The sequence below is a fragment of the Panulirus ornatus genome, chromosome 3 (assembly GCF_036320965.1).
Source record: "Panulirus ornatus isolate Po-2019 chromosome 3, ASM3632096v1, whole genome shotgun sequence".
Classification (NCBI taxonomy): Eukaryota; Metazoa; Arthropoda; class Malacostraca; order Decapoda; family Palinuridae; genus Panulirus; species Panulirus ornatus.
In genome coordinates, this window is record NC_092226.1 from 6,345,450 (window position 1) to 6,417,538 (window position 72,089).

Below are 72,089 nucleotides of genomic sequence, written 5' to 3' on the forward strand. Positions count from 1 at the left end.
TGTTGTGGTAGCCGGCCAGGTCACCTTCCTGGGTCAGTCTCTAGACGTGGGCTGTGTTCCGGAGCACGTCGTCTGCGGTTGACCTCACCGACCTCCTGGCTCAAGAAGCGATGGCTGGCTTCCGTGATAGGATGATGCTATATTTTCTTCCATTCGATTTCAAACATCACCCACGCTTAGCACATTCGTTGAGGAATTCCACTGTCCGAAGTGACTTATAGCAAAGTCGGTAACGTGCGTGTCGGACGAGGTCAACAAGGTGATGATGGTTGGCGAGCCCCGGGAGAACCAGCAAACGTTTCTAAATGTGCGAGGGAAGAGAGAGGGTCATGAAAAGATGCACGCTCGTGAGCAAACGTTTAGCTTAACATAAGACAGAGTAAGTTTCCCTCAACAGGATGAGTAATACATGGAATGATATTCTAACCAGAGCCTAAATTATGATGCGAGTTGTTCGTCCATATTTCCACAATACTTTCGTAAAGATCAGAATTGTTTAGGTGATTTGTAGTTAAAGAAAGCAGCGTTTTTTTTTTTCTTTACCCATGGCGAACTCTCGACTGGATGAGATGTATGAGTCGATACTCAAGCCAGCTGTTGTTCATCTTCCCCCAGTGGTTGGTGGATAATTTTGGTACATGACTTAGGTTAGTATATATATATATATATATATATATATATATATATATATATATATATATATATATATATATATATATATATATATACACACACACACACACACACACACACACACACATACACCTATGCGATAGACCCCGGGCCGACCTTGTTTTGACAACGCTAAATATCCTCACCTTCATATCCTCTGATATTTTCCCTACTTTTCTTCTCTTTAATGGCCTCTACAATACATCCAACTAGATGTTGTGATTACTCGCCAGACATTTATATATTCAGTCACTTGCTTTAAAACCTTGACTTAGTTACCAAGTTAAAAACTCCTCACCTGTGCCATGATTTACCCAGCGTTTGGATAACCTAAAAATCCTGTTAGAGGCCGTTAACCTGAATCAAATGTTTCAAGGGATGTTTATTTGAATCTTGCCTGCTGCGTGATGGTTTAACCGAATACTTAATGCAACAGATAAAAGTCAACCTGAATTCCATTTTACTAGGGTTTATCTGACCCCCATCTAACCTAACCTGTATTTCATTTATCCGCGGAAACTGCTTTGCTTGATGCTCGTTTGCCAGCAGATTACGTAACTTTATCTGGGGTTTCATCATTCCGAGTCCCTTGCATTTAAGATTCATTTCTCTGAATCTTAGTTACTCGTAATCGGGGCCTGAACATTCAGGAGGATGAAAAGCTTGCCCTGGATTGAGTAAATTTGGGACGATGTTCTATAATGGGGTCGACAGCTATCAATGGTCTCAACCAGGGCAGGTGAAGCGTCCGAGGTAAACCATGGAAAGGTCTGTGGGGTCTGGGTGCTGATAGGGGAGCTGTGGTTTCGGTCCATTACACGTGACAGCTGGAGAATGGGTGAGAGCGGATGCGGCCTTTCTTCGTCTATTCCTGGCGCTACCTCGATAACGTGGAAAGCGGCAAAATAATATATATATATATATATATATATATATATATATATATATATATATATATATACATATATATATATAAACTCTAAACCATCTGTTGATGAAGCAACGCACTTGTGACTAGGAGATAAGTTATCTATTATCAGTGGAAGGCTTTGCCAGGCACAACCCGATAACAACAGAAATGTCCCTCCGTTACCGGTGCTGGATAACATGGACTATCTATAAGCGTCAATGATACAAGTCAGCCTACGTGAGTCGTGACACCTTTCACAGGCGAGCACGACTCTTACTTCGATTCCCCCCTGGCAACACCATCCTCATATCCTAAGGGTAATTAGAACTATGTACTTCCACTAAAAGGATCGAAAACTCCGTGTAGCTCGAGCCGGGCAGAATAAGTGGTAGTCAAATAACCGAAACGAAAACCTCCTAATTGAAACCTAAGGTATGAGATAGTTTCGAATGTTAGTAGCTTCGAAACAAGCATAATTATATATCGACTTAGGTTTTCGAAGCCTCGAAACCACGTTCCCCAAGAGCAGCCACAATCAATGAAGCACTTACACCAACGTATTTCTTGATCAAATCGCAGGCAAACGATCAGAAACGGTCAAAATGGAGGAAAGTATTATTCGACTGCTTACAAAAATGTTATTTTGATAGAAATAAATCGTAAATTTATGTATTTTTTTTTTCTTTTAGGGTGAGAAATTCATAAACTGCTTCTAACACTGTCTTTCCTGTAGATGACTGCTGGGATCCGGCCCGAGCTCAGAGAATTCCATGTAATGGCTGGGGGCGGGGGAGCCGTGGAAGGGAGAGATTTGGGGTTGTGTTCGGACTCTCGTACCGGGAGCGAATTCCACCCAGTGCGCTTGGTAACCTTCCAAGTACAAGAGGCAACTTATCCTGGTACAGGAGGTAACCCACCCCAGTACACGAGGCAACCCACCCCAGTACACGAAGCGACCCATCCCAATACACGAGGCAGCCCATCCCAGTACGTAAGGCAACTCACCCCAGTAAACGAGGTAGCCTACGCCAATACACGAGATAAAACCCATCTACTGGTGTCTCTGAATATTTTCCTGCATCTGTGATTTGTCACTGGAGATGTGTTGAAATACACGAAAGCGCTTGAGCACATTTTCCTGCTTCGATTCCTTCGTGGTCAACAAGTTCTTTTGTGGTCGTCACGTGTCTGTTCTGTGAATATATATATATATATATATATATATATATATATATATATATATATATATATATATATATATATATATATATATATGGAGGATGGATGTGCTGGAAATGAGATGTTTGAGGACAATGTGTGGTGTGAGGTGGTTTGATCGAGTGAGTAACGTAAGGGTAAGAGAGATGTGTGGAAATAAAAAGAGCGTGGTTGAGAGAGCAGAAGAGGGTGTTTTGAAGTGGTTTGGGCACATGGAGAGGATGAGTGAGGAAAGATTGACCAAGAGGATATATGTGTCGGAGGTGGAGGGAGCAAGAAGAGGGAGACCAAATTGGAGGTGGAAAGATGGAGTGAAAAAGATTTTGTGTGATCGGGGCCTGAACATGCAGGAGGGTGAAAGGAGGGCAAGGAATAGAGTAAATTGGAGCGATGTGGTATACCGGGGTTGACGTGCTGTCAGTGGATTGAATCAAGGCATGTGAAGCGTCTGGGGTAAACCATGGAAAGCTGTGTAGGTATGTATATTTGCGTGTGTGGACGTATGTATATACATGTGTATGGGGGGGGGTTGGGCCATTTCTTTCGTCTGTTTCCTTGCGCTACCTCGCAAACGCGGGAGACAGCGACAAAGTATAAAAAAAAAAATATATATATAAATAGTGGTTCCAACAATGTTGTATGGTTGCGAGGCGTGGGCTATGGATAGAGTTGTGCGCAGGAGGATGGATGTGCTGGAAATGAGATGTTTGAGGACAATGTATGGTGTGAGGTGGTTTGATCGAGTAAGTAACGTAAGGGTAAGAGAGATGTGTGGAAATAAAAAGAACGTGGTTGAGAGAGCAGAAGAGGGTGTTTTGAAATGGTTTGGGCACATGGAGAGAATGAGTGAGGAAAGATTGACCAAGAGGATATATGTGTCGGAGGTGGAGGGAACGAGAAGTGGGAGACCAAATTGGAGGTGGAAAGATGGAGTGAAAAAGATTTTGTGTGATCGGGGCCTGAACATGCAGGAGGGTGAAAGGAGGGCAAGGAATAGAGTGAATTGGATCGATGTGGGATACCGGGGTTGACGTGCTGTCAGTGGATTGAATCAGGGCATGTGAAGCGTCTGGGGTAAACCATGGAAAGCTGTGTAGGTATGTATATTTGCGTGTGTGGACGTATGTATATACATGTGTATGGGGGTGGGTTGGGCCATTTCTTTCGTCTGTTTCCTTGCGCTACCTCGCAAACGCGGGAGACAGCGACAAAGCAAAAAAAAAAAAAAAAAAAAAAAAAAAATATATATATATATATATATATATATATATATACATATATATATATATATATATATATATATATATATATATATATATATATATATATATATATATATATATATATACATTAGCCTAATCCAAGTAACCTTTTTTTCAACTAGCTCTTAGGATAGGATGAACAGCTGGGTTGACTGTGGGCCGACTGCCACAACCAGGCAGAACCCTGTCTTCAGCAACATTCATTTCGTTGCCAAAGTAATCTTCGCGTACCCGTGCGCTACGCTCAGTAGAAAAATCTACGGTGGGTTTAATACTATGTTCTTAGGGGTTACTAGAATTATGCCTAGGGTACTAGGCTCCTCCGTTCAATGACCTGGCTGGTGTCCTAGTTATGTATAATTGGTTAAATTCATTACTCTAATTTAAGGTCAGTGTGTTATGGGAGGGAGTTAAGGGGGCATCTTGACCACCCTGGTTTAATTAAATCTAATTTGACTTTCTATAACTCCTAAAGAGCAATGGAAATCATTACATAATTAAGTTGATAATAATAGGTGAATGGTTATATAGAATTACATCATTTCATTTGAGGTAATTGTTACATAATTTCCCTCGAGGTAATTGATATATGACCCGTAATATTTATCAGCGCTGATAATACCATCTCTGGTCGGTACCGGTAGTGATGATTGGCACATGTGCATCGTGTGATCGGTGACGTCACCTTAATCAGATACACACACACACACACACACACACACACACACACACACACACACACTGTGGTGACCGTTGTGACCTACGAATCTCATGGGTCCGCGTTCGAGTCTCGAGCAGGGCAGTCGACTCACAGCACACCGACCTTCTCACATCCCATATATATATATATATATATATGTGTGCTGGAAATGAGATGTTTGAGGACAATGTGTGGTGTGAGGTGGTTTGATCGAGTAAGTAATGTAAGGGTAAGAGAGATGTGTGGAAATAAAAAGTGTGGTTCAGAGAGCAGAAGAGGGTGTTTTGAAATGGTTTGGGCACATGGAGAGAATGAGTGAGGAAAGATTGACCAAGAGGATATATGTGTCGGAGGTGGAGGGAACGAGGAGAAGTGGGAGACCAAATTGGAGGTGGAAAGATGGAGTGAAAAAGATTTTGAGTGATCGGGGCCTGAACATGCAGGAGGGTGAAAGGCGGGCAACTCTATCCATAGCCCACGCCTCGCAACCATACAACATTGTTGGAACCACTATTCCTTCAAACATACCCATTTTTGCTTTTCGAGATAATGTTCTCGACTTCCACACATTCTTCAAGGCTCCCAGAATTTTCGCCCCCTCCCCCACCCTATGATTCACTTCCGCTTCCATGGTTCCATCCGCTGCCAGATCCACTCCCAGATATCTAAAACACTTCACTTCCTCCAGCTTTTCTCCATTCAAACTTACCTCCCAATTGACTTGACCCTCGACCCTGCTGTACCTAATAACCTTGCTCTTATTCACATTTACTCTTAACTTTCTTCTTTCACACACTTTACCAAACTCAGTCACCACTTCTGCAGTTTCTTACATGAATCAGCCAACAGCGCCGTATCATCAGCGAACAACAACTGACTCACTTCCTAAGCTCTCTCATCCACAACAGACTGCATACTTGCCCCTCTTTCCAAAACTCTTGCATTCACCTCCCTAACAACCCCATCCATAAACAAATTAAACAACCATGGAGACATCACACACCCCTGCCGCAAACCTACATTCACTGAGAACCAATCACTTTCCTCACTTCCTACACGTACACATGCCTTACGTCCTCGATAAAAACTTTTCACTGCTTCTAACAACTTGCCTTCCACACCATATATTCTTAATACCTTCCACAGAGCATCTCTATCAACTCTATCATATGCCTTCTCCAGATCCATAAATGCTACATACAAATCCATTTGTTTTTCTAAGTATTTCTCGCATACATTCTTCAAAGCAAACACCTGATCCACACATCCTCTACCACTTCTGAAACCACACTGCTCTTCCCCAATCTGATGCTCTGTACATGCCTTCACCCTCTCAACCAATACCCTCCCATATAATTTACCAGGAATACTCAACAAACTTATACCTCTGTAATTTGAGCATATATATATATATATATATATATATATATATATATATATATATATATATATATATATATATATATATATATATATACATATACATATATATATATATATATATATATATATATATATATATATATATATATATATATTTTTTTTTTTTTTTTTTTTTCATACTATTCGCCATTTCCCGCATTAGCGAGGTAGCGTTAAGAACAGAGGACTGGGCCTTTGAGGGAATATCCTCATACGGCCCCCTTCTCTGTTCCTTCTTTTGGAAAATTAAAAAAAAAAATGAGAGGGGAGGATTTCCAGCCCCCCGCTCCCTTCCCTTTTAGTCGCCTTCTACGACATGCAGGGAATACGTGGGAAGTATTCTTTCTCCCCTATATATATTTATCTATTTATTCACTTTGCCCTGTCGCCGTCCCCCGCGCCAGCGAGGCAGCGCAAGGAAATAGACGAAAGAACGGCCCAACCCACCCACACACACATGTATACACATACACGTCCACACACACCACATATACATACCTATACATCTCAACGCACACATACATATACACACACAGACACATACATATACACCCATGTACACAATTCACACAATATATATCAGATTCCCTAGGTATCAACATATCAAGAACCAGCAAACTCGCTTCCGGTGCTAAAGTCACAAATTTAGATCTTAACCCACCCACCCCCACCCCCGGGACCCACCTTGTCTCCACGGAGTATTTGTTGCTTAGCTCAGGAAGAGGAGGTTATCAGGAAGCACCCGGGTTATCGAGGCCAACACTGACACGGGGGACGGATCATCTGTTTCTCCTACCCCCAGTAACAGGCAGCGCCTCCTGCCTACCCCAGCCTCCTTACCCTTCCCTCTGACAGAACTGTTCCCATGGTGACACCCACACACACACTTGCTCGTGCGACTGACGTAATATGCTTCACATAACTCGCTTATCATCTAATTCATTTCTGATTTAAGAAGTCTCTCACTTGACGACAGCTTATGATGACCTTTGGTGGCTAATATTAGCCTCGAGGCACAAATGAATACTTGTGATGATCTGCAGCCTGTGATGACTTCGAGATGAACGTCATCTGTGGTGACGTGTGTGATGGTTTCAAATAATTTCCAGTGAACTTTGGTGACTCGTGGTATCGTTTTCGACTGTGATCTTAAGTGACCTGAGCTAGGTAATGACTTCCAGAGACCTGTGTACCGTGTAGTCGACTACCCAAGGCTCCAATAACCTGCAGTAAGATGTGGTACCTGAAGTGACCAGATGTGACCCCCAGTGACCTGTGACACCTACAGTGACCCATTGTGATTTCTGGTGACTTGACATGATATGGGACGAGCTATGACACAGTCCCTGATCTGTTGACATCTCCAGTGACCTGTCATGAACAGTAAAACCACTACCGTTGACCTGTGGTGCCTTATGAGGATTTGTCATTCATACAGGTACAGATGAAGAAAGACAACACACACTCATCCATTCTTTGGTTATTATGTGTAATACAATGAAATCACTGCTCCCTATCCACAACCAGACTCCACAAACCTTTCTACGGATTACCCTGGCCACTCTACATGCCCTAGTTGTCCACTGACAGAACATTAACTCCTGTATAACAAATCATTACAATTCACTCAGTCTCATGCATCTTTTTCATTCCCCTGCATGTTCAGGCCTCGATTGTTCAAAATCCTTTTCACTCCATCCTGTCATTTCAGTTTGGTGTTCCCATTCTCCTTCCACTTTCCACTTCTGACACAAATATCCTCTTGTCAACATTTCCTCACTCATTCTCTCCATATGTCCAAACTATTTCAGCACACCCTCTTTAGCTCTCTCTGCCACACTCTTTTCACTACCACATCTCTCTCTTCCCCTTTTGGTACTTGATCACACCACATATTGCCTTCAAACATTTCATTTCTAACACATCCACCCTCCTCCGCACAGCCGACGATCGTCTATAGCCCATGCCTCACAACCATATAATATTGTAGTGACTAATATACTTCCAAACATACCCATTTTGCCCTTCCAGATAACTAACTCTTTCCATACACTCTTCAGCACTACCAGAACCTTTGTCACCTCACTCCACCTATGATACATCTCCGTTTCCATGGTTTAATTTGCTGTCTCGTCCACTTCCAAGTATCTAAAGCACTTCACTTCCTGCAATTTTTCTCCATTCAAACTCACACCTCAACTAACATGTTCCTCTACCCTGTCAAACCAAATAACGCAACTCATTTTTACATTTACTCCAAAGTTCCTCCTTTCTTGCATTCTTCCTACCTTAGTCACCATCTTCTGCAGGTTCTTACTTGAATCTGCAACCATTACAGTATCATCAGTAAACAACTGACACTTCCCAGGTCCTCACTTCCACTACAGACTGCATACTTACTGCTCTCTCCAAGGATCTTGCATTTACATCCCTCACTACCCCATCTATAAACAAATTAAACAGCCATGGTGATATGACATACCCCTTGGACGATTTCAATTTTTGATAAACATTTGTCTTGAAGCTAGAATTCCTAACTTATCAAATACAAACGATTAAGTATTGGACTTATAACATTGTTGCCAAAAACATTATTACGAAGATTCAGGAAACCTCGACAATAGACTGACCAACTTTTCATGAACTTTCATGATTCAAAACTAGTGCTTCAGCAACAAAGTCTGGGAGAATTAAGAAACATTCAAGACTTGTGATGCAGAGATGCAAGAGTACACTGTATACGAAATTTGATCATGCTAATCTATCTATATTTGACACTCATTCCCTCTAGGAACTCACATCAAAAGGATGGCCATAACAAAAGTCTCCAGTTATCCCTTTCCCTACATGCCTCCCTTGCATACACCATTCTATGCATTCTTTGACCATTTTTCTCCATCAAGTACTCTTCCATCCTATTTCCCAAGTCACAGGTGGTCTTCCTATCACACCAACCCCTTTGGAAGTGCTTTGTTACTCCTCTTGCTTTGTAGACCAGAATAGTTAGTTCAAGTGTTCCTGGAGATTAATTCAGATTTTGTATTCTAATGAAGCAAATTCTAATATTCAAATAAAAATAACACCCTAGGATCAAAGGATATTTACCGAATAGACAACTAATGACCTTCAATAATTGTGGGTGTGTTTCTTTTTACAGTAGTTGTATCACAGATTAACTTTAATTTGTATGGTCAGATGTTAAAAGTAAATGAAGGTTTGGGCTTGATTCTTGCTTATGAAAGAAGCATTTATGACATATTAGCATGAATGTTGAAGATTAGTTTTATACTGAACTTAGGTATTTAGGGTCACTGATCAATAAAAATGGCAGTAGTTTGGAAAACTGAAGCTATAAGCCTGGATATGTAAGGGTGAAGAACTGAAAGTGCATCGATCCCTGGTACTGTACAGTATGATAACATGAGGACAATAAAACCAAGACATAAATAATTTTCTCTTTTATATGTAAAAATACATTACCTAACTGAAAATCTGTCACTGGATGTTTGTACTTAAAGTATATCACAGACATTTTTGTTTAAACTACAGAAAACTAACAAGCAGTAATACATATGCTACATATCCCCCTTTCATCTTTACATGGAACTCTGAACATGAACAGATTAGTCGTAATGATTTCTAAAATACTATCTACCCTCATCCAACTATCATATCAAACTTTGTTCCTATTTACATTGGGCAGATCAAGGTTATAAATGCAGCTTTTGTGGGAGTTAATCTTGCAAAATGAAGGTTCCCAACCACAATTCCACAAGTTGCCATAACGGTTGGTATGTATGAGACTTTCTCTCTTCAACTGTTGAACATACATTCCATAATTATTAGTCTCAGTCTAACATGAGTATCCCACTAAAACAAAAAACATAAATATCATTTAAAATCTATAAATCATGTGTTGAAATGGTTTGGACATATGGAGAGAATGAGTGAGGAAAGATTGACAAAGAGGATATATGTGTCAGAGGTGAAGGGAACAAGGAGAAATGGGAAATCACATTGGAGGCGGACAGATGGAGTGGAAAAGATTTTGAGTGATCAGAGCCTGAATAAGCAATAATAATAATATACTTATGTAAGTAGGAGAGATGGCCAGAGAGCGTTATTGGATTACGTGTTAATTGACAGGCGTGCGAAAGAGAGACTTTTGGATGTTAATGTGCTGAGAGGTGCAACTGGAGGGATGTCTGATCATTATCTTGTGGAGGCTAAGGTGAAGATCTGTATGGGTTTTCAGAAAAGAAGAGTGAATGTTGGGGTGAAGAGGGTGGTGAGAGTAAGTGAGCTTGAGAAGGAGACCTGTGTGAGGAAGTACCAGGAGAGACTGAGTACAGAATGGAAAAAGGTGAGAACAATGGAAGCGGGGGGAGTGGGGGAGGAGTGGGATGTATTTAGGGAATCAGTGATGGATTGCGCAAAAGATGCTTGTGGCATGAGAAGAGTGGGAGGTGGGTTGATTAGAAAGGGTAGTGAGTGGTGGGATGAAGAAGTAAGAGTATTAGTGAAAGAGAAGAGAGAGGCATTTGGACGATTTTTGCAGGGAAAAAATGCAATTGAGTGGGAGATGTATAAAAGAAAGAGACAGGAGGTCAAGAGAAAGGTGCAAGAGGTGAAAAAAAGGGCAAATGAGAGTTGGGGTGAGAGACTATCAGTAAATTTTAGGGAGAATAAAAAGATGTTCTGGAAGGAGGTAAATAAAGTGCGTAAGACAAGGGAGCAAATGGGAACTTCAGTGAAGGGCGCAAATGGGGAGGTGATAACAAGTAGTGGTGATGTGAGAAGGAGATGGAGTGAGTATTTTGAAGGTTTGTTGAATGTGTTTGATGATAGAGTGGCAGATATAGGGTGTTTTGGTCGAGGTGGTGTGCAAAGTGAGAGGGTTGGGGAAAATGATTTGGTAAACAGAGAAGAGGTAGTGAAAGCTTTGCGGAAGATGAAAGCCGGCAAGGCAGCAGGTTTGGATGGTATTGCAGTGGAATTTATTAAAAAAGGGGGTGACTGTATTGTTGACTGGTTGGTAAGGTTATTTAATGTATGTATGACGCATGGTGAGGTGCCTGAGGATTGGCGGAATGCGTGCATAGTGCCAGCCATTGTACAAAGGCAAAGGGGATAAGAGTGAATGCTCAAATTACAGAGGTATAAGTTTGTTGAGTATTCCTGGTAAATTATATGGGAGGGTATTGATTGAGAGGGTGAAGGCATGTACAGAGCATCAGATTGGGGAAGAGCAGTGTGGTTTCAGAAGTGGTAGAGGATGTGTGGATCAGGTGTTTGCTTTGAAGAATGTATGTGAGAAATACTTAGAAAAGCAAATGGATTTGTATGTAGCATTTATGGATCTGGAGAAGGCATATGATAGAGTTGATAGAGATGCTCTGTGGAAGGTATTAAGAATATATGGTGTGGGAGGAAAGTTGTTAGAAGCAGTGAAAAGTTTTTATCGAGGATGTAAGGCATGTGTACATGTAGGAAGAGAGGAAAGTGATTGGTTCTCAGTGAATGTAGGTTTGCGGCAGGGGTGTGTGATGTCTCCATGGTTGTTTAATTTGTTTATGGATGGGGTTGTTAGGGAGGTGAATGCAAGAGTTTTGGAAAGAGGGGCAAGTATGAAGTCTGTTGGGGATGAGAGAGCTTGGGAAGTGAGTCAGTTGTTGTTCGCTGATGATACAGCGCTGGTGGCTGATTCATGTGAGAAACTACAGAAGCTGGTGACTGAGTTTGGTAAAGTGTGTGGAAGAAGAAAGTTAAGAGTAAATGTGAATAAGAGCAAGGTTATTAGGTACAGTAGGGTTGAGGGTCAAGTCAATTGGGAGGTGAGTTTGAATGGAGAAAAACTGGAGGAAGTGAAGTGTTTTAGATATCTGGGAGTGGATCTGGCAGCGGATGGAACCATGGAAGCGGAAGTGGATCATAGGGTGGGGGAGGGGGCGAAAATTCTGGGGGCCTTGAAGAATGTGTGGAAGTCGAGAACATTATCTCGGAAAGCAAAAATGGGTATGTTTGAAGGAATAGTGGTTCCAACAATGTTGTATGGTTGCGAGGCGTGGGCTATGGATAGAGTTGTGCGCAGGAGGATGGATGTGCTGGAAATGAGATGTTTGAGGACAATGTGTGGTGTGAGGTGGTTTGATCGAGTGAGTAACGTAAGGGTAAGAGAGATGTGTGGAAATAAAAAGAGCGTGGTTGAGAGAGCAGAAGAGGGTGTTTTGAAGTGGTTTGGGCACATGGAGAGAATGAGTGAGGAAAGATTGACCAAGAGGATATATGTGTCGGAGGTGGAGGGAACGAGGAGAAGAGGGAGACCAAATTGGAGGTGGAAAGATGGAGTGAAAAAGATTTTGTGTGATCGGGGCCTGAACATGCAGGAGGGTGAAAGGAGGGCAAGGAATAGAGTGAATTGGAGCGATGTGGTATACCGGGGTTGACGTGCTGTCAGTGGATTGAATCAAGGCATGTGAAGCGTCTGGGGTAAACCATGGAAAGCTGTGTAGGTATGTATATTTGCGTGTGTGGACGTATGTATATACATGTGTATGGGGGGGGTTGGGCCATTTCTTTCGTCTGTTTCCTTGCGCTACCTCGCAAACGTGGGAGACAGCGACAAAGTATAAAAAAAAAAAAAAAAATAATAATAATAATAATAATAATAATAATAATTATAATAATAATAATAATAAAATTGGAGGTGGAAAGATGGAGTGAAAAAGATTTTGAGTGACTGGGGCCTGAACATGCAGGAGGGTGAAAGGCGGGCAAGGAATAGAGTGAATTGGATCGATGTGGTATACCGGGGTTGACGTGCTGTCAGTGGATTGAATCAGGGCATGTGAAGTGTCTGGGGTAAACCATGGAAAGTTGTGTGGGGCCTGGATGTGGAAAGGGAGCTGTGGTTTCAGGCATTATTGCATGACAGCTAGAGACTGAGTGTGAACGAATGGGGCCTTTGTTGTCTTTTCCTAGCGCTACCTCACACACATGAGGGGAGAGGGGGATGGTATTCCATGTGTGGCGAGGTGGCGATGGGAATAAATAAAGGCAGACAGTGTGAATTGTGTGCATGGGTATATATGTATGTGTCTGTGTGTGTATATGTATGTGTACATTGAGATGTATAGGTATGTATATTTGCGTGTGTGGACGTGTATGTATATACATGTGTATGGGGGTGGGTTGGGCCATTTCGTTCATCTGTTTCCTTGCGCTACCTCGCAAACGCGGGAGACAGCGACAAAGCAAAATAAATATAAATAAATAAATGATAATGATAATAATAATAATAATAATAATGTGGAAATAATGTGGAAAGAGAGCTGTGGTTTCGGGCATTAATGCATGACAGCTAGAGACTGAGTGTGAACGAATGGGGCCTTTGTTGTCTTTTCCTAGCGCTACCTCGCACACATGAGGGGGGGAGGGGGATGTTATTCCATGTGTGGGGAGGTGGCGATGGGAATGAATAAAGGCAGACAGTGTGAATTGTGTGCATGTGTATATATGTATGTGTCTGTGTGTGTAAATATATGTGTACATTGAGATGTATGGGTATGTATATTTGCGTGTGGACGTGTATGTATATACATGTGTATGGGGGTGGGTTGGGCCATTTCTTTCGTCTGTTTCCTTGCGCTACCTCGCAAACGCGGGAGACAGCGACAAAGCAAAATAATAATAATAATAATAATAATAATAATAATAATAATAATAATAATAATAATAATGAGTGAGGAAAGATTGACCAAGAGGATATATGTGTCGGAGGTGGAGGGAACGAGGAGAAGTGGGAGACCAAATTGGAGGTGGAAAGATGGAGTGAAAAAGATTTTGAGTGATCGGGGCCTGAACATGCAGGAGGGTGAAAGGCGGGCAAGGAATAGAGTGAATTGGATCGATGTGGTATACCGGGGTTGATGTGCTGTCAATGGATTGAATCAGGGCATGTGAAGCGTCTGGGGTAAACCATGGAAAGTTGTGTGGGGCCTGGATGTGGAAAGGGAGCTGTGGTTTCAGGCATTATTGCGTGACAGCTGGAGACTGAGTGTGAACGAATGGGGCCTTTGTTGTCTTTTCCTAGTGCTACCTCGCACACATGAGGGGGGAGGGGGATGGTATTCCATGTGTGGCGAGGTGGCGATGGGAATGAATAGGGGCAGGCAGTGTAAATTGTGTGCATGGGTATATATGTATGTGTCTGTGTGTGTATATATATGTGTACATTGAGATGTATAGGTTTGTATATTTGCGTGTGTGGGCGTGTGTGTGTGTACATTGTGTATGGGGGTGGGTTGTGCCATTTCTTTCGTCTGTTTCCTTGCGCTACCTCGCAAACGCGGGAGACAGCGACAAAGCAAAATAAATAAATAAAATAATAATAATAATAATAATAATGTCAGAGGTGGAGGGAACGAAGAGATGTGGGAGATCAAATTGGAGGTGAAAGGATGGAATGAAAGAGATTTTGAGCAATCAGGGCCTGCACATACAGGAGGGTGAAAGGCATGCAAGGAATAGAGTGAATTGGAATGATTTGGTATACCAGGGTTGACATACTGTCACTGGATTGAACCAGGGCATGTGAAGCATCTGAGATAAACCATGGAAAGTTTTTTTGGGCCTGGATGTGGAAAGGGAGCTGTGGTTTCGGTGCATTCCACATGAGAGCAAGAGACAGTGTGAATGAATGTGGCCTTTGTTGTCTTTTCCTGTGTTGTCTTTTCATGTGTGGCAGGGTGGCAACGGGAACGGATGAAGGAGGCAAGTATGGATAAGTACAAGTGTATATATATGTATATGTCTGTGTATGTATGTGAGAAATACTTAGAAAAGCTAATGGATTTGTATGTAGCATTTATGGATCTGGAGAAGGCATATGATAGAGTTGATAGAGATGCTCTGTGGAAGGTATTAAGAATATATGGTGTGGGAGGCAAGTTGTTAGAAGCAGTGAAAAGTTTTTATCGAGGATGTAAGGCATGTGTACGTGTAGGAAGAGAGGAGAGTGATTGGTTCTCAGTGAATGTAGGTTTGCGGTAGGGGTGTGTGATGTCTCCATGGTTGTTTAATTTGTTTATGGATGGGGTTGTTAGGGAGGTGAATGCAAGAGTTTTGGAAAGAGGGGCAAGTATGAAGTCTGTTGGGGATGAGAGAGCTTGGGAAGTGAGTCAGTTGTTGTTCGCTGATGATACAGCGCTGGTGGCTGATTCATGTGAGAAACTGCAGAAGCTGGTGACTGAGTTTGGTAAAGTGTGTGAAAGAAGAAAGTTAAGAGTAAATGTGAATAAGAGCAAGGTTATTAGGTACAGTAGGGTTGAGGGTCAATTCAATTGGGAGGTGAGTTTGAATGGAGAAAAACTGGAGGAAGTGAAGTGTTTTAGATATCTGGGAGTGGATCTGGCAGCGGATGGAACCATGGAAGCGGAAGTGGATCATAGGGTGGGGGAGGGGCGAAAATTCTGGGAGCCTTGAAGAATGTGTGGAAGTCAAGAACATTATCTCGGAAAGCAAAAATGGGTATGTTTGAAGGAATACTGGTTCCAACAATGTTGTATGGTTGCGAGGCGTGGACTATGGATAGAGTTGTGCGCAGGAGGATGGATGTGCTGGAAATGAGATGTTTGAGGACAATGTGTGGTGTGAGGTGGTTTGATCGAGTAAGTAACGTAAGGGTAAGAGAGATGTGTGGAAATAAAAAGAGCGTGGTTGAGAGAGCAGAAGAGGGTGTTTTGAAATGGTTTGGTCAAATGGAGAAAATGAGTGAGGAAAGATTGACCAAGAGGATATATGTGTCGGAGGTGGAGGGAACGAGGAGAAGTGGGAGACCAAATTGGAGGTGGAAAGATGGAGTGAAAAAGATTTTGTGTGATCGGGGCCTGAACATGCAGGAGGGTGAAAGGAGGGCAAAGAATAGAGTGAATTGGAGCGATGTGGTATACCGGGGTTGACGTGCTGTCAGTGGATTGAATCAAGGCATGTGTATGGGGGTGGGTTGGGCCATTTCTTTCGTCTGTTTCCTTGCGCTACCTCACAAACGCGGGAGACAGCGACAAAGCAAAAAAAAAAAAAAAAAAAATGTCTGTGTATGTATATGTATGTATACACTGAAATGTATGGGTATGTATATGTGCTTGTGTGAGCATTTATGTATATACATGCGTATGTGCGCGGATTGGGCCATTCTTTCGTGTTTCCTTGTGCTACCTCACTAATGTGGGAGACAGCGACAAGTACAATAAAAAATGAATAAAAAATATTAATGATAATAACAATAATTATGACAAAAGTATCATATAATCAACATAAAATATCAATGAAAATTGGTTTATCTGACCAGTACCAAACTTTATCATTGTTAATGTACATATATAGACACATCAAATACAATGAAAATGCATCCTAAAGGGCAAGTCAGGGACTAATTCTACCTTGGCATTCAAACTGAAAATACAATAAAAAGTGTCAAATCCTTGAGAATAATTACTGTGGTTCTCATTGTCAAAAACTTATGCGTGATGAGGATGAATTACAAAAATAAATCAAAGTGTAATGATGCTTATTTTGAAGCACAGAAAAAATAGCTTAAATCATCCTTAATTCAGTTCTGATATGTAAGGCTCATCAGGTAAAATGTACTGAATCATTTCTATTCAAAAACAGTTTAACACCTTCCACTTTGATTCCAGTTGCTATGGAAATTTTGTCAATCTCATTCCTTGAAGACAAAAATTTTTCATGTTATTTCTAAACCCTGCCAACCAGGAAACAGAGGCAAATTTTGAGCCTGATAAAGACAAACAAAAGGTGCTTACTAATACAGATGAACAGAGACCTAAGGGCTTTGAAACAGAGGTACAGTGCATGGCAGATTATCTGATGGATCTTGGATCTAAAGAGACAACACTGTACATGAAAAACTGTTGGACATGGAATAAAGAGGCAGGCATTTGGTTTGTTTGCCATAAGGCTTTAAGAAGTGTAGAGTACTCAAGATCAGTGCATGTTTGTGAGATGGGAAATCTTAGGTAAAAGCAGAGGAATGGAAACCAATGAATTAACACTAAAGGACTTAGTTGAAAGGCAAATTGTACCAAAATAAGAAAATCAGCAGAGCAGGACCTTACAATACCTTCTTGACCCAAGAGTCCTTTCTACCCTTACGAAGCTCCTGTAGCAATAGTAGCAATAAGGAAGTCGGCCATATCCAGTAGGTTGAATTTAAAGTTACTGGTAGCATAACTCAGGCAAATTCCAAACAAAAATAATGGGTCACATGCCATTCAGTGCTTAAAACGCTGGGAAATAACTGCATCAAGATTCATGAGTATCTGATCCAAAAATTTTAAGTCGTGATCAAGGGTAACTTGAAAGTAATGTGTGACTCCCAATGACAGACAAATGAATAGATGTATGGACAGGCAAAAGAGACAACGACAAAGCAATCACTAAGTGTCTGCTGTGCTATGCAAGCAACACAACGAGAAGGGTGTTCCATGGAACACTTGTGTCATGTTGTGCAATATGATTATCATGGGTGAATTGAGAAAAGAAAAAATTTCTGATTGGAAAATATTAGAATATCTATTCATTAATGTCTGCCATTTCCTGCATTACCAAGGTAGTGCCAGGAATGGTTGAAGAAATGAACTCATTCACTTACATCTACTCTCAAGCTGCTGTAAGCAATGAACCAATACTACTGCCACCAAACCACAAGCAGGCCCTTGAGACCTTTGCACCGTTTCCCCTGACCACTTCATAAATTTTCCATTAAGTTTCATGACTAATGTTTAAATTTCTGTCAATTTACGAGCCAGGCTTGCTCCTGAAAGGCAAAGCTGGGATGATATCATCAATAAATTCAATGTGAACACAGCCTGGAAAAACTTCAGTAAAACATTTAAAATAGTGTGAAGACTATAGGTGCCAATGAAAAGGTGGCCAGTTTTGAGATCTGAGTAAAAATGGTGGAACAATAAAATAAAGAACTGCCAGCTGTCTAAGAAAGTCACACATCAGAAACTAATGGAGAACAATAACCAATATGATAAAGTAATTGAATATGTGCAGATACTGAGAGACCTAAACATCAAGGTAAACAGTAATATGATGCATATACTACAGAAAATACCAAAAGAAACCCTGAAGCATGACATAATCATGTTAGAAGCATTCTCTCAAAAGCACATACAACAAAAGAGAGCATTCAGAATAATCAATTACTGCCTAGCAAAACAAATATCATCACTTACGCAATGAAGCAAACATAAGTGTATGGTGCTCATTAAAACATGTATTTAATGACACACAGAAAAAAGTCCAAAGGTGTGAAAAAATGCACCAGCAATTGCATGCAAGTATCAGTGCCACCAAGACATACACAGTTATAAGTCCACGGCTCATGAAGGGAGAAATGAAATAATGCTCATAAAACACCAAAAACAAAATGTAAAAAGTTTCAAAAACAGCACAGTTCACAGCAATAGCTAGCAATCACTCTTATGAGTGACTGTTTGATGGCAGCTAGTTGCATCCCTGCAGCAACCACTCTTGATTCATGTGTGTTACGGTGGGCATACAACCTGGAATGTTTGTCATATTGTCTTACAACACTTTGCAGAAAAGCACCCAATGAGTATTGTACTTCTGGGAAGAAGAGAAGTAGTAAGAACAACAAATGATGACATAAAGTTAGATACACTGTGGTTGACTGGCTGTAGACAGAGTTGTGATTAATGGTCAAGCCTCCGAATGGTTGGACGCAACAAGTAGTGTGCCTCATGGATTGGTCTTAGTTCTGGTTCTCTTTCTCATACATATTAAAGATACTGAAAATGGGCTGCATTATCAGGGATAAAATTCACAAATGATACTAAGCTGGGAAATGCACCTATAAATGAACATGAACATCTGCAGCTTCAAACTGACAGACAAATTGATGGACTGGGGTCATAGGTGGTATCAGTAAGAGCAAAGTTTCATAAATCAGTAATAAAAACAAGAATGAAAGCTACCATATGAGTTCTGTATAACTGCAAAAGGTAAATGAAGAAAAAGACTTGGGCATAATAATCTCTGAAGATCTACAACCAAGTAGATGGTGCAAAGGAAGCAGTGAAAAGTGAACAAAATTCTTGGATTCATTGACAAGGCCTTCATATCTAAGACTAAGGCAATCATCCTGTTCTTTAAAATCCATTGGTTCATCCCCATCTTGAATATTGTGTTCAGTTTTGGTCACCTTACCTACAAACAGAAATAGACAAAATAGAAAGAGTGCAGTGTTGAGCTACCAAGTTGATTCCCAGGCTGAAAAACAAATCCTAAGACAGCCGACAAAACAACTTAAGTCTAATTAGCTTAGAAAAGACAATGTTAGGAAGTGATCTAATACAACTAATCAAAATTATGAAAAGCTTTGATAATCTATACTCAACAAAGTACGTATGACCTGATGCATCTAATATCACTAGCAGTAATGGATACCAAATTAAAGGCCAAAAATTTTACCTCAAGTATTTTTCTTCAACAGGACTATTAACTTATAGAATGATTTGCCAATTAGAGTGGCTGAGAGCAGTACTATATGCCTAAGACTAGACTCAATAAATATTTTGCTTCAAGTCCACGAGTTACATTATTTGTGTCTCCTTGGTCATCACAAAGACAGTTTGCAGGTTATCCTCTTTGAATCATATGTATGCCTTTTAACTTTTACACACTGATTTCTGAGTTTCTGATGCCTCCTGCTATTGCAAACAGCATTGAAAAGACCCAATGGTCTGTTGCTGTTTCAATTCCTTTGCATTGCTTTGTACTTGGGTTTTATTTATAAGAACTCTGACTGACACCCATGTCCCTGCAAAAACTTGCTTCAACCAAGAGTCAACAATACAAACAAAAATATCCTTTAACTTGTGTTACCATACACTTCTGACAATACAATCTTCTCAATAAAAACATCACTGTAAATGAGCAATGTTTGTCATAAGAGTTAAGAGACATTACTAAGTTTTTCTTATTCAGTAATTTTCATCAATAAGTAACAATGTTTCATTCACAGTTCAAATTCTGCCAGCATACATAGTGTTTCAAAAAAGCAGCATTCTTTACTAAGTCAGCTCTATTCATGAATTATTGAAATTCAAAAACATCATGAATCACTCAAGAGTCATCATCTGAGTCTTCGGCCAAAATCCTGTCATGTCCAGGTATCGTCTCAGGGTCAAATGTAGACTCAAAGCAGCGCCGGAAGAGAAATCTGGCTTTCTTGAAGGGTGGTGTCCCTGGCACAATGTCCTCTTCCTCCACTTCAACTGTACCATTGACATTTAAGTTTTGTTGGATAGTGTTAACTTTGGTTGCATTCCCATTATTGACTGTGTTTGTGAGTTGCACTGAGGGTGAATGTGGTGCAGACCTATCATTTAGTTTATGGGTCTGATTTTCAACTGCTGCAGAATTTTCAGCTGGAGATAAACTCACTGTGGGAATAAATATATAAAACTGTAGTAATACAACCATAAAAGGTAAATCCTGGAAGTTATTTATGTTGATACTTATGATATCTTCCTAGTTTTTACCAACTTAGGTAATGACTTATACACTATCATTTCCTGTAACAGTCAGAATTTACCTTAAAATCTATCCATTATGTGACTGACAAATATTTCACAAATAATGAAAATGAAATTACATTTCGAATGATAGCTAGTTTGCAATAGTTGACCAAGAAAGAACCAAGTGAGAAATCACAAATCATACACAAATTATAATTTTCACCCACAAGATGCAAGAGTGACATATCTTGAGCATTAACAATGAGATCATCTCACCTCTTTTTTCATAAATCTTACTGGGAGTGTTATCAACTTGCATTGATCTTTGCAGCTCTGATAGGTCAGTTCGAATACCTTTCTCTGCCGACTGTCTTATCCTGTTCATAACAGAAGCAGTCTGTGAGCTGGATGGGGACTCAGGACCTTGCTGGTTGGGTAATGTTTGTGTTGTGTACTTGCCAGTGGATTGGCTCCTGGAGATCTGAGAGTCAGCCTTTTGAGACAGTGTTGCAAAGACAAAGGTACCTTCAAACATGGGGCTGTTGTCAACTGTGAATATGATTGGGCTGAAAAATGAAACAGTTCACAACAATAATAAAAAGAATTAGAAAGCAAATTCTGTAAGACTTTATGCTTGGCAAACAAACTACACCAAAATTGAAAGCATATACTATTTCTACTTAAGAAAGTCAGGAGGTATGGGGACTATCCGCTGACCTTTCTACACTTTTCATTTACATTTATCAAAACCTAAAGTTTGTTAAACATTCAAATTGCATTTATTTACATGAGTTATAGATAAAGCTCTAAAACATTCATTCTGAATCTGGAAAAATCAATAATATAACAAATGCTAACTAAATTTTCAAAAATCCAAATAAAATTATGGGTTAGATGAGTTAATATTGGCTTAATAAAGCAACAATGAATATATTTAGCCATAGAGTAATATTCAAATGTGTCCCAGTTCACTTTCAGAAACTGATCTCTCAGACCCATGTGTTTGTTTCCAAAGCCCCTTCACTTCATCTTAAAAATATGGTACCACATTACAACTCTACCACCCCAGGATTCCACTGCACCAAAACAAATTTCTATTGTTAATTCAACTTATCAAGACCTTTCAGCCACTTGCATTCAACTGGTTTGCCAGTTTGACCAAAATCTTTTTTTTATTCATGTTCACTAATTCTAGCATTAACGAGGTAGCACCGAAAATAGATGAACAAAAGGCCTCATTTGCTCTGTATCATTTGTCAGAAGTCAAACCATGGCATATATCTTCTCAGGCTCTTACTACCAAGACTGATGGTTCCTAAACTTTTTTGAGTCATTAAACTTTTTTCATATGGCTAACTTCAAGTTCACACAGTTTGCTGTTGAATGTTTACTTACCTGCCAGGATCAGAAAAATGTGTTGTAATAGGGAGGTTAACAAGTTCAGCAAATGTAAGCATTGCTCTTAGTTCCTTTAAGCAAAATGTAACCTCACACTCACTGGATATGTTATAACCATCAAATTCTCCTGCCTCCAGGGTAAGCACTGTGTGAATAGCCTTACCAGGATCTGAAAAAAGCAAAAGAATATTATTTATTTTTTTTTTATTATACTTTGTCGCTGTCTCCCGCTTTGCGAGGTAGCGCAAGGAAACAGACGAAAGAAATGGCCCCCCCCCTACACATGTATATACATACGTCCACACATGCAAATATACATACCTACACAGCTTTCCATGGTTTACCCCAGACGCTTCACATGCCTTGATTCAATCCACTGACAGCACGTCAACCCCGGTATACCACATCGCTCCAATTCACTCTATTCCTTGCCCTCCTTTCACCCTCCTGCATGTTCAGGCCCCGATCACACAAAATCTTTTTCACTCCATCTTTCCACCTCCAATTTGGTCTCCCTCTTCTCCTCGTTCCCTCCACCTCCGACACATATATCCTCTTGGTCAATCTTTCCTCACTCATTCTCTCCATGTGCCCAAACCACTTCAAAACACCCTCTTCTGCTCTCTCAACCACGCTCTTTTTATTTCCACACATCTCTCTTACCCTTACGTTACTCAGTCGATCAAACCACCTCACACCACACATTGTCCTCAAACATCTCACCTCCAGCACATCCATCCTCCTGCGCACAACTCTATCCATAGCCCACGCCTCGCAACCATACGACATTGCTGGAACCACTATTCCTTCAAGCATACCCATTTTTGCTTTCCGAGATAATGTTCTCGACTTCCACACATTCTTCAAGGCCCCCAGAATTTTCGCCCCCTCCCCCACCCTATGATCCACTTCCGCTTCCATGGTTCCATCCGCTGCCAGATCCACTCCCAGATATCTAAAACACTTCACTTCCTCCAGTTTTTCTCCATTCAAACTCACCTCCCAATTGACTTGACCCTCAACCCTACTGTACCTAATAACCTTGCTCTTATTCACATTTACTCTTAACTTTCTTCTTTCACACACTTTACCAAACTCAGTCACCAGCTTCTTCAGTTTCTCACATGAATCAGCCACCAGTGCTGTATCATCAGCAAACAACAACTGACTCACTTCCCAAGCTCTCTCATCCCCAACAGACTTCATACTTGCCCCTCTTTCCAAAACTCTTGCATTTACCTCCCTAACAACCCCATCCATAAACAAATTAAACAGCCATGGAGACATCACACACCCCTGCCGCAAACCTACATTCACTGAGAACCAATCACTTTCCTCTCTTCCTACACGTACACATGCCTTACATCCTCGATAAAAACTTTTCACTGCTTCTAACAACTTTCCTCCCACACCATATATTCTTAATACCTTCCACAGAGCATCTCTATCAACTCTATCATATGCCTTCTCCAGATCCATAAATGCTACATACAAATCCATTTGCTTTTCTAAGTATTTCTCACATACATTCTTCAAAGCAAACACCTGATCCACACATCCTCTACCACTTCTGAAACCACACTGCTCTTCCCCAATCTGATGCTCTGTACATGCCTTCACCCTCTCAATCAATACCCTCCCATATAATTTACCAGGAATACTCAACAAACTTATACCTCTGTAATTTGAGCACTCACTCTTATCCCCTTTGCCTTTATACAATGGCACTATGCACGCATTCCGCCAATCCTCAGGCACCTCACCATGAGTCATACATACATTAAATAACCTTACCAACCGGTCAACAATACAGTCACCCCCTTTTTTAATAAATTCCACTGCAATACCATCCAAACCTGCTGCCTTGCCGGCTTTCATCTTCCGCAAAGCTTTCACTACCTCTTCTCTGTTTACCAAATCATTTTCCCTAACCCTCTCACTTTGCACACCACCTTGACCAAAACACCCTATATCTGCCACTCTATCATCAAACACATTCAACAAACCTTCAAAATACTCACTCCATCTCCTTCTCACATCACCACTACTTGTTATCACCTCCCCATTTGCGCCCTTCACTGAAGTTCCCATTTGCTCCCTTGTCTTACGCACTTTATTTACCTCCTTCCAGAACATCTTTTTATTTATTCTCCCTAATGGCCAGAGAGTGTTATTGGATTACGTGTTAATTGACAGGCGTGCGAAAGAGAGACTTTTGGATGTTAATGTGCTGAGAGGTACAACTGGAGGGATGTCTGACCATTATCTTGTGGAGGCTAAGGTGAAGATTTGTATGGGTTTTCAGAAAAGAAGAGTGAATGTTGGGGTGAAGAGGGTGGTGAGAGTAAGTGAGCTTGGGAAGGAGACCTGTGTGAGGAAGTACCAGGAGAGACTGAGTACAGAATGGAAAAAGGTGAGAACAATGGAAGTAAGGGGAGTGGGGGAGGAATGGGATGTATTTAGGGAATCAGTGATGGACTGCGCAAAAGATGCTTGTGGCATGAGAAGAGTGGGAGGTGGGTTGATTAGAAAGGGTAGTGAGTGGTGGGATGAAGAAGTAAGAGTATTAGTGAAAGAGAAGAGAGAGGCATTTGGACGATTTTTGCAGGGAAAAAATGCAATTGAGTGGGAGATGTATAAAAGAAAGAGACAGGAGGTCAAGAGAAAGGTGCAAGAGGTGAAAAAAAGGGCAAATGAGAGTTGGGGTGAGAGAGTATCATTAAAAGAATATATATATACAAATAAACAAAAAAATCTACTCATATCATGCACAAGATTATATTTCCAATGTTAAAGGTTATCAGTTGTCAACGTTCAGCCTGTCTGTGCAAATGCTCATCTGGACACATATCAAATCAAAAGCTGATTGTTAACCATCATATTTCAACCCTCTGCAAATGTATAAGGTAACTCAAGGTATAAACATAGGGGCCCTACTGTTAATGGAATGGGGAAAAGTTATCCAAGTTGCATGCTGAAAGAGAAATGGTGACTGGGAATAATTGCTTTTAAATGGGTCAATACTTGGGTATTTGTGGGTGAGCGTGGTTGGGCAGAGAAGGTTCCTGGATTATCTACTAACTGATTGGTATGAAGAAGAAAGGCTACCGAGTTTGAATGTGTTGAGGGGCAGAAAGTGGAATGTACGATCACTTGGAAGAGGCAAGTATAAGTGTCTACAGTGGTTTTAGGATAACAGAAAATGGATTGTGAAAGAAGTAATGAAGGCAAACGAGTTTGGAAAAGTGGCCTTTGTGCAGAGATACCAGGAAAGACTGAAAAAAAAATGGTATAGGGTAGGATTACATGAAACTAAGGATGGTAAAAGATATGACAGTTACTTAGGGAGAAAATTCTTACTTGTGTAAATAAAGTGTGTGGCATGCAGAAAGTGAGATACGTATGCATGAAAAAGAGTAGTGAGTGGTGGAATGAAGAAGTGTATTGCAAGAGGAAGAGAAGGGAGGTGGATGGACAGTATCTGCAGAGATCGAATAAATGTGATTACAAGGTGAACATGATTAACAAACGACAGAAAATACCTTAAAGAGAGATTCTCTCTGTGACTCCTTTTAGGAATTTGTTAATGTCTTTGTTATCTCTAAGCTAATTGAGACAATTTTATCATTGATATATGTTAAGCTGAATAATCAGGCATGGTATATGTACCAATATTACTGTCATAGGCACCTAAAAAATAGCATAAATCATTCAAAATGCAAAAAACTGTTATTCAACTTAGCATCCATCATCTCTACAACCAATTGCCAGCTTCTGTGTAGAAGTGAATGTGGTATATTTGACATTTCTTATGTGAATAGAGTGCAGTGAGAGTTAAGTCACATGGTATTACTGGAGATGTATTTTGGTGGTCAGGATACTGACTAGCTGGCAGGCCATAAACAGACAGTAGTGATGTATGGTCAAGCCTTGGAATGGTTAGATGTCACAAGTGATGTGCCACAAGGATCAGTCTTGGGAACTGATCTCTTTCTTGAATATATCAGTGATACTGATTATGGGCTGCATTGTTAGATATCAAGGTTTGTATGATACTAAGCTAGATATTAAGTCTACAACTGAGCGTCTACATCTTCAAACTGACACAGACAAACTGGGCTCATAGGTGGCAAATGAATTTTAACATCAATAAGGACACAGTTTTTCATGTCAGTAAAGAAACAAAAAGGTGGGCTACAGCATGAATTGTTCAACTACAAATGATAAAAGAGTACAACTAGATTTGGGCATAATAATCTCTGGTGACCTAAAGCCACGTAAGCAGTCACAGAAGCTGTAAAGAGAGGAACAAAGATCTTTACAATTCACTGGTGAGTCCCCATCTTGAACATTGTGCTGTTTTTTTATGTTGAAGGCACCAGTCATGGACAAAAGTCCCCATCAAGGCTGGGCCTTAATTGAAATATAGAGAAAATTATGAAATGGAAAAAGAAAAGAAAAGACAAGGAAAGTATTTAAGAATTTTTGAGGTGACAAACCTGTCTTTTGAAATGTGCCAGGTCTGAGTTATTGGGAAAGACAGAAGATAGTGTGTTTCAAAGCTTTGACATGTAGGGAAAGAAGCAGGTATTAAAACAGCCCACCCTTGAATTGCTGATGGCCTCATAATAATCATTTGCTGCAGCACCTTACCGAGTACTGCATGGTCTAGCTAGTGGTGGGGGCATACAAGCAGCCAGGTCTCGGGAGCAAGATCCAAAGTAATACCTACTGAAGGGGGAAAGTGAACCAACATTGTGGTGTAGGGCAAAGCGGTCAAGTTTGGAAGTTAGCCTGGGACAGTTTATAAGCTGGACCGCTTTTGACTCAACTCTGTCAAGTATGGATACAGGGCTAGAACCATGTCAAATGTAAGAACAGTACTCCATACAAGGATGAATCAATCCTTTGTATAAACACAGCAACGACTCAGAAGAGAAGAAGTTTTGACATCTAAAGAGGACACCCGGTTTCTTAGAGGCAAACTTAGCTATTCCCATAAAGTGGAGGTTCCATGAAAGAGTGGACGTTACAGTAATACCAAGTATGTTAATTGAATCAAGAGGAGGAATCAAAGAACTGTCAAAGGAGAGATGAGCGTTGTAAGGAGTTTTTGATAGAGAGATGGGTAGAATTTGGGTCTTGGAGGCATTAAACTTAACAAGATTTTGAGTACCCCACTGAGATATCCTGTCCAAGTCTGAGTTCAATGAGGAAGTTGTGTCGAGATGCATATCAAGTGAGAGATGAGAAGGCAGAATTGAAGGATGTGGATGAATGCATTGTTGAGCTGTCAGTGTATGAGTGCATTATATCATCTGTGGAGGAAATCATTGAAAAAAAGAAGAAAAAGCATAGTGGGCAGGAGAGAACAATCAGGGACACTGCAGTTGATGGAGAAAAGGGGGGAGGCTGATCCATCAACAACCACAGAGATAGATTGGCCGGTGAAGTTAGATATAAAGAGCAAAGTGAGGGATGGAAGGCAAAAGGGGGGAGCTTAGAGATGAAACCCTGATGCCACATCCTGTCAAAAGCCTTAGATATGCCAAGGGCAACTACATATGCCTCCCCAAAACCTCTCAAGGATGATGACCAGACATTAGTAAGATAGGAAAGAACATCACCAGTGGATCTCGCCTTATAGAAGCCATACGGTGATCAGAGAGAACCCTGTAATTTTTGAGGTGTAGGATTCAAGGAATTCGGGAATGGTAGATGTCAAAGCAATAGGACGATAGCTAGAGGGATCAGAACATTCACCCTTCTTAGGGATTTGGTGTATCAAAGCATGTTTCCAAGGAGAAGGAAAAGTTTTGGTGCTCATACAGAAATGGAAAAGATGAGCAAGCACAGGTGCAAGTTCAGAGGCACACTCTTTCAGTACACAGGGATGGATGCCATCAGGACCATAAGCCTTGCTTGTGTCTAGAGAAAGAAGCTCTTTTCAGACAGTCAGAAAAGAGATTACAGGAAGAGGCATAGGATTAGCAAGAGAAGCATCAAGGGCTGAAGAAATGTTAGAGTCATCCAAGGTGGAGTTAGTGGAGAAACAAGAACCAAAGTGAGTTGCTTTGTCAGTGGGAGAGACAGCTATAGTACCATCAGAATGGAAAAGTTAAGGAAAGGTAGAGTGACATAAGTTGTCAGCTAGAGAAGGGAAAGACCTATCAATGGATGATGACGAGAGGTTATCACACTTCCATTTGAAAAAAAGGAATGCTTTACCTCATGGATAATGTGCTTGCAGAGATTACAGGTGGAGATAAAAACTGAATGGGAGCCAGAGGAAGGAGAGTTTTTCCAAGCCTGATATGCCTGATCCCTTGTCTGAAAGACCTCAGAACAGGAATGGTTGAACCACTGATTGGATGAAGTAGTAGTCTTGAAGGAAGACGGGATAAATGCTTCCATTCCTGCAAAAATAACCTCTGCTATGCATTTGGCAGAGATAGAAGCATCACCATATAAAAGACAGTAATTTACCCAAAAAAAGTCAGCAAAGAAGTTACATAAGTCATTCTAGTCTGATTTGTTCAGGTGCCAGTATTTACACTTAGAAGGGCCAGCTGGAAGGGGAGGAGCCATTAGAATAAATACATTTATGAGAGTATGATTGGATGAACCAATTGGGTAAGAGATTAACTATTTAAAGTGAGATGGACTAGAGGTGAAAAACAAATCCAGAATATTAAGAGAGTGGTCACAGCAGCTAGGTATATGGGTAGGATGGGAGATAATTTGCCAAAATTGAAATATGACAGATAGAGAGAGTACAGCATCAAGCTACCAAGACGATTCCTGGACTGAGAAATATATCATCTGAGATGCAAATAAATCACTAGAATCAATGTATTCTAGAAAAGAGAAGGCTAAGAGGAGATCTAATTCAGGTGTTCAAAATTATCAAAGGCTCTGACAATCTTAATTCAACAAGCCACTGATGACTTAATTCATCAAACTCATGGGCCAGCATTTTACCTAGAATGAGGCAAAATACTTTTTCTCCAACAAGATTGTTAACATACAGTATTATTTATCAATCAGAATAGTTGAAAGCAGTATTATACATATGCTTCAGAGCAGATGATAAATATGTTGCCTTAAGTCCACAACTAAATCAATTTGGACCTTCTAAGTCATATGAACAGTTTGCAGGATTTTCTCCTTGAATTATGCCTTCTTACTTTTACACAGTCCTGTGAGCTTCTGATGTCTTCCACTCACACAAACAGCTGAGAAAGGACCTGACTGGATATTGCTGTTTCAATTCCTTTCTATTCCTCTGTATTTCTGATGTCTTGCACCATGAAATGGTTAAGAAATTCTTTAGCCATCTTACTTTGCAGTTATTCCCATTCCATGAATCTTGTTAACTGAGACACAATATTTGATTGCCGTCTCCCATGTCAGCGAGGTAGTGCCAGGAAACAGACAAAGAAAGATGCATCCACTCATACAGACATATATACATACATGCAAATACATATACATATCAACATTTACATATATATACATATAAAAATGTACATATTCATACTCACTTCCCTTCATACATTCCTGGTGCCACCCCACTCCACAGGAAACAGCATTGCCACCCTCTGTGTCAGTGAGGCAGCTCCAGGAAATAGACGAAGAAAGGCCACATCCGCTCAAACTCAGTCTCTAGCTCGAAAATCATACAATTAAGTAAAAGAACAGAGAGAGGGAACATACTTGAACACAATAAATCAGAATTTCAATACAAAAATCATAGTTTACCTAAGCATATTCACATAAATAAAACAATCTCATGAGGGAAGCACAGCACAAAGCATCCGTACCAGGTTCATCATCAACATAGTTCCTTATGACAGTTTTCTCAGGTGATGCATAAAGGGTAACCTCCTCCTGGTTAAGCTGAAAGTTGAGGACAGCATCACTCATAACTCGAGACTGACTCTGGATGTAGTTGGGGCATGAAGACTTGTCGTACACAGCCTACGAGTGAAGGGGAAATTAATGTAAAATTCAGAACAAGTGCTAGAACAGAATATTGAAATATTTTTAGAAATCAAATTATGGAGCACTGTCCTAGCACCTGTCAGAAACTGCTACTTTCAGTGAATATAAACAGATAATCCCCTTACATAAACACTGATTTTTCATTAGCTTATCCAAATATTTAACCATGGCATTTTGATTTTACACACACATACAGCATTCACTAACATATGATTCCAATTTATCTTTAAACCTCATCTTTGGACTCTTCTTATAACTGCTCCTATTGAACCTGATGAAAGTACTTGGATATCTTTCTTTCTTCTTCATGACCTGGTTATGACATGCCTCCTGCCTCTTACTAGAAATGACAGTCTGCTTGGCTGAACCACAAAGAGCCTATAGCTTCATCACACTTCCCCAATGCATGGATAAAATTCTGATAAAATGCCATGGAAAACCGTGGATACTCAGAACATGATGAAGTGATTGGTCAAATGGTATACATCAGTCTAAATGGGCATATTCAAAGCTGTGGTTGGCAAAACTTTGGTGGGCAAGAGACTTTTATCCCATATATCTAAAACTTTCTTTATCCTCAAAAGTTTGTTATTCTACTGGGCTTCCAAGTCCTATCTTGTTTGCTATTTAGAGCAAAGTGAAGTGATGGGGTATATGGGAAAGCATCGTGCTGTCAATGGGCAATACCAGGGCATATGAAGTGGTTAGGGAAAACCAGGGAACTGGTCTGTGGTACTTGGCTATGGATGGCAGGCTCTGCTTTCAGGGTATTATACAAAACAGTTACAGAGTGAACGTTAGCATCTGAGGCCATCATTTCATGTTTTTGGTCTCAAGTCACTAAAAGATGAAACAGAATAAAACTATGAATAAAAAACTTTGGTTATGAAAATTGAAAAACATTTTCTCTTTGAGGCAGTGTACTGTTAGCATGATACATATATTCCCTAAGATAATAGAGGTCAGGACCCATCCTGTGTTCATGATTCACAGATGAGGCACCAGCCTTTGTTCATCCATTGCAAATGACCCATGAGTGATTGTAACAGCTAGCTCATTATATGGGCCTGCCCTTGACTATCAGTAACTGGTATTGTGCAGATAATGTCAACCCACTCCCTACCAGATATTTAGATCTCAAAACTTGCAGATCACAGGGGCAAACCCAAGACAATTACAGATAGTATGTCAGACATACACCCATTTGGAACGGCTCTCCCCAGACATGTACATGTTACCTTCTCTTGTCTATTTTCTGGACACTATTTCTCAAATACTGCAAATTCTGATTAATATCACAAGACCCTCATGCCCTACATACAACTTCGACACTAATGATGTGAGTGCTTCCTCCTCAACTGTCCTATGCTCACTCCACAAAGACAAACATACACAGAATCAATACATTTTCTGACCTGCAGTCTTGACCAAGGGACACGGCTGGCTTTCCAAGCACTGCAGGAGCCCCACAGAAGGGATTGCTGGGACAGCAGTGTAAGGTAAGGTGTACATGTTAAGCATACCTGGTAAGGTGTCTGGGACAGTGGTGGGTGGGAGGGTGGTGGCATGTGCTAACCACCTTACTGAGGAGCAGCAGTATGAGTTCAGGAGAGGTAATGGATGAGTGGACCAAATGTTTGCTTTGAAGAATATGTCTGAGAAATACTTGAAGAAAGAGATTAGACTATATGTGGCATTACTGGATCTGGCGAAAGGATATGATATGGCTGACAGAGAGACTTGTGAAAGGTGCTATGAATATATAGGGTAAATAGAAAGTTAGTAACTGTATAGGAGATTTTGCAAGAACAGGGCTTGTGAGCATATCTTAAACATTAGATATGCTGTATTAAGAATGTGCAATGAAGCAGGTGGAGAAGATCATGCAAGCTGCAACTCATCTTGTACACCAATACTATGTATTTCTATAGGTCAGGGAGCAGACTGCCTCTGCCTATACAATGCAGCCATAAATTCAGATCATTTGTACCAAAAACCATTCTATTGCTTAACCATCAGAAGATGTTACACCTCTGTGATATAGCTTCTGAGTGCAATAGATGATTCTTTATGTGATATTTTATGTAGTGCTTTTATGTGGTACTTGATAAATGTATTTTATAATTCTTATACTTTTAAATCCTGAACTAAACTTCTAGCCATAAAAAATTTCATTTTGTATCATGTATGCAATTTGACAATAAAGATATATTATCTTATCCTAAAGGACGGTATGCATCAAGCATGTATGATTTGATCTAAAGTACACTATGGAGATGACATAGTTATGGTGGTAGATTAGAGAAAGAAATTCCGAGAGATAGTGAAAAAGCTTGGAACAATAAGCAAAAGAAACAAGTTGAGAGTAAATGAGAACAAAAGTTATGAGATGGAGCAGGGGGATGTGACAGGAAGGTATGCATATCATAATTTTGAAAGAGGAGGACCAAGAGGATGTGCAGTGCTGTAGGTAGATGGGGGTGGATGTGGCAACTGACAGAACCATGGTGTCTAAAGCGAGTTACAAGGTAAAAGAGGAGACTACAATCCTAGGTGCATGGAAATTGTGTGAAAGGTCATTGTCTATAGGGTAAAAGATGGATGTGTCTGAGAATACAGTAGCCCTTGCAGTGCTTTATGGATGTCAGTTTCAAGCACTGAATGCAAAAGAATGGAAAAGGGTGGATATGTTGGATGTAAAATGCCTGTAGTGAGAGATGGAACAATTATGAAAAGTATGACAGTTTAAGAAAGGTGTTTGGCAAAAAGTACAGTCTGACTGAAAAAGCAAAACAAGGTACACTGAAAGAGAAGATAGGCAAAAAAGAAAGAATATGAAGATCTACCAATCAGAAATTGAAGAAAAGACCAAAATGATAGAAGTTTGGAGTGAGAGAGACTTTGGGGTGTCAGGGCATGAACATTCTAAGAGTGTGAGAGAAATGCATGGGACAGAATGAGCTGGTTCAATGTGATATACAAGGGGCCAGCTAACAATGAGCTAAACCAACCAGGGTATATGAAGCTGTCAAGAGAAAGCATGGAATAATCCCTGGGGTTTGGCTTTAGAATTAAATGGTGTTCTCTGATTTCAATGCAGTAAGCATAGCAACTAGAGAGGAAGAGTGCAGATGAAACTGCTGTTCATGTTTACTCATATCAAGAATAAAAATCACCTCGAGTACCTCTACTTACCTTTAAAGTTTCACATTCCATGAATGATAAATTATAAGTTTTGACAATGCCATGACGACAGGTGAACTGAATCCCTAACTTAGCTTCTTCCCCATCCAATGTTAATTTGCATCGTTCTACAGTTCGCTCTAAAGTGGCAAGTGACTTGAACACACTTAAGCAAGCCTGAAATGGAAAAAATAATATCTATCTATCATTATCTATCTAAATTTTCTATGCCTTGACTAAGTACACTAATATATAACTAATGTGAACCAAACTTTAAACAAAGAAGAAAAACTTTTTGTGGCCTCAACATTTTCAGCCACAGCAATAACTGAGGATATCCGATTACTATCACAAATAAAGACAGCCTGAAAATTGATAGTAAGGCACTGTAAAAATACATGGTCAGGCACCAATATACATCCTAAAAGTTTACAATAATGTTTATCTATTTTCTTAATTTTCCTCTCCAGTTTCCCCTTTTATGGGGCTCCTTACTACACTGTACATTTATATCTCTCAAAGCCAGTCAACAAAATAGCAATATCATAGATAGGGACTTACCTTCATTGCAACTTTGCATTTAACTGACTCCTCCCCTCCATTCGGCTGTTGGCCACCAAAACCATCATCATAATGAGTGAAGAAACCATTGCCAAAATAAAAGGAAACAAATGCTGAACGGGATGAGTTGACGGTACGAAAGAACACTCCTGTGGATTTCACAAGACACAGAAACAAATATGACTTATGCAATGCAAAACTTATCACACTTACAATGTTCATTATCATTAACCTCAAGCTTGATTTTAAATACAATACAGAAACTCCCAATTGGTGCACTTACAATGTTCATTAACCTCATACCTAATACCAAGGCCATTTTATAAGTTGGATTTTACATATAATACAGAAACTCCCAAATGGTGCACTTACAATGTTCAATAGCTTCACATCTAAGACCAGGGCCATTTCATATACTGGATTTTATATGTAACACAGAAACTCCCAGATAACGTACTGAAATCCACTACTAATACTTCACCTACAAGCATCAGTCTAATTTCTACAAGTAAAATGAACTGAATGAAAATACATCAAATCCCAGAAAACTCACAAAATAACCAAACCAACTAAAGAGATAAAACTCCTTCTTAGGTCTAGAGGAGGTACAGGTCATGAATCTAATCATACTCCAATGTCTCAAGTCTGACAACCTTGGGGCTGAGTATTTGATGGATCAAGGAATTTGCCTAATTACAATTATATAAGTTTTAAAGAATATTATAACTGTAGATATCTATGGTTGAGAGAGCAGAAGAGGGTGTTTTGAAGTGGTTTGGGCACATGGAGAGAATGAGTGAGGAAAGATTGACCAAGAGGATATATGTGTCGGAGGTGGAGGGAACGAGGAGAAGTGGGAGACCAAATTGGAGGTGGAAAGATGGAGTGAAAAAGATTTTGTGTGATCGGGGCCTGAACATGCAGGAGGGTGAAAGGAGGGCAAGGAATAGAGTGAATTGGATCGATGTGGTATACTGGGGTTGACGTGCTGTCAGTGGATTGAATCAGGGCATGCGAAGCGTCTGGGGTAAACCATGGAAAGCTTTGTTGGTATGTATATTTGCGTGTGTGGACGTGTATGTATATACATGTGTATGGGGATGGGTTGGGCCATTTCTTTCGTCTGTTTCCTTGTGCTACCTCGCAAACGCGGGAGACAGCGACAAAGCAAAAAAAAAAAGAAAAAAAAAAAATCTACGGTACTTACCCAAAATTATTGTTTCCATCTTAAAATGCAAAGTACAGACTATTGTAGTGATAACTGACTACTTTAACAAATGAGCTGAAGTACTGGGTGTGGAATGTTGAATATGTGAAATGGAACTTCAGTAAACCCTCAATTTAACTGACCCAAATACAAAGGACAAATAATAATACAGTGTGTTAATTAATAACAATCCCAAAAATTTCAAAAATAAAAAAATCTCAAAGGCCACACTACGCGCATTTCATATCGCATGTTTCTGGTAGTGTGGGCCCAGTAGACTCACCTTGATTTGGTCTCAGCCTGCCTTAAGTTATCATGTGGTCAGGCTGTATACAGAGTGTTTCTGTTATTTCAGAATTGTGGCTTTATTCATTAAATAATTTTGCAATCCTTACAATTCAAAATGGCATCAAGTGATTGTAAGAGGTGCAATGAAAGCAAGTAGTTCATCCTCGCTTTATCATAAAGAAGTATCCTTTCACAGGAGAGGGATGCCATCACCTCAATCTCAGTCTGAACCCTGCCTCCAACTGCCCAGTGAGCATTCCCATGCTGCAGGGTGCCCAGTGCCTATACCGCCCAACTATCATACCACACACAAAACTGTACATCCTCTCACTAGATTTTGGTAACTAAATGTAACTAAAAACAAAAAATGAAATTAAAATTTGAAAAGCATAAGGCAAACATACATACAAATCATTGCTCAGCAACAATATACTTCCTTTACACTTGAGCAGGACAAAAATGACTACAAATTAGTGTGTTCACTCTTCACAGGAGCCACTACAAACATAATCATGCAAGTGTGTCGGGTAATGTCTCACACGGTGAGGGCGCTGCCGCCTAAGGCTGGGTGTTGCTACAACTGGGGGCAAAGCGTTGCTGGTGGGTACTCCACTTGACCCATGGGTGTTGTGTGGATTGGCTAAACCAGGGAGCGTAGGCGACACAGCAGCAGTGTTACTTGCTGGGTCACCCTGCACGTCATCCTGGCTCTCTTCTATGGCCCGCTCCCTGTTTCGCAGAGCAGTTCTCCATCACTGGTTTATCAGATAATGTTGCCAGGGTGCCAACATTATCTCACAACTGTCTTCCTGCTATCAGCTGTGCAGGTGACTTATCCTGCTCTCTTAGGATGGTGCTGAGATATTGGAGCATAGCCTGAGTCACTTTGCTGTTGCGAAGGTTACCTCCAACACCAGTGTTGCCCCTCAACACCCATTTGGCTGCCTTTATCACTGCTTTGGCACATCCATTGGACTGGGGGAAATAGGCTGAGGAGATGCAGGCCATGATTCATTTTTTGTAAAAAGCTTCCATCTCCTCACTGTCTACATTAGTTCTCCTATTCGAGGTGACTTCCTTGGGTGCACCCTATCTGAAGAAGGTGAGCAGCCTTATGATAACTTGGGATTTTCCCACAAAGGTTCGAATCTTACTCACTGCGCCATGAAAGAGGTGCAATGAAACTGAAGCAGGAAAATTGAGCAAGCAATGTCATAAGTACACTGTACATTAGCAAACTCCTTCAAACATGAGGATGGATATCATCTGGTCCATGTGCATTGCTACAGATGAGAATTAGAAACAAAATACCAAACATATTGTTAACAGCTTATCACTTCTTGACAAAGGCAAATAAATATGACTTTTACAGAACCCAAGTGAGGTGCATCCATTGGACTGGGGGAAGTGGGCTGAGGAGATACAGGCCATGATTCCCATATTTTGTAAAAAGCTTCCATCTCCTCGCTGTTTACATTAGTTCCCTTATTCGAGGTGATTTCCTGGGTGCACCCCATCTGAAGAAGGTGAGCAACCTTGTGATAACTTGGGATTTTCCCACAAAGGTTCGAATCTTACTGTGCACCATGAAAGAGGTGCAATGAAAATGAAGCAGGAAAATTGAGCAAGCAATGTCATAAGTACATTGTACATTAGCAAATTCTTTTGAACAAGAGGATGGATGTCATCTGGTCCATGTGCACTGCTACAGGTGAGAATTAGAAACAAAATACCGAGCACATTGTTGACAGCTTATCACTTCTTGACAAAGGCATATAAATATGACTTTTACAGAACCCAAGTGAGGCAAGGGACATGAAAACTTTTTTTTTTTGTCCTTTATGTTACCTGAGAAGCACAGGCAATTGAAAGCCCTAATCAGGGCCATCTCATGAGCAGCTGGGTTGAATGTGGATCGAATGCTGCAACTAAGATTCAAAATTATGTGCTCATTCCTGGGTGGCCATAAATGTGTCACAGTCAGTGATGCTAACTGCTACACCACAAAAGTCTATAACTACTCTTGGCATACATGGATTGGCTTAATATAGCATGAGTCAACTGGATATCACTATGCTTTAACAGACTGACTTCATTCAAACAGTATGTAGCCATGCATGAGATCTGAATTTACCATCATTTCCTGAGGTTAGCAAATAATTCATAAAACTAGCCTTAAAAAATCTTATAAAATCAACTTGTTCTTCATGTGAGGGTTACTTACCTGTAGGAATTGGCTCAATGTATAACTCATCCCCAATTTTTGCCAGCGAGTGAACAGCTCTCCCAAAAACTGTAAATCATCCAAAACATCAGTAAATAACTTAATACTGGTAAGCTTACAATCATAAGAGAAACTTTAAACACAGTTTTATAAATCAAATTCATAATGTTTTGCAAAATGTACTGGAGAAATGTTTAACAAAATACTTCCCACACTCTGACTATGCCACATACCGCTATATACAGACCAGGAAATAATCCCTCACTATCCTCCAAAACCAATTTATATGCATCATTGTAAACTACGTCTCACCTGCCTGGTCATCCCATCTTTAAAAACCCAACATAGCAAAATTACAAAAACATAAAACAAAGAACTAATGATAATCACCAACTGCTTGTGCTTAGCAACCACAAATATTCCACATCTTCACACTGAAAAAGAGTTTTCAGTACAATCCCACCTTAACATGCCTGGCATCCATTTCTGTGTAAATACATCAACCCACTCCCATCCGAACCACTTTATAACTACTTGCCAGCCTTTAGGCAAAAACAAAAATGTTCTCCCCAGTTTCATATTCCGGCCAACTAGATACCACTTTGACAAAAAAAAACATTGCCACAGAGATGACCCAACAAACTCTCAACAACCATCCCCCTACCCAATAATGAATTTCATTCTACCAGACATACCATATGAGACTACATGTCAAATGCAAATATTAATTGCAGAGACTGCACTTTGGACACCCTCATCACTTCAACAATACATACAATCACTTAACATATCATATGACTCCTCATGCTCTAGATGTACATATCAAACTGAAGACACCAAACACTTACTCCTCAAGTGCAATAACATGTATTATAAAGAAGCACTAATTACCTTAAAAAACACTAGCTAAAAAGGTTTCATTCTTAAACAAAAGTCTGCTCTCAATGTATTCTTTCTATACTAAAAAATAAAAAACAATCCACACTTAAAATTACCCCAATTTATTGTTTTAACAGAAGTCCAGACCTTCAAGTCATAGGTAACTGCAGCTTGGAAAACTGTAACCAGATAAGCAATAACAGAGCACTAAGTTTGGCACTGTTTGACCTAATGGCCTACCAAAACTAGACATGTATGATGAAACTATCAATTCAAAATTGGCACTTCACCCCTTACTCAAACACATATCATTAACATTAGTTTAATATACCATGAAATTTGAATTTTCCTTGAATTATACTTATTGATCATAAAATACTTTTATCACAATTAGCAGAAGACAGACTCATGTTTGGACAATTCTGCAGATGTACCCCTGATAATTCTAACTCCATCCTACCCTTAGTTGGAGCCAGCGTCAGCCACATCTATCTATCTTTCTATCTATCTGTCTATATCTTTGATAACTGTTCCCAGGAAAAACTTGCTTGAGAGGGTGGACACGAGACAAGAATCTCCATAAATGGTGAACTCCAGGGATGCTTCTTTCCTTTTTGTGCCTCACCCTTAGCAAGCCACTGGCAGAGAGCAACTCTAGCACAGTGTTCTTAGAGGCTCCTATCTAATGTTCCCACTAACTACTTTTACCTAATGTGTCATCTATAACTAGTTCTTATTATGTTTCAAGGTTTATTGTGATCTCTTATCTGGATTCCCTTAGCCTCAAATTAAACTGACTTGGAAATGGCATATAAGGCTAATCAATCCTTTTGTCCTTAAGCGTTTCATTTCCAGCACATCCACCCTTGTTCCATACTAGTTCATCTAGACTATATGCCACACATCCACACAACACTGCTCGGACTACTATACCATTTAACATACCCACCTATTCCTCTCAAAGACCTCTATTTCCACATACTCCTCAAGTTACCCACGAGCTTAGCCCCCTTACCCACCCTATGGCTTATTTCAACTCCCATGGTTTCATTTGAAGCTGTTTCCATTTCCAGGTATCAAAAACTCTCCATTTCCTCTAGGTTCTCTCCTTTCAGACTCGTACTCTAACTAACATGTCTCCCTTAAGTGTTAAAACTAACTTTGCTTTGATTAACATTTTCTTGCAACTTTCTTCTTTCACATGCTCTCCCAAACTCAGAAACCAACTTCTGCAGCTTTTCATTCGAATCTACCACTAGCACCATGTCATCAGCAAATGGTATCTCACTTGACTTTCAGACCCCTCCCTCCCTGATGGACTATGGATCTGCCCCTCTCTCTAAGGTCTCTCCCACCACCACAAACATAAACAGATTACACACCCATAAGGACATCACATACCTCTGACAAAGACCCACTTGTTTCTTAGCTGTTATAATTTTCTTATGATATTTTCTTTTATTTCATATGATCAAAAAATTATTTTCACTTAAAAAAGCACCTATCTTTCAGAAACTGGGAATCATGGCATCACATCATTGGGTTGAAGATCATCAAACCACAAAAACAGATGCTTTTTCTTTATGTTGGTGACTCCAGATATATGGACAAAGGGCACATCAAGGCTGAAAGTTTAAAGAGATTATGGGAAGGGGCACAGGATAAGTATGAGGAGCATCAGGGGGTGAAGGAAAGTTAAGAGCCATTCAAGGCAGAGTGAGAGAGCTGTTTTGTCTACATGAGAGACAGTTATAGTACTGTAAGAACGTTAAAGTGAAGTAAAGGTAGAGCAACAGAAATTGTTAGTGATGCCCTTAGCCACCGACCAGAAAGATTTATCAGTGGATGATGAGGAAATGTTATTGCATTTCCTTTGAATAAAGGAACATCTCGCCTCACAGATGATATACTTGCAGTGATAAAGGGAGTCAGAGGAAGGAGAATTCTTCCAACTCTAATGCCTGATCCCTTGCCTGAATGGCCACAGAACAAGAATGGTTGAACCATAGATTGGAAGAAGAGGTCGTCTTGGAGGAACATAAGAGAAATGGTTCCACTGCCACAAAAATAACCTCTGCTACGCATTTGGCAGAGACATAAGTATCACCACAAAAGAGATAGTAATCTAACAGAGGAAAGTTAGAAAAGAACGCGTAAATCATTCCAGTCAGCTTTACTAAGGTGCCAATATTCATATCATACGAGGCTGCTGGAAGGGGAAAAGCCATGAAAATAGACATATCGATGAGAGCATGGTCAGATGAATCAATTGAGGGCAAGATTGTGTAGTTAAAGTGCAAATGATTGTAGGTGAAAAACAAATCCATCTGGAGAATGGTCAAAGTGGTCACAAATATGGGTGAGGTGGGAGATAATGTGCTCTGGATTGCTGGGAATAGGGAATGTGAGGGCTTAAATTCCCCTGACAACCATATGGAGGAATTCAACTATTCCCTATAGTAATTGCAGAAAAGCATTAAACTTTTGATGTACATATAAAATATATGAGTGGGTCTTCTACAGTAATACAAGTATATTTCATTAACTTTACTACAACCTTTTGAATTTCAGAAGCATTGATGGTTTTTCGGAACTTAGGGGTACTGATCTATGCTAACAACTCACAAATCTTCCACTTCTTCAACAAACACAGAACTGAGAATATACATTAAGACTGTAATGACTCAACCATCATCAGCCCAATCTTACCTCACCTAACACCTAACCATCTGTAATTACAGTCCCCAGACAGATACAAGTTACACTTTCTCATCTTTGTCTTGGCTATCATTCATTATCCACAACATTACAAATCGATTCAATGTATTACACATACATCATGCCTGTGATGCAATTTCCACACAGAAGACATTAGACACCCACTCCACGACTGTTCTGCACTTACCCCACAAAGAAAATCACACAAGTCACTGAGTGTGACTTGTGGTCCCACCTAACATTAATCATCTACCTTCTGCCATAGTAGTTGCGTACAGTAGAAGCACGTAAGCATCTTGGGCCAAAAAATTGGAAGACAAACCTCTCAACAACCAAATGCAATTAACATTAAAACATTCATATGTTTTTCATATATCATCTTAAATGTGACAAACCTAAATTCTTATGAGGAACATGAGTGAGGTTTTTGAATTTTCTGTTGATTTCTAGTAACGCTCTAATAACTTTTACTCAGAATTTTCTTTAATCATCATAGCTCTCCCCAGTATCATTCACCACAGTGCACCAAGTCAATGCTTAGAGTCAAGTATGTCCACTCATACACACCAGGATATTTTCTACTCAGTTTTTCCTGAAAGCTCTATATCTCCAAATGTGTATGATACAGAAGATTAAATATTCTCTATTGAATGACGATCAATCTACACTTTCCGGTAATACTCGCACAGAAACATAAGTGCTGTGAAGTTACCAGTCAAGAAAGACTTTGGAGCTCAAGACACATGGTATCAACAGCTTGATTCAAGAGCACAGACGTCACATTCTCCATGTTTTCTGAAGTTACCTTTAATATTGACTCCTGGTATAATGCACTTCATAATTAATAATGTTCTACAACAAGTCTCACGTCAACTTAATGTTTATATTCCTCTTGAAAGATAGAACAATAAATCATGATTAACGATTAATTTATCGATGCAGAAAATAAGAAAGTTTTTATGATCATTTTATGTCAAAGAATATTCCAAATCTTATGAAGTAATTGATGGTGATAAAAAATGATTCAATGATAGAGTTATATATCGTTTTTGGCACTCTTAAAGCCCCTGTGTAACCTTGATATAATCTTTGTTGCAGAGAAATGACAATAATATTCTTTTCATATGTATAATGTTTCGCAATCATTAAGATACATCATATAAAATATAATCCAGAGTATTATCTATATTGTATTTTCTTGATTTATTTGTAATATAGACGAATGTGATGTTCTTATCTTGCAATAGAAAATGATTGATATTCCACTCTAAGAATTTTGTTAATCATCATAAACAAAAGATCTTTATTATAAAACAATCATTCCTCATCCATAAAAATATTAGATAAACCCATAAGAAGAGAAATATTTGTGACATTCCTGATTATGGTGGTGGAGGCGGCGCCGTCAGGAAACTTGTGATCAAAACAATCGTGTCCTCCCACTTCCCGGACCAGGCACTATGGTGTGTATTTTCTCCATTTCAGTTTTCTACTGTTAGGTTTCTGTGTGTCAGACATAGATAAAAGAAGTAAGGTTAATGGGATCACTATTAAACTAATCATTATCCATCGAGAATGATTTACACCAGTGTTAAGGAAATATTTATTGAGAGGTATTTTCTCTTGAGGGACATGTCAGATATTATTGAATGGTGGAGACTCAGGCATTATTAGGCAACAGGGAGCTTGGTGGAGTGGATGGAATTACAGTTGAATATCGTGAGAAATGAGTTACAGTATTGTTGATGGAATTGTTACAATTTCTAGTGTTTATATTGCTCGAGGTGAAGTGCTTGAGGACGGGCAGAATACATGAATAATGCTATTGTGTGAAGAGAAGAGGAACAAAAATGAATTCTTGAATTGCAGAGATATAATACTGTTGAGATTGTGCAGAGAAGGATGGATGTGTTACAAATGAAATGCTTGAGGATAGTATGTGTGAAGTGGTTTGATCGAATAAGTAATTGAAGGATAAGAGAGAGGTGTGGTGATAAGAAGAGTGTAATTGAGAGAGTTGAGGAGGGTGTGCTGAAATGGTTTGGATATATGGGGAGAATAAGTGAGGAATGGTTGACACAAAGAGGATATATGTGTCTGAAGTGGAGGTAGATCGGAGAAGGGGATACTAAACTAGAGATGGAGGATGGAGTGAAAAATATTTTGAGTGGTTGGTGTCTGAACAAACAGGAGGGTGAAATGCATATTGGGAAACCAAGAAAGAGATGGTAGGATGGTGTAAAAGATCTTTAAGTTATCAGGGCCTGAACATGTAGTAGGGTGAGAAGTGTGCAAGGGTAAAGCAAATTTGAGTTGCATGTTATATGGGAGGGTGCAGTATGCTGTCAGTGGGCTAAACCAGAGCATGGAAGTGATCACAGGAAACCACAAAGTTATATAAGGCTTGGCTGCAGTTTCACGGCATTATACATTAGAGCTAGAGATTGAATTTGAGCAAAAGAGGGCATTCTTTGTTCCTGGTGTACCTTGAAACATGGGAAACAGCAAACCAGTATTGAGGAAAAAGATTATGGCATTTAGTCCAGAAACTGGTTTAAATACTGCGCATATTCTTTAGTCAAAACGTTAAAGATAAATGGAAAGATATGGTCAAGTGGCAGAACGTGACCTTTTTCTTTTTTTATTCAGCTGACTTTTAATAAGTATAAAGGGAGATCAAAGGTTGTAGTTTATGAACAAGAGTGCCAGTTATTTTGAGTAAAGAGCAGTATTTCTTGATGGTGTAACAGGAGAAACTAATATAAGGTTATCCATGTTGTAACCTAAGGAGCTGACTAAAGCTTCAGAAATATTTTACTCCCGTGGAAATTGGTTGCTCTTCAACCCATAAATATTCTCCTCCTGCCAATTATTAGCATATAGGATGCATATGTTGCATGTCTGTCATGAATGCTAAGTTGTTTGTAACTGCAACTTACATGTATAGCTTTGTTCTGTAGATTTGAAAAGGATATGTGCTGTATGAATTTGCTGGTAGGTTTAATCCAGAAATGCATTCTTCTTACATGACCTCTTTGCTCCGCCATTATTGATGCTCCTTTACCATTAATGCTGAGTTGTCTGATACTTATATATATGGCTCCTGTCAATAAATTTCATGGGTATATATATGAAATTGAAAATTCTACTGCTTTATTCCATGATATACTTTACAGCTGGTTCTTGTGCTAGGAGACCTCCATATTCCCCATCGGGTGAGCTCACTACCAGCAAAATTCAAGAAATTGCTGGTACCAGGGCGTATTCAACATATCCTTTGCACAGGAAACCTGTGCACTAAGGAGAGTTATGACTACCTCAAAACCCTAGCAGCAGATGTCCATGTTGTCAGAGGAGATTTCGATGAGGTGAGAATAGATAATTGTGAATATTACTTAAAGTATTAGAATAATTTTTCTCATATTTTCAGTGATTTTGCTGTGTAGGGTTCTTTTACTTGTATGCTGTATATGATGATCATTTATTGTATGTATTATATATCTGTACAGTATAGGCATTAAATTCAAGATATTCATGTATCCGAAGACCACATTTTATGTTTGTTGTTAAAGTTTGTTTTATGGTGTACTGTACACCACTTGCTACTGTACTCAAATTTATTAGAAAGGCAGTTTTTCATATTTTGTATTAATATTTTTCATAATTTCCCATATTTTTCAATAGCCATATGGGGTATCCATGCCTCTCTGTCAATATAAGTGATTGCTTTTTTGTTTAAACATTACTTTTCATTTATTTATTTCTCATCATACGTTTGGTGTCTTTGATTGCCTCTTTAATCTATGGTCATTGTGGCCACATTATTGTTCATTGCCGTTAACTTTTTTGATATAATTGTTTGAGATCTTTCCCTTTCTTTTTATCAAACATTTCTCATTTTTTCCTACAATGATGCAGGTAGTCAGGCTATCCACACTGGTTTCTTTATGTCAGGTAAACTGAACAGCTGTTCATTCCAGTGTGGATTTAGAAAGTTTTGATCTACCACAGGCCCTTTAACACCAATAGCAGAAAGAATTTGCTTATCATTATCAGAAATAGGGTTCTTTGATAATCTCATTGATGATTTGGAGATAACCTCATTAATATTAGTAGACTTCTCTTGATTTCCTCACAAGAAAGATCCTGAGATAAGTTTTTTCTGGGAATGAATGAAAACAACTAAATGCAACATTACATATGTAAAAGGAAATGTAAATTTCTTCTGCAAAATATAGTTTGCTCAGACAAGGTAATGACATTTATTGGTGGCAGGAAATTTGATGAATGTGAAGGTTTTACTGTTGCTATTGAAAAATCTTGTAATGCAAAATAATCAAAAGAAATTCATGCTACACTTGAATTAACTGTGCTGTCCCTGAAAAGAAATTTACAATATACGATACTTCATCCCCAAAGTATGCTCCAAACTTTCTCATCTTATGCTCCATTGCATCTCATAGTCCAGAAATTCTAAGAATGGAGTGTGGTAATCTATTCAAAGCATAGGAGTGGAGATTCTGAAGGTGTACTAGATGGGTTGGTATCACTGGTTATCAAAGAATGGACACTGAGACTAAGTCTTTTACCCCAAGTAATTTTAAATCAAGAGACGTACCTTTCTAGTGATTTTATAATTGGAATATGAATAAACACCCATTTATGATAAAGCTGCTGAGGTATGGCGTTTGTTTTCACTTGGAATTGTCATTTTGCAACAAATGTACTCTGAGGTTTGCTTATATGTTTGAGGGTTCAATCTCAGAGAAAAGTTCACATCATGGTTAGGTTTAATTGAAATATGAAAGAGGCTAAAGAGTGGGAGAAAAAGGAAGCTAGGCTTAATTGAAATATAAAACGAGGTTAAAGATTGGGGAAAAAAAAAAAGAGATTACAAAAATATTTTAAGAGCTTTGAAGGAAGTGCCAAATCTTCCTCAAAAAAAGGGTCTGGTTGTAGCTATTGGGAAAGGCACAAGCAACCTTGAATTGCCAACAGCCACACACTAATTATGTGATGCTGTAGCTCGCAGGGTATTATGTGATGTAGCTAATTGTGAGGGCACACAAACAGCCAGCTCTTAGGAACAAAAACAGAAGTGTTGTCTACAGAGAAGGAAGGTGAATCAACATTAGTATATGGCAAGTAGGTCAAGTTCTGAAGTCACACAGGTAAAGCTGGTAAGTTGGATTGCTTTGGACTCAACTCTGTTTATTGAGTTTGTAGAACCAGAACTTCTACAGATGGGAGAGTGATACTTCCTACGAGGGCAGATATGTCCTTTGTATAATTGAAGCAGCTGTTCAGAAGAAAAGAATGTACGGCACATGAACAATACTTCTAGTTTCTTAGAGGTAGACTTGTTTTTGTAATGCGGGTTTCCAAGATAGGTTAGATATTACAATGATACCAAAGATGTTTATTGCATCGAGTGGTGGAAATACAAATGCTTTGAAAGGCCTCCAGTGAAGGGTAACTGTATTGCAATAGCTGGGTTCCCTTGTCATGATTTAGCTACAGTAACTGGATAGGTTGGCAAACCTGTTTTTTGCATGCCTCCTTTGTCACTGTAAAGGGCTTGATTTTTGAACACCAAATTGATATTTTGATTTAATCAGGGACTGAATATCTGTCTTTGTCAACTTTTGTTGTATAGTTAATGCATAGAGTTGTATTGTAAGTTGATGCAAAATTTGCGCTTCCCGATGACTTTTTCTATAGAAAGCTGAAGGTAAACAGTATGACCTTTCTCATTTTAACTCCACTCTCTGACATGGGCTTTAGGCCCATTGTTAAGATGAATTTATCAGTCTTTCTATTAACCATCTATTTAAGATAATTTGATGTTTTACTAGGAATACCAACATCAGCCATTGAGTATGAGAATTACTGTCAGAGGAGAATTTATACAGCAAAATTGCCTTAAAAGTAATGATTGGAGATTTTTCTTGAATTAAATTGGAACCAACTTTTCGAGCTGTCCTGATTACACACATTGATATTTTTTTTTGTCTTCTGTAGCCTATTGATGTTTTCAGTTCATAGAATTTGTTATTATAGAGTGCACCAACGTATGTTTCTTATAATTTTTTCACATTACAGACTAGCTATCCAGAACAGAAAGTGGTGACTGTTGGACAGTTTCGTATTGGTATGTGTCATGGTCACCAGGTTGTTCCCTGGGGGGATCCAGCAGCTTTCTCCCTCATTGCAAGACAGCTGGATGCAGATATCCTCATTTCAGGTCATACACATAAATTTGAAGCTTTTGAAGCAGAATCTCGATTCTTTATCAACCCTGGTTCTGCTACAGGAGCATACAGTGCTCTAGATGGGTTAGTATTTAACTTTTTTTGTATATCCAAAAGTATTTGAGAGGTTGTATGATTTCACTGTATTCATTAATCTGTTAAGTAAACTGTGATTCAGTAGTTGCAGGAATTCTTGATGAAAGTGCCCTTGAATACAACGTGCCATTATATGAAGGTCGGTAGGAAAATAGGAAGATAATCTAATGATTATTTACTGTACTTGACAGCATACCATGGAGACATTTCTTTGACTTGTGTATGTGATAGGCAACATATACTTCGTGAAACTTTAGATTAAACTGCCTGATTGAGTGGCCCCTTCCCTTCAAATTACTGGCTGTCACGTTCTTGCTAAATGCTGGCTAAGTTTACGATTTGCCATTGACATTTATTGTTACTAGTAACCAATAGCTGTACCCTTGATGTGGTGACATCTTTAAATGCATATAACAGACTAGTAGGTAGATTGTTAGATCTACTTACTGTATGCACAGAGTGAGCATATCATCCATGAAAGAGATGAAGTTTGCTGTTGATTTAGGAAAGTGCATTGTGGAATCATGTTTTTATATACTGTATTGAAGAATGGATCATCATGACCTCAATTTCGTATCCTACTTGCTTTAGAAAATATTAGAGAAAAGGCTTCAGAGCAGTCAGTAAAGATGTCATATTTAGCTGTGATATCTTCAGTGAACTCTAAAGCCTCATAAGGTAATCTCAGTAATCATAAGTTTAGGTATGTCTAGAACATTATTCCAGAATTTTTCATTTACTGATTATGTTGATCTATCATGTTTTTCACGAGTGAATTTAGTAGTTATGATTACAAGGAAGTCAACTGGAGTATTTATTGTATTACTAAATTTACTCCAGAATTTATTTTCTGCTGTTCACAGCGTTGCATTCTTATTTTACTGGATTCTTTTCATTTCAGAGACATCACACCATCATTTGTGCTAATGGATATTCAGAGTTCCACAGTCGTCACTTATGTATATCAGCTAGTTGGAGATGAAGTCAAAGTGGAAAGAATAGAGTATAAAAAAGCGAACTAGGTAGTGCTATTAGTGACTGGCAAGTAAATGTTATAGGGGAGCATGTAGTAAGCAGCAAATGGAATGTGATAGCAGCACCATCCACACAGTCTGAGCTGGTTGTTAATCCGTGCTACCACAAGTAAAAGTGATCGACCAAGAACCCCTCAGTTGGATATATATTATCTTGTTGATATTGTGGTTGAAAGGCTTATGATTCACTGGTGGTTTCTTTCACTTTCTTAGTGCACCAAGCATGTAAAACTTTTGCACTGTTTGGTCACATTATTTGCAGATGTAAAAAATGAATAAACTGAAATTGGTACTTGTTAATTATATTATTGTAGAAATATTATGTAAGTGAACTACAAGGGATGGGTTAGACTAAAGGCCTGAGTTAAATAAGGGTATATTTCACTTGAAAGATATTTTAGTAAATGTAGGATAAGATTTTCATTGACGTAGCGATAATGAGCAAATCATAGTTTTGTGTGCCATAAGCAAAGTATAAGGATTTTTTAATTAAGTACTATATAGACACAGTTTCATATCAGAAGTTTTTCTACTAAATTGTATTCAAAGACTGAAATTGAGTACAAGGTGAAAATAGTACTTTATGGGTTAGATTAAAAAGTGCTGTAAAATTTTTTTGATGTATACTGTTAAAAGAGAAGTAATGATAGGACACATTTCATTGAGTAAATAGGGAGTGAAGTATGTCTTGTTTACCTTTGGTTACAGTTGAAAAATCTCAAGAGAGATTCATAACAAGACCAGATGACATGTCAAAGTGTGTCATGATATCAGTCCTGTAATTCTATAATTTTCTTTATTAGAAAATTCATGTTATAAATGCCCTTGTTATTTGGGACTATTCTGATAATTATGTACTATATATTCTGATGATTATGCACAGCGTTTTTGTATCAGCACAATACTTAGTATGTGCAAAACTTAGTTTTTATTCATATTTTGTACATCATTGACCACTTTTGAGTGTCTGTTGGATAACATTCCATTGCAAAATTGCAATAATTTTCTATATCCTATCATTTTTCCTGACAGCATTTGATACTGGAGTTAATTGATTTTAGTCTAAGTACAAGTGATTATTGTAGTTACCCTCCCTATGTTCAGGATAATAGAATGATTAATGAATTTTAAAATAGGCTTTTGTTTGACATTCTCAATTGAGCCTCCATCTTTTTTCTTTATAAAATTTTTGATTGTTGAGAATGTTTTTTGAGAGTACAGTATTTTTCAACAATACTTGACTATAATTATATCATGAGTTTATGTCTATGTGAGAAAACATTTTTTTCTCTGCAAGCTGATTACAATTTTATCCTTTCTTTTTGAAGTTGTAAAACAGAGTATTTGGAGATCTGTAATATATTTACACTGTTAAGTGCTGGAGCTAGTGCATCATATTTGGTAATAAAACATTCAAATAAATTATATTGTTCATATGCATTATTTTATTTCTCCAAGTGTGCTTGTTTTTTTTTTGGACCATTGTTATTCTTGCTAGATGGCTGCTAACAATTTTATTTTCCACCATATGCTGTCTAGTATTTCTTTCATGTCTTGGAAGCCATATATCCTTGTCCACCATATCCCTCTTGTCCCACATATGTTTTCCACTGGCACCTCTTTCACCTCTACATGTATTTTTTTCTGTCCTGGAGATGAATTTCACCCATATGAGTTACTCTCTTGGCTTACAGAGATTGATTTTCCATGTTTGACAATGAGCCATGAAAAAACATATTTGTATGTTCTGTTTGAATATATAGAATAGACATGAACAAGAAGTCAACCGATCATACATGCTTAAAATTATTTGAATGAGTGGTCACCAAGAGCTTGTTGACCATAAGTTATCACCTTTATATTCTCAGTGAAGAGACACACTTCCGTACTGTATTAGCAGCCAACCTCAACCCTACAGGTGGTTACTCATTTTGTTAAAGGTAGCATATCAGTTGGTTCTTTTTGTGATCTACCTATTCTTTGAGGTCACATCAGCCATGCACAAGCTATAAATTACTGGCAGGAGAGGTTTTGGTAGATTTTTGGTTTAACAATAACTGAAGGAGATTGTTCCAACCAGAGACTCTGATTTTTTCCTATCTTGATTGATTTTACTGACAATTGTTCATGACAGGAAATAAATCAAATATTTATAATAGATATATAATGTGTGGAATTGTGTATGCAAGGTAGGCATGTATAGGTAGGGATAAGTGGAGACTTTTTTCACCATGGCCACTGCTTTGGTGGGAATTTCCTGAGGGAACAGGCATTACACTCGAACAAATAGATTATTCATGATAAAATTTCCCACAAACTAATGGTTTTTCTGCATACATGCTCAATGTTTTCCACCACTGTCAAGTTAGCACAAGAATAAACAACAGTTTCACTTGCTCACATCCACTCTCCATCTCACTTGGAGTTCTCCAAAATCAGAACCCATCATTCACAGGTAGGCCTGACAAACTATTCCATAGTTTCCCTTCACCTTCATATAACCTAGTTCTACCCACTGACAGTATGTTGCTCTAATATACCTCATCATTCTAATTTATTGTATCTGATGCATGCCTCTCACCCTCCTGTATGATCAGGCATAATCAAGACATTCATATTGATATGAATCACCAGTTGGTTAAAACAAATTAATCTGAAATTCTCACTTGCAGGGTTATCAAGAATTTGTTATGATATGTAATATCATGTGAAAACGAAGATGCTATTTCAAATGTGTTTTACCGGCATGACATAAATCCAAAAACACCAAGTGTCCCACTCAGATTGTATAGTAAATGAAAAAATTATGGAATATGTAGCTAACAAATTAGTGTATTGTTTTGCAACTTTCACCCTTCTGGCTTGACATTGAGTACTGTATGTTGTTTTAACTGACTGACAAGGCAGTGAGCCAGTTTTGAAGTGTCTTCATTATTAAAAGCATCAGAACGTATCTCCTACTTGCTTGTTGTATCATTTTACATGATATGAATTCATGAGTATTTGACCATGTTACTTGACAGGGAAGGTTTGTTTTATACTGTTACATCAACCTAACATAAGGAGTCTGAATTTAGTAGTAATGGTCATAAAATCTTGCATTAATGCAATACAGTTATTAGATTACTCCTGAACAAATGTATTGATTCATACAGACACAAACAATCTCTGGAACCAAATATCTATAACTAATGAGCAACTGATGAAGATATTGACATAGGCATATGGCACAACAGCAACTGTCAAGGCAACTCTGACATATGACAAGATCATGACTAAAGAAATTACTTGGGTGTACGGGAAAATAGCCATTAATGAAGCAAGTCCTGCTCAACAAAACAATGGCTGATGAAGTAACTTAGAAATATGACAAAAGGCAACTGATACAGTGAACCAGACACACAAAATGACAGCAACAGATGCAGGTACTCAGATATACAATAAAATGATAACTGAAGAAGTCACTTAGATGTATAACACGGGAGCAACTGATGAAAGTAACTGGAGCATGAGGCCAACCTTAGCTGAAGAGAGCACAAATTTTTCACAGTTATTGTAACTTTTAAGGTCATAGGCTGTCCTTTGCTGCTTCTAATGTCATATGTTGGAGACAACTGTTAGAGGACAATCTTTTACCTAAATATTCTTTCATTTTCCACTAAGTCTTTTCTCATTTGCCTTCTGTTTCTCCTTTCTATTCACCTGTTTCTGTTTACCTCTTGTCTTGTTCCATTTATCCTGTTCCCACCATAACACCACCATAACAGTTTTTCCTTTCTTCTTTAACATTTTTCCTTTCCTACATCCTCATAAATGGGGTCAGATGCCTAAGGCAGATGTGATAGAGACCAGTTAGTAAAGTAAGCTGAGTGCATATCTATCCTCCTTTGGGGAGGGGACATACCCTGTATAGAGGGGAAACCCTACTGCTAGGCAAAAATTTTGCCATCTACAAATCACGGAGCCAGTGTTCAAGAACTATCGGTAGGAGCCTTTGGAAATACTACGCTAGAGTTGTCATCTGCCATTGGGTTGTTAAGGATGTGACACTAAAAAGATAAAAAGTGGCACTGGAGTTCACCAGTTTTGGAGACTTGCTGTAACTACTTTCTTGAGGGAGTTTCAGTAGGGTACAGGAGTCAGAGATACGAACATATAAGAATGAATGCCAGGATGAATAAAATCCCAGAGATCACCAAGAATATCCAGGGATGGATGGCCAGCATAGCTGGACACCAAAAAAATGATGTTAGCATAGATAGTTAACCCTGATATAATATTGGCACTCTGCCATCACTTGATTGTAGCTGGATATTCAGGGCCCTTGAGTCAGGAAAACAGGGTATGAAAATGACAAAACAAAGAATAGAAACTGGGAGGAACTGTGACTAATCTCAGTTCTGACACAAACAGAGAAATGCTTGGATTGAGGAAAATGAGGACAGCTTTTTCTGTAACTATTGTTGGCTAGACTTGATTCATAAGTACACTGTAAAGTGCGGAGACATTGGTTTGAGTTATTACTGCTTATTTCTATAGTTAGAGTTACTTATTCCTGTAGTGTTTTAAATCAGTTTCCTATAATCAGATTAAAGGTTCACTGCTTATTCGTCACAATTGTGGTATTTACCAGTCATCTCAGTCACAGTGCTTACCTCCCCATTTCTACTTTTGAGCACATTGCTACCACAGGGATGTTGATTGTTGGATAACTTTTCAAAGCAGAGAGGGAGCTCAACAGAGGTTAAGAGCCGCAAGAAAAGTTCAAGGGCGGAGGGTGCAGGGAAAGCTCAGCCCACGGGGAGGCCTGCAGAGTGAATCCCAGCAGTTTTTGAAGTATGTAGGACGAGCTCAATAGGTATAGAGGCCTGCGGGATGAGTTCAGCAGGTGTGGAGATATATTAAGGAAGAGCTTAGCAGGTTTAGAGTATGCACAGATAGCTAGTTCACCAGGTTTAAGAGGCAAAGGTCAGTGGCGTCGATGGTTTGATGATGATGTCAGTATATTGAAGATAAGAGTGCAGTCAAGAAGACTGAACTAACAAATAATGTTCAGATCAAAGACCAGTACTGTCAAGGGTGCGGTGAAGATGACCTTTAACCAGTTCCGTAGGGGATACATCAAAGACCAGTGGTGTCAAGGGCGTAGTGAAGGTAAAGGTATGAAGATAAAGTTGAAGGAAGTGAAGTTGAGAGTTGCGAGAAGATTGCCAATAACCACACCTATGAAGGTGGGTATGAATTGCCTTTAACCTGAAGCAAAAGGACGTAGTGAAGATAATGGTGTTTGAAGATGGCCTACGACCTGAACTATAAGTTAGCATGATGGTGAGTGAAAATGTAGAGGGAGAAATAGTCCATTTTCTCACGAAGCTTGGTGTTTCAGGTTCACTGTATAACCTGAGTGACACATCTAGTTTTCTTGGATCTAAATCATGCTAGTGCAACCTCGACTTTACAGTTGTATCTTAGGTCTTTATATACGACGTTGATGCAGATTTCAATCATAAGATAAATTCAAGCGATACGAATGTTTGATAGCGATCGCCAACTGAAGCATTGTGGAGAGAAATTCATATTTTGACTGACTGGCTAACTCATAATTAATATGGATAATCATAACTAGTTCGTGATAACTTTTATTATGAACTGTTGATTTGCTCCAACGCTATCGTGCATAGGGTATGAGCATTATCCATTATATCACACTGTAAGTGTATTTACAGCTCTATTTTCTACCATATAATTATATTATGATACTTTTGTTTTCCCACTGTAAACACTAATCTATACGCACACAGAAATCGTGTAACTAATAAATCAACTTTTGTTTTATGAATTTCATCAACTTACGTTTCTACATTTTAATCAATGCTGAAAATATAATGCCATACATCATCTCTTTCCTTCCCTACGTCACAGCCCTTCCCTCCTTCACTCCTCTCCTTAGCTTTATTCCCTCTGTCTCTCTCATTACTTGTCCTTCCTTCCCCTTACTTTCCTCCCTCCCAACCCCAGCTTTACTCCCTCCCTTCCTTCAGTATCGTCAGCACACATACGCAAGATGACGTCACACCAGATGACCAAGTGCCAGCGTTCATTGTTTCTGAGGGGGTTTCACACTCCTGGTCTTGGGTCGTAAAACGCCATTCAGTCATTGTATCAGTTCTTACTCCTCAGTGGAAAGGTGAAAACCTCAGCCAGTGGAAAGGTCAAGACAAACAATGGAAAGATTACGACTAAGATCTACCTTACGTAAGTCAGAATAAAGATGTGATCTTTGCACTTGATATCTTTATGTGCTCTGTCATGACAACAAATAAATTATAAACATGTTCCACATCCCTCGCTCGTGTGATTTATATTGGTAAAATTCTTGTTTGTTATGAGCAGCTTATACCATCAGTGACTAAGCTTTGAGTTTTATGATTATCAGCATGACTGGGTGTAGCTACTCCCAAAGGTCGCCTGTCTATAAGATACATATGGTAGCTGGTCATAAAGGATAGCTTAATTCCAGACTCGTTGGGAAATTTGGCTAAAAATGAAGAGAGGGAGCCGAGTGACCGCGTTTGAGGGAGCTGTTGGGTTGTACATATCTCGAACTCTAGGGGCCAGAGTATTACGTGGATCTCACGGCTTACGAGGCGATTCTCAAGTCAAAGATATCTCTCGTTGACCTGTCTAATAAGGCGATTCTCACGACCTCCAGCTTTGCTTCCAATTCATCTCGACTGTGGGTTTATAGTGTCATTGAGGCAGAGTTACGAGGGAGCGTTAACACAAGACCCAGTGAGAGTTTGGTTCCCTTAGTTAAGTGACACTCTTGCCAAATGATAAGAGAAGCCACTTAACAGGCGGGCGAGTAATGCCATAAGCGACAGCACCCTCCTTCAGGCAAGCGACGTTCGCTTACCTGGAGAATAACATGTAAATCGTGTACAGCCCGAGGTCCTACGCGCAAATGGAATTCGATTCCCTGTTGTCTTACAGACAGACTCATTGCAGATGGGCTCTTCACAGACGGGTTGTTCACAGATATGCTCATTACAGAAAGGCTCCTTAAATGTAACCTCCTCGCAGACAGGCCTCACACACAGACAGGCTCTTAATACACGGTCTTATAGCCAGGCTCCTCACACACACTCCTCAGATATAGGCTCCTCTTTCCAGCACCAACAGTTATCATAAGAGCTGTTCAGCCAGTGGAAAGTGGGAATGAGTGATGATACAGTCGAGACAAGGGAGAAGGTCTCAGGTTCATTCATGTCCAAAGGTGGAGAGCGGAGGAGATGTGGTCCCCGACCTCCTCTTCACAGCAGTTGAGGGACAAGCGTAGCATAGAAGGCGGCTGTTGTGATACTGCACCACCTTCCTACTGGAAGTGAGATATTTTGTGTGTGTGTGTGTGTGTGTGTGTGTGTGTGCACTTGATATCATAAAAACATCTAATGAAAAAGTACCCAATAAATGCAAAACAAATCATCAGAAAATGTTTTAAGATTGTAATGACTTACCAACTTAATTCCGGATCATAAAGACCGCCAGACAATATTTCACCCCCAGAGTCGAATTCAGTATGAGAATTATTCCCTATACCGAAGCTGTGGTTTCGGTGCATTATTACATGACAGCTAGAGACTAAGTGTGAACGAATGGGGCCTTTGTTGTCTTTTCCTAGCACCTACCTCGCGCACATGAGGGGGGGGGGGTTGTTATTCCATGTGTGGCGAGGTGGCGGTGGGAATAAATAAAGGCAGACAGTATGAATTATGTACATGTATATATATGTATATGTCTGTGTATGTATATATATGTGTACATTGAGATGTATAGGTATGTGTATTTGCGTGTGTGGACGTGTATGTATATACATGTGTATGTGGGTGGGTTGGGTCATTCTTTCGTCTGTTTCCTTGCGCTACCTCGCTAACGCGGGAGACTGCGACAAAGCAAAATAAATAAATAAATAACCGAAGTTGACATATCTATTTTCTTGAAATAAATGGCAAAATTGCAGGTAATGTTTAGGGTATTTTTCAGCCCAAAGAAACTTTATTTCAAAATCAAAGTATAACATAATTTAAAGCTTCTATACATGGTATAATTATGGAAAATTTATTGTAATGGTTCCTTAAACTTATACATAACCAATCAACAAGAAGTGAAAAATCAGAAATTTTTTCAAAACTGCAATCACTTAAGGAATTAATTACTGGTCATCAAGACCGCCAAACAATATTTCAATGCCAGACTCGTATTCAACGTGAAAGTTATTTCCTATTCTAGGACTTTGACATATATTTCCAAGAGGAAAATAACAAGAATTGCAGGGCATTTTTTTCCCAATAAACACTTGACATTAATATCAAAATATCTTATAAGGCTTCCCTTAGCTGACTAAATAGTTCAGGGAATTTATAGCCCAAAAAAACTTTTATTTGAAAATCAAAGTATAATGTAATCAAATGCTTCTATACATGGAATAATCTTTTAATGCCTCCTTAGGCTGATACATACCCAATCAATACGAAAAGTAAAAAAAGAAAAAAAATTTACAGCAATCACTTAAGAAATAATCATTGATAAGAAAGACAGCAAAACTTATTTCAATCCCAGATTCGTATTCAACATGAAAGTTATTCCCTATACTGGGATTTTGACGGAGATGTATTTCCCTGAGAAAAATAACAAAGATTGCAGGACATTTTTTTCCCCCAACAAACTTTTTGTTTCAAAATTGAAGTATAGCATAATCAAACGCTTCTGCATTTGATATTAATACCAAAATTTCTTATCATAACCACCCTTAGCCGATAGATGCCCAATAAATGCAAAGCAAATCATCAGAAAATATTTTAGAATTGTAATGATTTTAGCGACTTATTTCCAGATCAGAAAGACCGCCAAACAAAATTTCAACCCTAGAGTTGAATTCAGCATGAGTCAAATTCATAATAACGAAGTTTTGACACAAATCTATTTTTCTGAGAAAAATGGCAAAAATTGCAGGTGATACTTCAGGGTATTTTTTAGCGCAAAAAACTTTTTATTTCAAAATCAAAGTATAACATAATTAGATGCTTCTATACTCGGAACAATCACGAAAAATATCTTGATATGCTTTCTTAAGTTGATACATAGCCGAAAATTATGAAGCGAAAAATCAGATATTTTAAAAAACAACGAACACGAAAGGAATTAATTACCGGTTATAAAGACCGCCAAACAATATTTCAATGCCAGATTCGTATTCAACACGAAATTTATTCCATATACTGAGGTTTTGACACAAATCTATTTTTCTGAGAAAAATGGTATTTTTCAGCCCAAAAAACTTTTTATTTCAAAATCAAACTATAACATAATTCAATGCTTCTATACATGGAAATATCACGAGAAATATATTATAATGCTTCCTAAAGCCGATACACACCTAAATAATATGAAGCGAATAATCAGAATTTTTTCTTTTTTTGACAAAACAATAGTCACTTATGGAAATAATTACTGATCATAAAGACCGCAAAACAATATTTCAACCCCAAATTCGTATTCAACATGGAGGTTATTTGGTTTACTGGGATATTGACAGATATATTTCCCTGAGATAAATAACAAAACTTGCAGGTTATAGTTCCTGTTAGTTTTTTGCCCAAGAAACTCTTTACTTCAAATTTGAAGTATAGCATTATCAAATTCTTCTGCACTTGATAATAACATTAGATATATCTTGTATTGTCTCCCTTAGCCAATATTCACCCAATAAATGAAAAGGAAATCATTCGAAAATGTTTCAAGATTGTAATGATTTACCGACTTAATTCCAGGCCTTAAAGACCACCGAACAATGTTTCAACCCTAGAGTCGAATTCAGCATGAGACCTATTCCTTATACCGAAGGTTTGACACAAATCTATTTTCCTGAAAAAAATGGCAAAAATTGCAGGTATTAGTTCAGGGTATTTTTCAGCCTCCCAAAATTTTTATTTCAAAATCAAAGTATTGAGGATTGGCGGAATGCGTGCATAGTGCCATTGTACAAAGGCAAAGGGGATAAGAGTGAGTGCTCAAATTACAGAGGTATAAGTTTGTTGAGTATTCCTGGTAAATTATATGGGAGGATATTGATTGAGAGGGTGAAGGCATGTACAGAGCATCAGATTGGGGAAGAGCAGTGTGGTTTCAGAAGTGGTAGAGGATGTGTGGATCAGGTGTTTGCTTTGAAGAATGTATGTGAGAAATACTTAGAAAAGCAAATGGATTTGTATGTAGCATTTATGGATCTGGAGAAGGCATATGATAGAGTTGATAGAGATGCTCTGTGGAAGGTATTAAGAATATATGGTGTGGGAGGCAAGTTGTTAGAAGCAGTGAAAAGTTTTTATCGAGGAGGTAAGGCATGTGTACGTGTAGGAAGAGAGGAAAGTGATTGGTTCTCAGTGAATGTAGGTTTGCGGCAGGGGTGTGTGATGTCTCCATGGTTGTTTAATTTGTTTATGGATGGGGTTGTTAGAGAGGTGAATACAAGAGTTTTGGAAAGAGGGGCAAGTATGAAGTCTGTTGGGGATGAGAGTTCTTGGGAAGTGAGTCAGTTGTTGTTCGCTGATGATACAGCGCTGGTGGCTGATTCATGTGAGAAACTGCAGAAGCTGGTGACTGAGTTTGGTAAAGTGTGTGAAAGAAGAAAGTTAAGAGTAAATGTGAATAAGAGCAAGGTTATTAGGTACAGTAGGGTTGAGGGTCAAGTCAATTGGGAGGTGAGTTTGAATGGAGAAAAACTGGAGGAAGTGAAGTGTTTTAGATATCTGGGAGTGGATCTGGCAGCGGATGGAACCATGGAAGCGGAAGTGGATCATAGGGTGGGGGAGGGGGCGAAAATTCTGGGAGCCTTGAAGAATGTGTGGAAGTCGAGAACATTATCTCGGAAAGCAAAAATGGGTATGTTTGAAGGAATAGTGGTTCCAACAATGTTGTATGGTTGCGAGGCGTGGGCTATGGATAGAGTTGTGCGCAGGAGGTTGGATGTGCTGGAAATGAGATGTATGAGGACAATGTGTGGTGTGAGGTGGTTTGATCGAGTAAGTAACGTAAGGGTAAGAGAGATGTGTGGAAATAAAAAGAGTGTGGTTGAGAGAGCAGAAGAGGGTGTTTTGAAATGGTTTGGGCACATGGGGAGAATGAGTGAGGAAAGATTGACCAAGAGGATATATGTGTCGGAGGTGGAGGGAACGAGGAGAAGAGGGAGACCAAATTGGAGGTGGAAAGATGGAGTGAAAAAGATTTTGTGTGATCGGGGCCTGAACATGCAGGAGGGTGAAAGGAGGGCAAGGAATAGAGTGAATTGGAGCGATGTGGTATACAGGGGTTGACGTGCTGTCAGTGGATTGAATCAGGGCGTGTGGGGCGTCTGGGGTAAACCATGGAAAGCTGTGTAGGTATGTATATTTGCGTGTGTGGACGTATGTATGTGTATGTGTATGGGGGTGGGTTGGGCCATTTCTTTCGTCTGTTTCCTTGCGCTACCTCGCAAACGCGGGAGACAGCGACAAAGCAAAAAAAAAAAAAAAAAAAAAAAAAAAAAAAAATATATATATATATATATATATATATATATATATATATATATATATATATATATATATATATATATATTCCTCAGCCTTCTCCTGAATACCTCACTCCCTGAAACACTCTTGAAATTCTTGAACCTCCCAAACTCGCTCATTCCAGTCGATTATAAAGAGAAGCATACCGACCTTATTCATCCCCAGCTAACTGGGTATAGTATGTAATTTGTCGTCTTCATGAAATATAGCTTTAGTAATTCTACACATTTGTCATGCGAGTGAAATGTGTAGTTAAAAATGTTGGATTTTTGTTATGATAAATAAAATGTAGCTTGTGCAGAAAGTTTGTGTTGTGTTAATGAAATATGTGTGGGTGACCCAGTAGAGTGTTTTACTCCTGTGAAAAACTAGATCTGCAAATCATCAGAGTATATATATATATATATATATATATATATATATATATATATATATATATATATATATATATATATATATTCCCAACGTTTTACAGGTTATCAGTATTCAGTTTTGTAAAACATGCGTTGTAGAGACCGATGAATTTTGAAGTTTTCATATGTTGGTTCATACACTTGTAGATGGATGTACTGACTTGTGCGGAGAGGATGCTAAAGCGTACGCTGAAAAAGCTTCTTGGTCTTGTTCGATTTTGGTTTACAAGAGCGAAGACATCTCCCTTGTCTTGATGAAGTGTAGATTGGTTGGTGATGTGTGGCCTGGTTGAAGATGTGCGGATTGGCTGGTGATCTCCGGATTATTTGATGACACACGATTGGTTTGGGTCCTCGGCTTTTGTTTTTCTTTGGTATAAATGCAATAAACTGTCGGTTACGCTCTACTGTTTTTGTTCTTGTCAATGAAATACCGATATGTAAGTCAGTTGAGACTTATCTTCTTATATTTGATCGGTAGAATATTAATTCTTTCATCCGTTGAAAAAGATTCGTGCGCCAGAGATCTTGATTTTGTCAGGTTACGTAATGAATATTGCAACCTGAATGATCAAATCTGTTCGGGTTGCATCCTTGTATCACAACCTTTATCTAAAAAAAAATAATTTGACAAAATCTCACACTGTATAACTTATCAAAGGAGCTATTGTTGCAAGGATTTTGTACACCACCTAGAAGACATGATGAGTGTCTGATATCTTCTACGAACGTAAACAGTTACAGTTATGAGACCCAGTGGTCTGTTGCTGTTTGAATTCCTTTGCAAGGTGTTTCTGAGCTCCAGAACTGAGCATATTGCGCTCGTAGATGACATCTCATGGTTAATGGATTCTGCAGCTCCCAAAGGTGTGACTAAAGCCGAACACTTTGAATATGGAACTTCAAGGTAAACATTAGCACACTGCTCACTTGATTGAGCTCAGTCTGTGCTTTCGTTTTTGTAAATTGGATTTTGAGAAATTACCCTCCATATCTTAATTACTTTTACACTTCCAGAATTTGACAAAAATAAGATCGTTTTAGTTGGTCATAATGAAACGCCTAAGCAAGTATTTAGTGAAAAAATCGAACATTTCAATGTTATAAAATCAGTCGTGAGGTTTCCTGCGAAACCTGTCTCGAACCATTGACGTTCCGAAGCGTGTTTCCAGTGCGATATCATTTCAGACTTAAAACAAAAAAGAGTAGGAACTCGAGTTGGAAACTGTAAACCGTCAAGACATATGAATGTTGAAATCTCATGGAAGCGACGATTCTTTTTTTTTTTTTGAGTCTCGTTTTCAGAATGAAATGTTTCTATAAATAGTGTTTCCTTTTGTAGCTTGACGTGAATATATTTCTATATTTTTGTACATATATGCATTTTGATCAGAACCTGATGTTGTGGTCGCCATATATTCATAGACTTTATCGATACACTGAGGTGATGAAAAGGACGACTGCCGAAGTCCTTCAGTATAAGACGCTGATGGGAAGCCCTTGGACCTTAGATTATATTCTAAAATTTAGGATGTGTGTTTGTATCTTATAACTGCCTCAACATCAAGGCAGATCACCTGAAGCCCTTCTCACTCTAGTATGATGTTGTGAAGTTCGACATAAAGTTGGGAGGAGAGATTGTTTGCGTCCAAACGAAGTGGTTGGCGCGGCCTGACTTCTTCATTTCCACTTCAGTCTTCATTTTGAGGACTGATGAATGTTACATATTTGAAGCCAGAGACGAATCTGCTAGAGGAGGAGACTCGATCATTAGAGGGAATTAGCCCTGGGAATATATATATATATATATATATATATATATATATATATATATATATATATATATATATATATATATACAAGGGAAGGCAAACTTTTACCTTAGCTTTCGAAGCTTCACTCGAGGCTCCTCAGCTTTTACCTTAGCTTTCGAAGCTTCACTCGAGGCTCCTCAGCTTTTACCTTAGCTTTCGAAGCTTCACTCGAGGCTCCTCAGCTTTTACCTTAGCTTTCGAAGCTTCACTCGAGGCTCCTCAGCTTTTACCTTAGCTTTCGAAGCTTCACTCGAGGCTCCTCAGCTTTTACCTTAGCTTTCGAAGCTTCACTCGAGGCTCCTCAGCTTTTACCTTAGCTTTCGAAGCTTCACTCGAGGCTCCTCAGCTTTTACCTTAGCTTTCGAAGCTTCACTCGAGGCTCCTCAGCTTTTACCTTAGCTTTCGAAGCTTCACTCGAGGCTCCTCAGCTTTTACCTTAGCTTTCGAAGCTTCACTCGAGGCTCCTCAGCTTTTACCTTAGCTTTCGAAGCTTCACTCGAGGCTCCTCAGCTTTTACCTTAGCTTTCGAAGCTTCACTCGAGGCTCCTCAGCTTTTACCTTAGCTTTCGAAGCTTCACTCGAGGCTCCTCAGCTTTTACCTTAGCTTTCGAAGCTTCACTCGAGGCTCCTCAGCTTTTACCTTAGCTTTCGAAGCTTCACTCGAGGCTCCTCAGCTTTTACCTTAGCTTTCGAAGCTTCACTCGAGGCTCCTCAGCTTTTACCTTAGCTTTCGAAGCTTCACTCGAGGCTCCTCAGCTTTTACCTTAGCTTTCGAAGCTTCACTCGAGGCTCCTCAGCTTTTACCTTAGCTTTCGAAGCTTCACTCGAGGCTCCTCAGCTTTTACCTTAGCTTTCGAAGCTTCACTCGAGGCTCCTCAGCTTTTACCTTAGCTTTCGAAGCTTCACTCGAGGCTCCTCAGCTTTTACCTTAGCTTTCGAAGCTTCACTCGAGGCTCCTCAGCTTTTACCTTAGCTTTCGAAGCTTCACTCGAGGCTCCTCAGCTTTTACCTTAGCTTTCGAAGCTTCACTCGAGGCTCCTCAGCTTTTACCTTAGCTTTCGAAGCTTCACTCGAGGCTCCTCAGCTTTTACCTTAGCTTTCGAAGCTTCACTCGAGGCTCCTCAGCTTTTACCTTAGCTTTCGAAGCTTCACTCGAGGCTCCTCAGCTTTTACCTTAGCTTTCGAAGCTTCACTCGAGGCTCCTCAGCTTTTACCTTAGCTTTCGAAGCTTCACTCGAGGCTCCTCAGCTTTTACCTTAGCTTTCGAAGCTTCACTCGAGGCTCCTCAGCTTTTACCTTAGCTTTCGAAGCTTCACTCGAGGCTCCTCAGCTTTTACCTTAGCTTTCGAAGCTTCACTCGAGGCTCCTCAGCTTTTACCTTAGCTTTCGAAGCTTCACTCGAGGCTCCTCAGCTTTTACCTTAGCTTTCGAAGCTTCACTCGAGGCTCCTCAGCTTTTACCTTAGCTTTCGAAGCTTCACTCGAGGCTCCTCAGCTTTTACCTTAGCTTTCGAAGCTTCACTCGAGGCTCCTCAGCTTTTACCTTAGCTTTCGAAGCTTCACTCGAGGCTCCTCAGCTTTTACCTTAGCTTTCGAAGCTTCACTCGAGGCTCCTCAGCTTTTACCTTAGCTTTCGAAGCTTCACTCGAGGCTCCTCAGCTTTTACCTTAGCTTTCGAAGCTTCACTCGAGGCTCCTCAGCTTTTACCTTAGCTTTCGAAGCTTCACTCGAGGCTCCTCAGCTTTTACCTTAGCTTTCGAAGCTTCACTCGAGGCTCCTCAGCTTTTACCTTAGCTTTCGAAGCTTCACTCGAGGCTCCTCAGCTTTTACCTTAGCTTTCGAAGCTTCACTCGAGGCTCCTCAGCTTTTACCTTAGCTTTCGAAGCTTCACTCGAGGCTCCTCAGCTTTTACCTTAGCTTTCGAAGCTTCACTCGAGGCTCCTCAGCTTTTACCTTAGCTTTCGAAGCTTCACTCGAGGCTCCTCAGCTTTTACCTTAGCTTTCGAAGCTTCACTCGAGGCTCCTCAGCTTTTACCTTAGCTTTCGAAGCTTCACTCGAGGCTCCTCAGCTTTTACCTTAGCTTTCGAAGCTTCACTCGAGGCTCCTCAGCTTTTACCTTAGCTTTCGAAGCTTCACTCGAGGCTCCTCAGCTTTTACCTTAGCTTTCGAAGCTTCACTCGAGGCTCCTCAGCTTTTACCTTAGCTTTCGAAGCTTCACTCGAGGCTCCTCAGCTTTTACCTTAGCTTTCGAAGCTTCACTCGAGGCTCCTCAGCTTTTACCTTAGCTTTCGAAGCTTCACTCGAGGCTCCTCAGCTTTTACCTTAGCTTTCGAAGCTTCACTCGAGGCTCCTCAGCTTTTACCTTAGCTTTCGAAGCTTCACTCGAGGCTCCTCAGCTTTTACCTTAGCTTTCGAAGCTTCACTCGAGGCTCCTCAGCTTTTACCTTAGCTTTCGAAGCTTCACTCGAGGCTCCTCAGCTTTTACCTTAGCTTTCGAAGCTTCACTCGAGGCTCCTCAGCTTTTACCTTAGCTTTCGAAGCTTCACTCGAGGCTCCTCAGCTTTTACCTTAGCTTTCGAAGCTTCACTCGAGGCTCCTCAGCTTTTACCTTAGCTTTCGAAGCTTCACTCGAGGCTCCTCAGCTTTTACCTTAGCTTTCGAAGCTTCACTCGAGGCTCCTCAGCTTTTACCTTAGCTTTCGAAGCTTCACTCGAGGCTCCTCAGCTTTTACCTTAGCTTTCGAAGCTTCACTCGAGGCTCCTCAGCTTTTACCTTAGCTTTCGAAGCTTCACTCGAGGCTCCTCAGCTTTTACCTTAGCTTTCGAAGCTTCACTCGAGGCTCCTCAGCTTTTACCTTAGCTTTCGAAGCTTCACTCGAGGCTCCTCAGCTTTTACCTTAGCTTTCGAAGCTTCACTCGAGGCTCCTCAGCTTTTACCTTAGCTTTCGAAGCTTCACTCGAGGCTCCTCAGCTTTTACCTTAGCTTTCGAAGCTTCACTCGAGGCTCCTCAGCTTTTACCTTAGCTTTCGAAGCTTCACTCGAGGCTCCTCAGCTTTTACCTTAGCTTTCGAAGCTTCACTCGAGGCTCCTCAGCTTTTACCTTAGCTTTCGAAGCTTCACTCGAGGCTCCTCAGCTTTTACCTTAGCTTTCGAAGCTTCACTCGAGGCTCCTCAGCTTTTACCTTAGCTTTCGAAGCTTCACTCGAGGCTCCTCAGCTTTTACCTTAGCTTTCGAAGCTTCACTCGAGGCTCCTCAGCTTTTACCTTAGCTTTCGAAGCTTCACTCGAGGCTCCTCAGCTTTTACCTTAGCTTTCGAAGCTTCACTCGAGGCTCCTCAGCTTTTACCTTAGCTTTCGAAGCTTCACTCGAGGCTCCTCAGCTTTTACCTTAGCTTTCGAAGCTTCACTCGAGGCTCCTCAGCTTTTACCTTAGCTTTCGAAGCTTCACTCGAGGCTCCTCAGCTTTTACCTTAGCTTTCGAAGCTTCACTCGAGGCTCCTCAGCTTTTACCTTAGCTTTCGAAGCTTCACTCGAGGCTCCTCAGCTTTTACCTTAGCTTTCGAAGCTTCACTCGAGGCTCCTCAGCTTTTACCTTAGCTTTCGAAGCTTCACTCGAGGCTCCTCAGCTTTTACCTTAGCTTTCGAAGCTTCACTCGAGGCTCCTCAGCTTTTACCTTAGCTTTCGAAGCTTCACTCGAGGCTCCTCAGCTTTTACCTTAGCTTTCGAAGCTTCACTCGAGGCTCCTCAGCTTTTACCTTAGCTTTCGAAGCTTCACTCGAGGCTCCTCAGCTTTTACCTTAGCTTTCGAAGCTTCACTCGAGGCTCCTCAGCTTTTACCTTAGCTTTCGAAGCTTCACTCGAGGCTCCTCAGCTTTTACCTTAGCTTTCGAAGCTTCACTCGAGGCTCCTCAGCTTTTACCTTAGCTTTCGAAGCTTCACTCGAGGCTCCTCAGCTTTTACCTTAGCTTTCGAAGCTTCACTCGAGGCTCCTCAGCTTTTACCTTAGCTTTCGAAGCTTCACTCGAGGCTCCTCAGCTTTTACCTTAGCTTTCGAAGCTTCACTCGAGGCTCCTCAGCTTTTACCTTAGCTTTCGAAGCTTCACTCGAGGCTCCTCAGCTTTTACCTTAGCTTTCGAAGCTTCACTCGAGGCTCCTCAGCTTTTACCTTAGCTTTCGAAGCTTCACTCGAGGCTCCTCAGCTTTTACCTTAGCTTTCGAAGCTTCACTCGAGGCTCCTCAGCTTTTACCTTAGCTTTCGAAGCTTCACTCGAGGCTCCTCAGCTTTTACCTTAGCTTTCGAAGCTTCACTCGAGGCTCCTCAGCTTTTACCTTAGCTTTCGAAGCTTCACTCGAGGCTCCTCAGCTTTTACCTTAGCTTTCGAAGCTTCACTCGAGGCTCCTCAGCTTTTACCTTAGCTTTCGAAGCTTCACTCGAGGCTCCTCAGCTTTTACCTTAGCTTTCGAAGCTTCACTCGAGGCTCCTCAGCTTTTACCTTAGCTTTCGAAGCTTCACTCGAGGCTCCTCAGCTTTTACCTTAGCTTTCGAAGCTTCACTCGAGGCTCCTCAGCTTTTACCTTAGCTTTCGAAGCTTTACTCAAGGCTCCTCAGCTTTAACCTTAGCTCCCGAAGCTTCACTCGAGGCTCTTCAGCTTCACCCATAGCTTTCGAAGCTTCACTCGAGGCTCCTCAGCTTTTACCTTAGCTTTCGAAGCTTCGCCATTGCTCCCAAAGCTTCCCCCTGACTTCAACCTCCCGCCGCACAGCCTCCCTCATCAACTTGGTAAACAGAGCTTTCCATCCGAGGAGACTCAAGCTCATGGACTACCACCAGGCCTCTGAGGACCCGTCCAGCTGACGATTTCCACCACGAAACATACAACAGAAATCTCACAGACTTAGAGGAGTGCATGAACGCTGTCAGTGAGTGTCCTCAGCGATACACAATGAGTTCAGTCATACACACGCCATCCTTACACGAATTGAGATCATCATGGACACTTTTCATCGTTGCAATATCAACAACTACTGATGAATGTAGTGGATACTCAAACAGGGGATTTTGACCGTGAACTAGTGAACTTCACTAGTACCCACACCCCACAACCATAGGTCCATTTGAGCAACACATTAAAGTAATTGTGCAGAAAGCAAATGTCACAAAGATATGAAGTTGTAACGTGGCACGCAAGACGTTATCAAATGTACACTGGAACAACCCAAATGATATATCTTGTTGTCTACTATAGTAATTCCAAAGTAATTACATAATGTAAAATGATGTAACTCAAGACAAAAGCCCTCTGAAGGCCACGAATATAGATAACAAATTTGACTTCTCTCACGAAAGGCCCTGAGCTTCGATATAGTAACTACGTTGGGTTTACCACTATCTCTTTGCGTCGTAGACTTACAATTGTACCTGCAGGAAGCTGCACCCAAGAGAGACACATTGAACAAGGCCACAGGACTTCAAGCGCAGTCGACAACAGATTACAAACAACAAAAGCAGTTTTAATCAGGGAAAAAAAAAACATTCATCCCTTACTGAACTCAAACCAGCAACCGAACCAAGTCAGAAGCCTGAGGCAATTGGTCTCTTTCGACCATCAAAGAGCACAGCAAGGAAGGTCTTATGTCGCCGACACGAACACGTACAGACAGACCCTCAGTCTCTGCTCGACGTCATGGAGTCCATACCTGTCTCCAGGGTTTGAATGTCCCTCTTTGTGTCCATATATCTATCATATTCAGTGTTATTAGAGTTTTGTCCAATGCAAATTCTGTCTAGTCTGATGATGCTCGAAGGAGGGCGGAAGCTCACTGTGTAAGTTATGAAAATACAGTGACAATACCATTTTGGGAAGTTACATTTCCAGCTACGTGAAGAACAACGAACATGTAGGTTGTCGGAAATAAGAAAAATCAGGAAAAAAAAACCAGAAAAAAAGAGATTCATTGTTGCCGATTATGCTATGGTCTTTGATGAAACGTTTATATATATATATATATATATATATATATATATATATATATATATATATATATATATATATATATATATATATATATATATTATCATTATGATATTATTAACGGAGAGAGAGAGAGAGAGAGAGAGAGAGAGAGAGAGAGAGAGAGAGAGAGAGAGAGAGAGAGAGAGAGAGAGAGAGGTGTGTGTGCTCGCGCTTGGATACAGGCCAACCCGGCGGGTTCATCTGTGCTCGCGAGTCACGGCAGATTACACTCTGGCGTCGGGCACAGGCGTCCGCTGCCCTTCCTAACAACACAGCGCCTCCCGACTGTTTACTCAGGTAGAGAACACGCTTGATTGCCTGCAGGTAAGATTGCTGGAGCGTTTATTATTCATGGCGCACACCGAAGGTAGGAAGGAGAGGGGAAAGCACGGGGCTCTGGGCCAGCCATGTTGGGACCACGTCGTCGGATGCGCGGCAGCACAGGTGTGTGTGTGTGTGTGTGTGTGTGTGTGTGTGTGTGTGTGTTGGTAAGGAAGGTGGTGGTTGTGGGTGGGGTACCAGGTTGTAGACTGCGACGGATGTGGTTCGCCCTGATATGGATGAACTGGTGCCCAGATGGTACGACATTACCGATAGATGGGGTGGTAGTGATTACCATCACGTGTTACTCCCTGAATTAATGATTCAGAAGGGTCATTAATTATAGAGGATGATGATAATGATCCGAGACTAATAATGAATCTGGAACCTATTATTCTGATTGGCATCATGACTACATCTCCCAGTACTACATCACACGGAATTAAATTTGAATAGCAAAACAGAGAAAAGGGGGAAAAATATATAACTCAAGTATGGTAACAAAAAAATATATATGATTCTGATGGAATACGACAAAAAAAAAGACGAAAATTTTGATCTTAAAGGAAAAAAAAAATATCTTCGTGCATTTATAAGTAGCCAGTAATGAACGTGCTTGATAATGAGGACTAATAATCTTAGGGGGTTAATGATGTATTCTATCAGATAGAGGAAGAGTACTCAGGCATCACCCTCTCCCCCCTGAATTACCCTACAGCGCATATCGACTACACACACACACACACACACACACACACACACACAGCCTGGGATACACGTGGCTACATTTCATCTGATTCAACTGATTGTGATCATTATCGTTCTCATTATTCACTGCCTCATTTAGGTGATTTCAGAGGTCAAGACGTAATTACAACCATCCAGACCGGGCCAGGTATAGACATATCAACTCTTCCAGTCTGCACAAAGGGACACAGAGGGATTCAGACGGGAAGAAAGCAATGGAACCTTTCGAGTCTGGGGTTAGAAGAACCTGGTGGTATACCAAGAGGAGAAAAGTGCATAGAGGATTTAAGGAAAAGTCCCAGTAAACTTTACATGTGACTTAAAGACGCATATATTGTTAGTCCTGGATTGGAAGCCAAGCATGTATCTAAGTCTCTCCTATAATGTAACACTGGAGTGATAGGGGGGGAAATGGGGGTAGGTAAGTTGAAGCGTAATTACATTTGTCCCAAAAATGAGGGAAAGGGTATCGTGGCATCATCTGCGCTCGATTCCACAAGTCACTGTCATGTTGTGGTGTGGGATTCTGTTACACGCTGTTCTCTGAGGTGTATTTCTTCAACTTTGGGTTGATACGATGCCTTCATATCGCAGCGAACGATGAGAACCGTGACGCAAGCCTGATATAATCTTTACGTCGAGAAAACTGTTTTATATATTTTTTTTTTTTTTTGGCTTTGCAAGTCCAGGGCCCAAATAGATACCTACAGAAAAGAAACTCAAAGAAATATTTGTTTTCATTTTTTGTTTTTCAACCTACAGTGAAGCGGCGCTTCAGAAAAGCTTTCACTACATCTTTTTTTCTTCCAGGGTTGAGGAGTGAGAGACGTGCGGTGAGGGGCTTGTGGTGACGGTGGCTACTTTCCTCAGTCTGTTTCAACGGTCCTGGTGTTTCAGTGGTCCTGGTGTTTCAACGGTCCTGGTGTTTCAGTGGTCCTGGTGTTTCAACGGTCCTGGTGTTTCAACGGTCCTGGTGTTTCAGTGGTCCTGGTGTTTCAACGGTCCTGGTGTTTCAGTGGTCCTGGTGTTTCAACGGTCCTGGTGTTTCAGTGGTCCTGGTGTTTCAACGGTCCTGGTGTTTCAACGGTCCTGGTGTTTCAGTGGTCCTGGTGTTTCAGTGGTCCTGGTGTTTCAACGGTCCTGGTGTTTCAACGGTCCTGGTGTTTCAACGGTCCTGGTGTTTCAACGGTCCTGGTGTTTCAGTGGTCCTGGTGTTTCAACGGTCCTGGTGTTTCAGTGGTCCTGGTGTTTCAGTGGTCTTGGTGTTTCAAGGGTCCTGGTGTTTCAGTGGTCCTGGTGTTTCTACGGTCCTGGTGTTTCAACGGTCCTGGTGTTTCTACGGTCCTGGTGTTTCAGTGGTCCTGGTGTTTCAACGGTCCTGGTGTTTCAGTGGTCCTGGTGTTTCAACGGTCCTGGTGTTTCAGTGGTCCTGGTGTTTCAGTGGTCCTGGTGTTTCAGTGGTCCTGGTGTTTCAACGGTCCTGGTGTTTCAGTGGTCCTGGTGTTTCTACGGTCCTGGTGTTTCGGTGGTCCTGGTGTTTCAACGGTCCTGGTGTTTCAGCGGTCCTGGTGTTTCAACGGTCCTGGTGTTTCAGTGGTCCTGGTGTTTCTACGGTCCTGGTGTTTCAGTGGTCCAGGTGTTTCTACGGTCCTGGTGTTTCAGTGGTCCTGGTGTTTCAACGGTCCTGGTGTTTCAGTGGTCCTGGTGTTTCTACGGTCCTGGTGTTTCAACGGTCCTGGTGTTTCAGTGGTCCTGGTGTTTCTACGATCCTGTTCACATATACATAGACTTGAGACAATGGTCAAGTCTACCACAAATGAAATGATCTACTTGAAGAAGATCTAATTTAAATAAGGGTTATAAGATCCATGAAGATGTGATCAAAACATCTTTCAGTGTCATTCTCATAAGACGATCTATCTACCTACCCTTCTACCCTCTTTCAGTCGATTCCATCTGATTGGTTGTGGGTAGAATGCAAAACGCTCATCCAGCTAGTAGTGTTTAATGGCGTCATGCAGTCTTTACATCTGAAATGAACTCGTGTGGTTCATTCTGTTTCGGGACTGGTTCGGTCGTCTTGTTCGTTGAAGGAGTTTGGCTATGGCTCCCTATGTCCAAAGTAACCATTTGGTTGATCCAATATCCGTACAGTCATGGCAAGCTACCCTATCAAATTTGCTCCTTGCTCTCCTGTTCCATTTCTCCCCCTGACAGCCCCTCCTCTCCCCATGTCATTCATCCATCTCTACCTTCTTAACCATCCCTCTACCCAACTCATCCGTCGCTCTCACCCAGGTAACCCATTTCCATCATCCCTTTCGCCCCTTCACTTAGTTATTCCTCTTCACTAGAAAGCCATCCCCTTCCCCAATGAGTTGAGTGTTTCTTCATTCCAGTCATTTGGTCCATCTCCTGCTTTTTGTATCCGCTGTGAACAATGATTCATCGCCGACTGAGCCAACATAGTACAGGCAGGAGAAAGAGAAGAAATACGAAGAGACATTATTTACAGCAAAAGTTTAGAGATAGGAAAGCATCATTTGCAGGCAATCATCTTGGTCACCATTAT

At 40.0% G+C, this 72,089-nt stretch overlaps 2 protein-coding genes across 4 annotated transcripts; one reads left to right on the forward strand and one right to left on the reverse strand.

The window, feature by feature from the left end:
* Positions 1-17,916: 17,916 nt before the first annotated feature.
* Positions 17,917-42,382, reverse strand: Rad9 (cell cycle checkpoint control protein Rad9). 2 transcript variants are annotated; one of them, XM_071683084.1, is made up of 8 exons: positions 42,022-42,382; positions 37,620-37,688; positions 33,901-34,049; positions 33,352-33,516; positions 29,976-30,132; positions 22,150-22,321; positions 21,031-21,320; positions 17,917-20,679 (listed from the first exon to the last, which is right to left on the reverse strand). In XM_071683084.1, the coding sequence occupies exons 1-8, from the start codon at positions 42,053-42,055 to the stop codon at positions 20,360-20,362; spliced, it is 1,356 nt and encodes a 451-aa protein (XP_071539185.1). In that variant the 5' UTR covers positions 42,056-42,382; the 3' UTR covers positions 17,917-20,359. The 2 variants fall into 2 exon arrangements, with proteins under 2 accessions (XP_071539185.1, XP_071539191.1); XM_071683090.1 differs by having other exon boundaries at positions 41,929-42,051.
* Positions 42,383-42,547: 165 nt separating this feature from the next.
* Positions 42,548-50,033, forward strand: Vps29 (vacuolar protein sorting 29). 2 transcript variants are annotated; one of them, XM_071683112.1, is made up of 4 exons: positions 42,548-42,679; positions 44,393-44,584; positions 47,319-47,551; positions 48,465-50,033. In XM_071683112.1, exons 1-4 carry the CDS (start codon positions 42,677-42,679, stop codon positions 48,583-48,585), a joined length of 549 nt encoding a protein of 182 aa, XP_071539213.1. In that variant the 5' UTR covers positions 42,548-42,676; the 3' UTR covers positions 48,586-50,033. The 2 variants fall into 2 exon arrangements, with proteins under 2 accessions (XP_071539213.1, XP_071539205.1); XM_071683104.1 differs by lacking the exon at positions 42,548-42,679 and adding an exon at positions 42,900-42,935.
* Positions 50,034-72,089: the final 22,056 nt, after the last annotated feature.

What these genes read in the sequence shown, in the direction of transcription:
- Rad9 (XM_071683084.1), bottom strand. Translation starts at nt 42,055, where the DNA reads ATGAAGTGCATTATACCAGGAGTCAATATTAAAG. An exon ending in ACCAGGAGTCAATATTAAAG is followed by an intron (nt 37,689 to 42,021) that starts GTAACTTCAGAA and finishes GATGATTTACAG; the next exon opens with TTTTTGGGAGAGCTGTTCAC. An exon ending in CATTGAGCCAATTCCTACAG is followed by an intron (nt 34,050 to 37,619) that starts GTAAGTAACCCT and finishes TGAAATCCACAG; the next exon opens with GAGTGTTCTTTCGTACCGTC.
- Vps29 (XM_071683104.1), top strand. Translation starts at nt 42,915, where the DNA reads ATGGAATTACAGTTGAATATC. An exon ending in TGGAATTACAGTTGAATATC is followed by an intron (nt 42,936 to 44,392) that starts GTGAGAAATGAG and finishes TATACTTTACAG; the next exon opens with CTGGTTCTTGTGCTAGGAGA. An exon ending in GCATACAGTGCTCTAGATGG is followed by an intron (nt 47,552 to 48,464) that starts GTTAGTATTTAA and finishes TTTTCATTTCAG; the next exon opens with AGACATCACACCATCATTTG.